This window comes from Leuciscus leuciscus (genome assembly GCF_965113295.1).
Source record: "Leuciscus leuciscus genome assembly, chromosome: 14".
Lineage (NCBI taxonomy): Eukaryota > Metazoa > Chordata > Actinopteri > Cypriniformes > Leuciscidae > Leuciscus > Leuciscus leuciscus.
The window spans coordinates 13,832,425-13,904,513 of NC_138738.1; the positions used below are offsets into that span (position 1 = coordinate 13,832,425).

The 72,089-nt window shown below is 38.1% G+C and overlaps 1 protein-coding gene across 1 annotated transcript; it reads left to right on the forward strand.

The window, feature by feature from the left end:
* The first annotated feature begins 22,602 nt into the window (after nt 1-22,602).
* Nucleotides 22,603-56,462, forward strand: brinp3a.2 (bone morphogenetic protein/retinoic acid inducible neural-specific 3a, tandem duplicate 2). Its single transcript, XM_082137393.1, has 8 exons — nt 22,603-23,177; nt 33,565-33,858; nt 40,360-40,550; nt 41,913-42,103; nt 48,485-48,590; nt 49,332-49,568; nt 51,039-51,261; nt 53,784-56,462. The coding sequence occupies exons 2-8, from the start codon at nt 33,659-33,661 to the stop codon at nt 54,898-54,900; spliced, it is 2,265 nt and encodes a 754-aa protein (XP_081993519.1). The 5' UTR covers nt 22,603-23,177; nt 33,565-33,658; the 3' UTR covers nt 54,901-56,462.
* Nucleotides 56,463-72,089: the final 15,627 nt, after the last annotated feature.

Consider the following 72,089-nt stretch of genomic DNA (forward strand, 5'->3'; position numbering starts at 1 on the left):
AATGGAAAGATTTCGTCAAACCCTTGGTACACGCCTACAATTGTACAAGGAATGAGACCACAGGATACACACCATACGAACTGATGTTTGGACGTTCTCCTCGTCTCCCGGTCGATCTGGCTTTTGGTTTACCACTGAGTGGGGAAAAACATCAACCTCATTCACAGTATGTCCAAAATCTGAAGTCCCGGTTGAAAAAGTTACGACATTATCTCAAAGAACGCCACCAAAGCATCTGAAAAGAACAAGGTCCGCTTTGATCAAAAAGTCATCCCTTCGAAGTTGGAGCCTGGAGACCGAGTGCTTGTGCGCAGTGTTCGATTGAGAGGTAAACACAAGCTCAGTGATAAGTGGGAGCAGGACATCTACGTTGTGGTGGATCAAGCTGGAGACCTACCAGTCTATACAGTGAAGCCAGAGCGTTGTGATGGTCCTAAACGTACTCTTCACAGAGATCTTCTTTACCATGTGGTTTCTTCCCTGCTGTTGAAGAGCCGTCCATTGAGGCCAGTCCAGTCTCAAGGCCAAGAACGCGACAGCAGCGCGAGATTCCTCCTGACTCTGAAGTCTCTGAAGAGGAAGACTTTCCACCTGAACCAACAGTTCTCGTTCTGGACCCAAGTCCAATGAAGTTCACTGTGGAGAAGATTTACAAAAAGGCTTCATCCCCAAGTGTTGCCAGTGACTATCTTCCTCCACCAATGACACCTGCGAGTGAACCAGCTGTTGTTGATGAAGGGTCAGAGAGTGAGCACTTACCTGAAGAAGAGACATTACCTGTAACATCTGAACACCTACCTGAGTCTGAAGCCGAGGAAGAAGAGTCTGTCGAACTACCTGTGGAAAGAAACTTACCTTACTACTCGCTTTATCCAGTCAGTCCCGAATTCGTTGAAATTCCATTCACTGAAGATGCTGAAGAGTCTGTCGATCCTGAAACGTCAGCCTCTAGTGTCTTTGAGCCCTTAAACTTTGATATAAACCCTGATTCTGTAGAACCCGAACCCAGTCCAAGACGTTCTGTGCGTCAACGATTACCGCCTAAAAGGTTGCAGTACAGGTCGCTTGGTAATCCCCTGATATCTGTGGTTCAAACTCTTTTACACAGTATATCAGACGCTTTAAACAGCAGGTTTCAGAATCTCAAGTTCAAATTATGCTTACGCTAAAATGATTGTGTCACAGATTCAGTCCGAGGACTGGTTTGTCACAATAGACTTGAAGGACGCTTACTTATCTTTCCATCCTCATCACAGGAGGTTCCTGAGGTTTGCTTTCCTTCGGCCTAGGTTTATCACCCCACATCTTTACAAAATGCGTGGATGCAGCTCTGGCTCCTCTGAGACTCCAGGGCATTCGCGTATTATACTTTATCGACGATTGGTTGATTTTAGCTAGAGTCCGAGCAGTTGGCAGTTCGGCATCGAGATGTCGTTCTGTCTCACATAAAGAGGTTGGGGTTGTGGCTCAACGCCAAGAAGAGTGTGCTCCTCCCAGCTCAGAGGACCACTTTTCTGGGTGTTTTATGGGATTCGACAATAATGCAAGCACGTCTGTCTCCTGCACGTATTTCTGCGATTCTCACAGCCATAAAGGGGGTAAAACTAGGCCAGTCACTCACTGTGAAACAGTTTCAGAGACTGTTGGGGCTCATGGCAGCTGCGTCCAACGTAATCACGTTTGGCCTTTTGTACATGAGACCTTTGCAGTGGTGGCTCAGGATCAAGGGGTTTTCTCCGAGGGGAAATCCATTTCGCACGATCAAGGTCACGCGGCGATGCCTTCGTGCCTTGGTCATGTGGAAGAAACCTTGGTTCCTCGCCCAGGGCTGGCGACGCGTTCTGTCGCCAGGCATTCTTGTCGACGCGTAACGCTTTCGACGAATGCTTCCCTCACGGGATGGGGGGGCGGTCTTGAGTGGCCGCTCGGGGAAAGGTCTTTTGCAGGACCATCAACGTTCTTGGCACATAAATCGGCTAGAAATGATGGCGGTATTTCGAGCTCTCAAATAAGGCTCTCCTTCCGGACAACACACTGATGATCTCGTATATCAGAGCAGATATCCTGTTGAGGCAGGGGCTGAGGCCCGGGGAATGGGGACTTCACCCCAAGGTGGTGGAGCTCCTTTAGGAGAACTTTGGTCAAAACTCAAGTCTACCTTTCGCATCGTTTATACAACGCATTGCCCATTTGGTTCTCCCTGATGCATCCAGCTCTGCTTGAACGGGATGCAACGTATTAGATGTGGTTGAGGCTACACCTGTACGCATTTCCCGATATCTTTGCTCCCGGGAGTTACTCTCATCTAGAGTTATGGATACTGTGGGCTCGGTCTCTGAGGGGGCCCAGCTCATACAGTAGATTCAGGTCTCTCGACTGAGGTCGTGGAGACCATACTCCAGTCTAGAGCTCCCTCCACGAGAAGACTGAATATGCATTGAAATGGAAACTGTTCTCTGCCTGGTGCGGAGAATGCCTTCTGAAATCTTGCTATCTGCCCTATGGTACAGTACTTGATTTCTGCAATGAATGTTTCTTTGCTGGGTTATCTCTGAGGAGAGATCCTTATTTCATCTTCTCCGTGGTACTTGAGGCTGAGGCCTGCACGTACTTGGATTTGCACCTGGTATGGTGATAGTCTTTCCTCACCCCTTCCTGGTCGATGACGTCACCCGCCTATGACGTCTCGTCTTTCCATTGGACCGATTATACACGTGCTTCACGACGCAATCCCGCAGGGCGTTCCCACCGCGTCTCGACGCAGCGTCTCGTTCCCTCTCAGGGAACCAGGGTTACATACGTAACCTGAGACGTTTTCTGACCTTCATCAGCTCCAGTGATGATGATGATAGTGAGGAGGATCAGGAGAGAGATGAGAAAGTGTAGAGCCTGCGGTAAGCAGAACTACTTTCAAAACACTTAAGCTATGTCATGATCGAGTGTTGGAACCCATAACCCAGTTACAGATTATTTCCACATTGCATACTTGACGATTACATAGACAGTATATAAAGACGATTACCGCAATTCACTAGAAATTTAATGAGGCGTTTGTAAACCATGTTTTCCGCCAAAATAAAAGCTTGATGCAGTTTGCGTCAAAATAAAAGATCATGTGCTTATCTCTTTCAAGTATAGAAATTGGTACAAAACTAATTATGAAAGTTTCCTTTATTTTTTAGTGCATTTGTTTTACAAAATATGGCTATTACTGTCATTGGATTAATATTATAACTATTATTATGTAGTAGGTGTAATGCCCCCGGACCCCCCTAGAAGAACCAAGGTCCACCCACCACAGTTTTACCAAAAATCCTGTGAGAAACACTGGTATTGCTATGCCATTGCAGCTTATAGCTTGTTTTAGGATTCATCTCTGTGGAGTATAGTTCAACTGTATTAATTAATAAATGTCAAATTTTCACTTGTTTGGAACAACGTGAAGGTGAATAAAAAAATTGGGGTTAAGTCATGAACTGCTCTGAATCTTTCAGAGATAGTGTCTTACTACAAATAAACTAACATAAAAATAACAAAGCAAAATATGTAAGGAACAGACATCAGAGAGATTTGGGAGAGGGCTTTTTTGAATTAGGCCTTTTGCAACCAAAACCCTAAAAACTGCATAACAATTCAAAACACTTCAGAACATCTTAGGAATTCTAGAGCAATGTCATAGAACAACCTAGCAACAACACAGCAATAAGCTCAACCCCATTATAGGAACACCTTAGCAACTGCATAGCAATGCAAACCACTCACATTTCCTTTAGAAAATGTAAACATAATTGGTTCATAGTGATATAATGATGTGTTTTTCAGTTTATGTTTGCACTCACATTCTTGTGTGGTGTTTAATTAATTGTGACTATTTGTGTTTAAAACTTTAACTTTAACTTAAAATGTAATAAAATAAAATAAAAAAAATAAAAAAAACACGTTATTTGTTGGAAATGATGACTTTAGTGAATCTAGTCATTACTGATGATTCATACATAATACTGTGGTTAAATGTATGTAAACAGGATTTTATTATTTCATTTATGAAGCACTAGCCTAACTTGTAATTGCAAATATAGGCCTAGGCCTAAAATAAAGAGTTCTTAGGATATGTCAGAATCTGATCGCACATAATCACCATTTCACAATATTAATAGCTAATTCTTAAGACAAAAAAATATAGTTATATTGATTAAGATTAAAAAGATTAAATCTTACATGAGCAGTGTCTTCTCTTTAGATCCACAGACCACAGTGGAGATCGATTAGATTGCGCGTTGTTCGGTGTGCTTCTCGAAATTTAGATTCAGATTTTTCAGGGGCCTGTACCATGATGGTAGTTGAACAAACTCTGTGTTACAGGATTAGTTTTGAGTTGACAAAACCAAACCAATCCAACCAGGCTTTGTTGGTTGTACCATAATGCTGATCATCAACTTTCTCTGTCAACTCAGGCGTTGATCCTGGGTTTAGGTATGACATCAGTAGCGAACAGCCAATCACATGCTGAGAAAGAGTGAAACTGCAATTCATTTCTCGTGAGAGAAGCAGCGCGATTCACTTCTCTCTTCTGCAGAATATTACAAGATTAAAAGATTAAATAGAATTTAAACAAATTTACACAGCAAGACGAAAATAGCTGTCAATGAAAGAGGACAACTAAAAGAAAAAGTCTTGCTATATCAGTGCTCGTAAAAGTTGTGAAGTTAATTTACAGTTGATAAAGGTATAGATTATTGAACGTTTAAGCTCACATGTAGTCATTTTATAGCTTAATCTATTGATTCTAAAGCTTATTTATATTACATTTATATATTTATTTCTTTAAACTGTGCGTAAAAATAATTGATAAACTAAAATTGTATGTTTGATCAATTAATAATTACATAAATAATATCTAAATCATACAAAATTATTATTCTAAATAAGTATTACTAAAAGCCAGACAATTTTGTCTTTAAAAATCATTTGCTATGTAGTGACCTTTAATTTGAAATAGAAACAGGTGGAGTTATTGCTCACAGCTGATTGGTCCAATTTCTGTTTGAGATCTCTTACTTGGAACATAACCTGCCCCGGACCAGGTTAGCCATGGAGCATAAGTTACTATGGCGATGAACATTGCTAAAAGCCAAACCACTTTCATGGAGCCTAAAACCCAAGGTTGGCGCAAACTAAACTGAAACATACCTGGCTAGCCACCTAAACCGGCTTCATGGTATAGGCCCCAGTTGTACAGATTCAAAGGAACCGAATTGATCAAAATATTTATTTACGAACTGGATATCGCAACCGATCCGCATAGATTTTCTTGATCATGGGTGACTCTAGGATTTCAATATTAGGGGGGCTCAGTCCCCATGTGGGTATTTAAAAAAATTAAATAAAAATAAATAAATAAATACATATATATTTGTTTGTATACTAGGGTAGGTATGACCAATACAATAAGTTCCACACCTACAGTATTATGTAAATCCCTGAATATTTAATACATGTCTAATCATTTTAAATAAACTAATATTCATTAATATTCATAAAAAATTTAGACAAACTATATATTACTGTAATTGTCTAGATTGGCATTATGTGTGTAACATTTTTTTTTTCAATATCTTTTTTCAACACATGTAATGTTTTAAACTATTTTTTTTTTTTTAACTATACATTTGTGCAGTACAATTACCTTTAAAGAAGATCTACATTTATAATTTTCATTCATGGAGATAACATGGAAAATTGGCTGCAGAGGATGATTTATTAGCTCATTTGCCATTTCCATTCCCCTTTCTTTCCTCGTGCTTTTGGATTTATTAAAATATGAGAGCTTAAGCCCTCCTAAAAATGGGCCTAACGACGCCCTACTTTTTGTGGGGCCACTTTTTGCACAATGGACAATGCATCGGAGTAAAGTATCAATTTTCTCTTTATAGTGAAGGTAAAGCAAGTAAAAAAAAATAAAATAATAATAAAATAAAAATATACATATATATATATATATATATATATATATATATATATATATATATATATATATATATATATATATATATATATATATAATCCGTAACTTTTTCATTTAAAATTTATCCAAAATATTTTTTTTTAGCAAGTACATAACCAGCCAGTGTTCAAAACTATCTGCTTGCCTTAGCTCGATTCAAAACGGCAAGCTTGTTATACTGTTTTTAATTCCAGTGGTACTGGTGGATTTCCACGGGAAATTCGAGCATGTCTTTGCGTCATTACGTCACATCTGTACACATAAAGAAGGTGTCTCGGCTAGTAGGCTATATTGCGTGTGAGGATGTTGGAGGTGGAGATTTATAGCCTTTTCTCACAGAACTTGATATAATTAAACTTATCAATTTGATGGCGGATCCAGAAAGGTTCAAACGAGAATCACCAGTGACAACTGGAGATTCACCCGTTGTAAAATTCTAAAGACTTTGTACTTCGGAGTGGCTACAGAAAAAAAGAGACTGCAACCGGGCCCATGCGAAAACAAGGATAAATATCGGAAGGGCATTAGTCACGCAATGCTGATGTTTGTTAACATTAACAATTATAATAAAGTATAATTTGCGCGGTTTGACGTGATATGATAAGTGATCGTTAGATTTAATCAGCACAATTTACTGCTATGCTTTTTTTTCCCTTAGTTGGTCAGAACAAAAGTGGATTACTTGTTCAGACGACATTTTCCAGTGAAAATTCTTATGTTGGTCATACTTCCAAAAAAGTAGAATCTGTGTTTCCAAATGACAGTATCCACACCGGCGCGGTGACATTCTCCTCAAAACATTGGATTCATCCACGCTGTGCCATGTGTGCCTTGGCATGGCACAGCGTGGATGAATCTTTTCACCCAAGTAAAGTTGATAATTCTGCGAATAACTGCAATTGCAGATTTCGAACAGAGATGGCGACAAAGAGGAAAAACTACAGACTGCAGTGTTAAGTACAGTAATTAAGTATTTTTCTCAGCTTGTTGTTCAAAATGTTGTTTTTTATGAAACTTACCCTCATTTAAATGTTGATAAAAAATAATGCATGTAGATAGAATAAAACGTTTTGTTTGCTTGTTTGTTTGTTGTTGGTATGTTTTTGTTTAAAAGCAGCGCTTCTGTTCTTTCTTTTGATGTATTGCATGTTCAGATATTAATACACCAAAATATTCTGGGGGCCATGAAAGTTTTGTGAAAATTATAAAAAAAATGCTTGCAGTGGCTGGCAAAAAAAAAAAAACAACAAAAAAAAACGCTGGTGGAGAAAGAGTTAAGGACCACTTTTATAGAGTCACAATAAGTCTTCTTTGTACATTTAATTTTTCTGAATGACGCAAGTCTAAGGTATTCTATTCTGATTCATATAAGCTGCAAATGTTATTGAAATAAGAGTGCTTGGTTTTTAGATTACAAAGTAATGACTATGCATATAAATCAGTCATTAGTGAAGGCATCTTTAAAGGTGAATCATGCTGTGCGTTTGCGATCTAATTTTTGCATGAGACTAATGATCTCAGATGCATTGTCCCTGTTGTTGCAGAGTCCGAATCAGAAGTACAAATACTATAATAAAATCAATAAATATAAAATGCTTTCATCCACTAGATCGTGTATCACAGTTATAACTTTAAAAAGATGACTCCAATTCCATTCCCACTAACATCAGCCAAAATTGTGGGTTTAATTTCACCCATGACAACAGCTCTTCCATTAAAAGCTTCAAGCCTCCATCAGTGTCCTCACATGCCAGGATGCTGGAATTAATCACACAACTCACGAAAAAACAATTGAGTAAAACTAAATTAGCAAAGCAGTGAGAGAGGCTACCACAGCCTGTCCCATTGACACCGAGGCACTGACGTCAAAATAAACATATCTAGTGCTGAATATTCCCTCTTTGGCAGACCAAGTATTCATAAGGCTGAGCATCTGGGTCTGTGTTAATTAACTTGGCATTATCCACGTTCATTTTGTTTAGCACCGGGCTCATGGGTCTGTTTTAGAACAGTTAATTTAGGCCTGAGGAACATGGGGATGCCCGTGCCTGATTTGTGGAGAATGCAGTCAGTCCTCCCAAGTGGCATAGGCTCTCCTGGAATTTCGCAGTAATTTAACTGTGCTGTCAATCACGGTTTGCTCAGTGTCCCTCTATGTCTCTGCAGTAACAGGAAAAGAGAATAACAGAGATGGGGAAGAGGAAACAATGGTCATTGCTCACATTTCCCAATAGCAGAACAGGTGTCTCCATCCTAATGCCAACAACTTAATATGGAATTGGATGAGATGCAGTTGTGTCCTGATGTGGTATTTTAAACACCAACATATTTGGAAAACTCCAGAAATGCCCTTATGTTGATTATGAAAGTATGTTTCTGTATTACAGTTCCCAAACAAAAATATGTATGTTAAAATTGACAATATAGTAAATGTTTCAAAAGTGTGAAACACTGCTGGGTACATTATGTAAAGGCCAGTTGTTTAGCAACAAATGACCAATAATACACTCAACTTGGCTCGATAAATATTTATGTACTTTATACATTCTTATAAAACGGTTAGTTCCAGTCCTTGATTTTGATTGGTCAATAGCTGTGTTTTATTCACAATAAAACACGGCTATGACCGCTTCACCCAACAATGTTTAAGCAAGAAGGTACAAGAGGCTGTGCTGTATCGTGAATAAGTCACGTCTGAAGGGCGTTGTTAGTCACGACGCGAAGCCGTGACTTATTCCCGATACAGCACTTGGACAACCTGTCACTCGCATGAAATCCCAGTAATAGCAAACCACAATGATCCAAGTGTCTAATCAATACCTGATGGACAAAATCAGGTCCCACCCTACATTTTTTTCTTGCCCAATAAGCTGTTTCACTCAGATATGCATCACAAAAGACTTTCGCAACTTCCATTTCATGCTGACTTTAAGAAGAGACCGAATGATGTTTATCATTCAAAATTAAAATTCTGAAAGACTACAAAATTTACAATCCCAAATAATGTGCACAAGCAAGACAAGCACTTAACACATCCAGTGTGCTGTGTTCGTCCAGTCAATGATCAGCACCGTATATATGCAAATAAGGATACAAGTATGTATATGTAAATAACCCTGGGTAAAGATTGAATCGTGTGAAAAAGGAAAAAGATTACACAGTATTCCGTTAACCCAGAGTTTAGAAAGACCCGTCCCAGGCTTACCAGTTTTAAGTGTGAAAAGCCCTAAAATCCCTAAACAGTCAAGAACATCTTGAACATTCAGGTCATAGTGATTAATAATTGTATTTAATATTTGCAGCCTGCTGCATTTCCTGACCTATTATTGCTGTAAAGATGCACTTCACTAGTCCTGGCAGGTTTTCGTGTCAATGGCACATCTCGCCGTTTCTTAGAGACATGCATACTTTTGAATTTGAAGATGCAGTCAACCTATTCTCGATGAATTTCACTTTAATTTCAGCAGCTGACAATTCTGACCAGGTCTCCACACTAGAAGGGTATTGTTAAGAAAGTTCAAGCAGTGATAAGGTTAATAAATAGCTCCACAGCACTGAAATGCCATGTCAATTTGCTATGTCTGCCACATCTTCGACTTGGAAGGTGAGCTCCCTTCATATTACTTGAAAGTACAGGCAATGCCTGAAACTGGTTATAAATTGAATTTTAATGGCACCATATAATATGCTGAGCCATGCACTTTTTTGCCAGCTCTCTTCTCAACGTTGTCACAAAGCAGTCATTCTTATGACCCTGAATTATTCCCGTCATTGCAGACTTCAAAGATTTATCCAAACAACCTCTGAAGCGCCCAGCACTCGATTTCCATGTGCAATACGTAAAATTGAGTTTTAATTTAGCAATGCCAAATAATTTTGTGTTTGTTAAAACCAGTGCATTTTCAGAACAATTATGTGGGGTGTGTTTTGACTGTATAAATCTAGAATAACATTTGTTTGTTCAGTTGTCAGGCTACCACTCAGACTATTGATCGTGTGGTTGTTTGAGAGAAGGCAGTGAACTGTGTAATGTTTTTTTTTTCTTTTTTTTTTTTTTTTCTCTCTAACTCAAAGACTATTCGCTTCCAGATTAGGACCACTGTTGCCTGCCGGGTTTCAAAATTGAACAGAAAACCTTTTCTAACAGAAGTATGGTGCATCACTCCCCTATCATATCATATTTTCAAGCTTTAAATGCATCTATCTTTCAGACAGACCTCTTTTTTTGTTGCTCCTTCTATACGATTATAACTTGTGCTTATACTGTATAGGACAATTACATATGAAACTCTGTAATGCTAAAACTTAAACACTGCATATTAAAAAAATATGTCAGGACCCCTATTCTCGAAGACAATTAGCATACTGTACAGTTTGTATTGGCAGTATGGTTCTGTTCTGAGCATCCCCTCCATGCAGCCAAGCATGGAAAAAAGCAGGGAAAGCAGCGATAACCCCCCTTAGGGTACACAGAAAAGAACCATCATACTGTACATGTTTGCAGATATCATGGTAACACTATACAATAAGGTTCATTAGTTAACATTAGTTCGTTAACTAACATGAACTAACCATGAGCAATCCATTTGTACTGTATTTGTTAAACTTTGTTAACATTAGTTAATACATTTATCAGCTGTTAAGTGTTAGTTTATGTTAGTTCACAGTGCATTAACTAATGTTAACAAGATTTGAATAAAGTATCAGTAAATGTTGAAATTAACATTAACAAAGATTAATAAATGCTGTATACGTGCAGTTCATTATTAGTTCATGTTAACTAATGTAGTTATTGTAAAGTGTTAACGATATCATTAATGTTCAATAATTGAATGTAAAACAGAATTCAAGAAATGAGTCTTGAAGAAGAATATCAGAAGGCCAGGTCCTGACTGGATGAGAAGAGGATCTGAGGATGGAGGAGGGTAATTATCTCCTGAGCAGCCCGATAAAGCTGCTGATAATACTGAATGGACCTTATATATAGGAATGCTGTGATAGGCGTAGTTTTCCTATACAGTAGACATGGATCAGCTGAGAGTCAGCTCATGCGAGCTTAACGTACGTAAGCTTGATATGATATGTAATATATGATATGATATGATATACTTGATATGATATGTAAGCCCTAAATAACAAAATATCGAAAAATAAAATAAATAATTTGTTAAAAATCTAACTCATGCAGTATTAAAATAAATGAGTACTTTAATAATACCTTTTATTATGAAATAAACCATCATAAGGGAACAGAAAATTAGAGCTTTTTTTTTTTTTTTTTTTTTTTAAATACATTGAAATTAACTGCCACACTGAGCAATGAGATTAATATATTGAAGATTGTACTTGAGTTGAAACCAATTTCATTATATCACATCTTTAGTATATTTAACACACATCCATAGGGACATTTTACAGTCATAAGCAGGGGTCTAGCAGCTTTTATGATTCAAAAGAATGGGGAAAAAATCCTTTACAACCAAAGTGTCTGCAGATTTTTCTCAGCAAGAGAAACTCAATGCCAAAATCAATCGGAACATCTCCTTTGAGGTAAACTTTAAAACAGTATGAGTACATAAAAGTAGGGAGACTTATAATGCCAAAAAAATAATAAAAATAAATAAATAATAAAAACCTTCTGCAGTGATAGGAACAGATAAGATGGTGCTGTAATTCACCCTATGATATCATAATGACCAAAATGTGCTTTTCATTTCAATACTCTACCCAGTAGAGTAGTTGAGTCTATCATAAAATAAATAGCATGTGTTAATCTATCGGAGGTATTGTGTGCTTCTCATCAGCTCAGAGGGTACGGAATAATTCCGCCTGTTTAAATGTAAAGCAGATAACAGCTCTGGATGGTGCTATTCTGGAAAGTGATAAACCAGGAAGAACAAACCTGGGGTGAAACAGTGCTTAGTCCAACAGAGCTAAATTAATTTTGCTAGCTCACAAAATGGAGTAACAGTATCTGAATCAACTCTCTTCTATATTCACCACAGGATATTGAGGAAGGCCAAGGTCAAATTACATCAAAATCTGAGAGCATTAGACTCCATTGCAAGAGAAAGTTTTCCAACTCAGTCAGAGATAATCTCAATCTCCAGCTGTGCTCAGCAGGGACTAAAAAGCTTAAGAAACTGATAGGATCCTCAGACCACGTAAAATTGGTGCTTTCGGCAAGAAAACAGATGATTTGATTACCAGTAGAAATGCAATGGGTTCAATGAGAGTCTCAAATAATTTGCTTTTAAGATGTGATGTCAGGGCTGTCTGTAGTGTTTAGGGTCTACCATAAGCACACTGTGAAGTGAATTTGATATATATATATATATATATATATATATATATATATATATATATATATATATATATATTTTACCTAAATAAATTACTAAATAAAAAATAACCTAAATAAATTAGGTTGATTCAGTCATAATAAATTATATGTTGACTTGGATAAAATCAGTTAATTTAGATGTTTCCTCATGAGGACCTTTAGGTCCTTCAGGACTTTAAGTTTACTGAGAAATAGTTGTCAGTGTATAAAGTGGCATGACTGTTGCAATACTAACTTTCCAAACTCTTAAAAGGATGGATCACCCAAAATGAGTATTCTGTCATAATTTTCTCGCCCTCATGCCATTTCAAACCTTTATGCATTTCTTTCTTCAGCAGTACTCAAACGAAGTTTGTTCCCTATCTGTCAGTAACTTCAATGTTGTGTAGAAGTACTGACACTAGGGGTCTTGGGAGCCCCAAATACCTCTGACACTTCAGAAAAGGCCAATGAATTTGCATTTGCCATTCCCCTGTCATATGAGTATAAAAGGAGTGGCGTGCATCCACTCATTCAGATTTGTTCTTCGGAGCCAAGCAAGTGTCTTCTCTACACAAGCTCATTTCATTTACCTATGAAAGAAGCGAGTTGCTGGTGTTGCGGCGCATTTAAGCGGTCTGTCTCCAGGCAGTGCATGGATAAGTGCAGAGAGAGTTCCCCTGGGTGCTTCAACAACATAAAATAGCAGCTTTTCTCTAAAAGAGCAAAACACAGACCGATAGTAGATCTTTAAAGATGCCTTTCCGACTGTGTATTTCTGGGTGCAGTCGATATCTCTCTTCATCGGACGGCCTCACGTGTTTGGGTCATTCCCACGCTGAGAAAGCTTTTGTGGATGGCTCATGTTCTTACTGCGAGAACATGACCATTGCAACGTTGCGATCACGACTCTCTTTTCTGGCTAAAGAGAGAGTCAACTCAGCTGCTCCCTGTGCTGGTCCTGCTGCAATGCACGATACCTCATTAGCTAGCATTGAAGGTGATGTGAGGGCAACAACGAGAGCGTTTTGGCCGAGTTGACGATAGCAGCATCAGAGGGTGGGCTAATGCCTTCTGATTCGCAAGACTTGGCTGGGCTCCCACCTTTGGGTGAGGTGGCCCAGAGTACGTATGATGCTGAGTTGGTGGCCATGCTTGCCCGGACTGCCGAGAGCATCGGACAGGCTGCCAAGGTCGTGCTCATCATCTGCTCGTCACCTTGGGCCTCTGTCTGCGGCTTCCAACCCACACTGAGCTGACCGCAGGAGAGTGATGCATCCTGATCATCAGACGAATGAGAGCCCCAAGAAGGCTAATTCGAAGTGTCCCTGAGACGGGCGACCCAGGGATGGCAGGCGTTGCTCACACTGTTGAACACACTGCTCCTTCCCCCGGTGCAGGGCCAGGCAGAGAATATTTGGTTCCCTTATGTTTTTGTTTTGCAGCTGTCCCAAAGGGCAGTGGTACCCACATTTTCAAAGAAAGAACATATTCCGCACTCCCTGGGTCAAACATCTTGCAGCCTGATCATGGTGGATGCGAGCCCCTCACCACCTCATCTTCGGCTGCAGCACACAGAGAACCCCACTCAGGTCAGTGTGGCACGTTCAGAGGATGTGAAGCATCTTCACCCGCCATTGGCCTGTTCCAGACAAGGTTCATGGAGCAGTTCACCCACAGCCACAGGATTGGGATGCACATTGTTCCTCTGGTGCCACTTGTGAATCGGGCCCTGCTCAGACTCCCGTTCAAGATGATAATGCAGAAGTGCATTTTGACAGGCGATAGACCTGAAGAATGCATACGTTCATGTCTCGATTCTGCCTTGATACAGACCGTTTCTTCATATCAGTACAAGGTCCTACCGTTCAGGCTGTCCCTGTCGTCTCACGTCCTCACCAAAGTTGCAGAGGCTGTCCTTGCCCTGCTAAGGGAAGTGGGCTTCTGAATTTTTAATTATCTTGACGAATGGCTGATTTTTTTTGTGTGCGCACAGGGATCTGGTGCTCAGACACCTCAGCCGATTGGGACTTCAGGTCAACCAGGAAAAGAGCAAGCTCTCCCCAGTGCAGAGCACCTCTTTCTAAGGATGGAGTTGAACTCAGTTGCAATGATGGTGCGCACAGTCTGTGCTGAATGGCCTCATTCAGTGGAAAAACAGCAGTCCCACTGAAACAATTTCAGAGGCTCCTGGGGCATAGCATTCTCAGCAGCGGTAACACCTCTCGGATTGATGCATATAAGGCTGCTTTAGCACTGGCTTCAGACTTTAATCCCTAGATGGGCATGGTGCTGAGGTAAGCATCGCGTGGCTATCACGCCGATCTAGCACCGTACATTCAGCCCTTGGACAGATCTTGTATTTCTACAGGCAGGGGTTCCCTTAGAACAAGTGTCCAAGCATGTTGTTATCACAACAGTTGCATCCAAGTTAGGCTGGGGTACCGTGTGCAATGGGCATGCATCCTCGGCACCCACACCCTGGCCTCTGGAACCTCCACCTCTGACTTGAGTGGGTTATCACCAATAGTGATAGAAACTATCTCTCTGGCTAGAGCCCCCTCTATGAGGCGGGCCTATGCCTTTAAGTGAAGTCTGTTCGCTAACTGGTGTGCTTCCTGTGGGGAAGACCCACAGAGATGCACAGTCAGGTCAGTGCTTTTCTTCCTGCAGGAGAGATTGGGGGTTGGCTGTCCCCTTCCACCCTGAAAGTGTATGTGGCCAACATAGTGGCACATCACGACACAATGGATGGTATTTAGGGAAGCATGACTTGATCATCAGGTTCCTCAGAGGTGCCAGTAGGTTGAATCCTCCTAGGCCACGCTTTATTCCCTCATGGGACATCAATGTAGTCTTGCTGGGCCGACAGGGAGCTCCTTTTGAGCAACTGGAGTCAGCACCCTCTCATTAAATGCCGCTCCTCTCTAACAGACATTTGCAGAGCTGTGGGCTGGGCGACACCTAATACCTTCACGAGATTCTACAATCTCTGGGTGGAGCCAGCTTCATCCAGTGTGTTGTCATCTATGAGAAGGTAAGTTGCGGGCAACTTGCCGGGTGCTCCGCTTGCACACAGCACCTTTTAACCTACTGCTTTGACTTTTTCCATGTGTGATACTTCCTGCGTGTTAAGTCCATGTGATGTATTTTCCACATACTAACCTCCCTTCAGGTAGGATGTTGTCTCTGTGGTGTTCTTTCTCCCATCTGGGAGAGTGAGCACTCCTCAGCGCTCTGGTCTGCAACCGCTGTAGATAAAAAAAAAACATAAAAACAAAAAACAAGAACAAGACCAGAAAAGGTCAAGGAAGTCAGGCTGAAGAGACCAATTCCTATTGTAAGTACTGTCCTTTCAGTCCCCGAGTGGTACGAAGGACTACACAGCTTACGAGGGGAGCTGGGCAGGCTTGCCGACATCTGCATTGTCAGAACCTCGTAACTCAGTTCAGTGGTTGTGGCACTTTCCATAGGGATCCCTAGTGTCAGTACATTGACACAGTGTCAAAGTGATTGACAGTTAGGGAACATCTTGGTTACTGTTCCCTGATGGAGGGAACGAGACATTGTTTCCCTCCTGCCACAGTGATGAACTACCCGCTGAAATGGCCGGGGCACACTCTCTACTCCTCAGCATAAACGTGAATGAGTGGATGCACACCGCTCCTTTTATACCCATATGACGGGGGAGTGGCATGCAAATTCCACTTGCCAATTCTCATTGGCCTTTTCTGAAGTGTCGGAGGTGTCACCCTAGTGTCAGTACATCGACACAACATCTCGTAATCAGGGAATGGAGGTTACGTCAGTAACCATGGCATTGTTAATATACCAACAAACCAAACCAAGTTAGATTTTAATATGCCAACAAACACTATTTGATTAATTTACGCATTAGGATAGATCGTAGTTGGTACTATAGTTTGAACATTGAGAAGCTATTTGCACTTGATTACATTTGAAAACGTAAGAAAAACAAAACCATTAAGAGGCCTTTGAATGATGGATTGGCAGAAATACAACATTCCATCTGTTACATGCCTTCCCAAGAGCTATGACTCTAATCCTTGAAGTCTACTGATGTCTTTATGTACTGGACATGCATAATCAATTATTGGGTCAGTAGAAATATTTATTTTGGTTGATTAGGCTAATACACCTATACACAATAAAATGAATGACTATGACAAAAGTTTCTGTATGTAATCCAATGGCTCTGTGGCAGTTCAGCACCATGGACAGTTCCAGCACAGCCTTGCGTTCAGAGAATGTCCACTCGGGACATTGCCCATGTATCTAATCCATCACAAGCAGCTCCCTGATAACACACACAGGACTGATGCGTGTTCCAGCAGATTGCCAGAAGACAAACAATCTCACTTTGCCAACCTCTGTAATGGATTTGTGCTGCATTTGTCCATGGTTAGTGAGCCATTTTGATTGGAGTCAGCTTTGGGTTTAACCAATACTTTAACAGCAATAAAAAAATAAGTTATTCCTGGTCTGAAATCCTATTGTCTCTACATCAAAGCATGACTGTAGTGAACTCCTGCTGCTTAAATGTCTCTTGTCTTTTTCTGATTTATAATGATAGTAAAATTTGGACATTGTTGCAACAGACTGAATCAGAAGTATGATTTTTATTTTTTGCCACTTCAGTCTGAATCACTCCTACTGCACAGATATATTGGGGCTTTATGCCAGGGATAGACTTCAGCACCCACACATGCCACTAACATTTCAGAATAACCTAAAATGAATCAGGTGATACATTTATATGCCACTCTATAATTTTTTTGTGTGGGAAATTCAGTGTAGATGTCACAACAAAGACCTGTTAATTAGCTGACTTTTACCTTACCACATACAGTAAATAAATAATATAATAATAAAATCAAAAAATTAAATAATATACATTTTTTACTGGAAAATATTTTTAGTTGTAGATTTAGAAATCTTGCTTTCCCCTTGTTGTTAATTAATTTGACCAGACACCAGTTATTTTGCAAATAGATCTCGTTATTTATTTATAAGACATAGGAGGAAGAGACTATAGACAAACAGAGGTCTTCATTCAGCATCCTTGCATCTCTTCCTGCTTTTCGGACAAAAAGGTCTCGGTCTGGTTGGGGTGGTTGATTATGATTTTACTTTTCTAACTTTAGTTAGTGTGTAATGTTGCTGTTTGAGCATAAACAACATCTGCAAAGTTACAACACTCAAAGTTCAAAGCAAAGGGAGATATTTGCTTTTAAAGAAATCGCTTTTTAAGGACTACAACAAACGGCTGGTAGAGACTACACGAGCTTCCTCCCGGGTTAGTGACATCACTAACCCTAAAAATTACATAAACCCCGCCCCCTGAACACGATTTATAGATTATCAAGACAGAATATGCTAATCAATGACTAGAAGATAACTACACATCAGCTACACAAAATTCATCAACTAACCATTCAGAAATGTCCTGTTGCTTCTACATGTTGTCACTTCTTCTTGAGTCTCTCCATCTTTGTCTGACTTCGGTTTTAACATAAAAGGCTGAAAGGTTTTTATATTTTCAGTGCATGTGTGTGTGAGGTAAAAGCACACAAGCTGTTGAAGCTCCGCCCCCTGTGCCGGGAGCAGCAGCTCATTTGCATTTAAAGGAACAGACACAAAACGGTGTGTTTTTGCTCACCCTCAAAAAGAGACAATTTTAACATGCTATATTAAAATATCTGTGGGGTATTTTGAGCTTAAACTTCACACACACACTCTGGGGACATCAGAGACTTATTGTAAATCTTGTGAAAAGGGCATTATACCACCCCTTTAACATGGAATGTATACCCCTATGCTATGCCTCAATGGAAACACCGCACACACTCTAGTTTGCCCCACACTGTAAAAAAGTGCTTTTGCCAATGCTGATGTTAACTAGCGGTGTCCTGCCTATTCAATCCAGCGTTTCTAAAGAGTCACTGGCATGTATTAACGACACACTGAGGGGAATACTGTTCTTTGTGTTGTTTACTGCAGAGCTATAGAGAGAATTCATTCTCTCTATGGCTCTGGTTTACTGTATCGCTTGTTGGGATTTGTTACCGCCGGCACTCTCTGGAAGATTACATTACCCATCACTGCCTAGAACTACAGCAAACTACGGCAACTCAAATAGCTCAAAATACATAGCACGTTTAGTTTAGTTTTTAGTTTTTTTTTTCGTGGTGACTCTCCCTGCATTCCAAATGGCAAATAGCACTTTTTTATTGTGATTTTTTTTTTTTTTTTTTTTTTTTATTCATTAATGATTTAAGTAATAAATTAGACATTTTTTGAAGTAGAAATCCGTTTTGAAAGTTCAAAACACTGTTAATTACAATAACTAGGTTAGCTGAAAGAAATATTGTTGACTTGACATTGACTTGGCCTTTAGGGACTTATTGTCTGGTATTAATAATTTTTTTATAATCAACTGTATGTTTTGTCATGTCAAATGAGATGTTTGCTCATTATGTATTTACACTAGTTGAGGAGTTCAGAGAGAGATGGCCTGCCACCTGCACTGTTTCTAAAGGACAAGGTAAACCATTTAATAGCAACTGTCAATATGAATTATTATTTTAATTATTATTTCTAAAGATTTAGAACATTTTAGTAATACTTATACAAATAAAACTTTGTGGTGATTCCAATTGACTTTTTATTTTATTTTATTTTATTTTTTTACATCTCCATGGAGTTTTCGTGTATCTGTAACGTCGACCTCCTGTGGAAGTTCTACATATCCCTTGAAAAGTACACAATACCTCTCCTCAAAATGTGGACTCTTTTGGACAAGCTGGATGAACAGGTACTCTTTTAAGATCCTTTAATATATTCAAAACACTGCAGTATTAACAGCTTTCTGAATAAAACCATTAATGCAAGTTTGCATATTGTTTCTATATAATTACATTTGTCGTCCAATTTAATGTTATTGTGTTGCAAGATTAATCACATGGAAAATATCACTTTAAGAAAACCCATTACTAAGCCATTTTTTTAAACTTAAGTTAACCCTGAAATTATGTGTGTAATATGTGTATATTATATCATGTGTTCTAAACCATTATGACTTCCTTTCTCCTGCAGAACACAAAAGGAGAAATGTGGAAGATAGAACAATTTTCAGTAATTTACGTAGAGTGACATTTTAAGTGTTTTGAAGGCCTTTTTGCATTCATTCAAAATGGTGTCTCAAGACATGCAGGAACCAGTGGCGTTTTGCAGTATTTCAGAGGTTAAGCTATAATAACCAGTTGTTTTTTATTCAGCCATGAGAATCTTCTTTGAATGAACACATATAGCCTAGAGAGGAAAATAGTCAGTAAATAACTTTATAATATCAGTTATCAATATCATAAACTTCATAATGACATCAGTCTGTTTTTCATTACATGAGGGAGAGTAAAAGATGACAGAATTATCATTTTTGGGTGTGCTGTACATTTAACTGCCAAAGCAGTAGAGATCCCCATATTAAACTATTAAGAGTTAAGGTAGTACATCTGCAGATTTTATACATATATATATATATATATATATATATATATATATATATATATATATATATATATATATATATATATATATAATATAATATATTATTTATTTATTTATTTTTAGGTGAGTGACATTACCACACGTCGGAAAACAACGGATTGCCACTTTTCCAGCATGCAAATTCTACAAGTTTACTCAGGATGCGTCTGGAAAATTACCATTTTAATTTTCATTTCTTGGTCATTTTTTTAAACTGTGTACGTTTTACATATATTCAGGTTATTTACACAACAACATCAATAATAATAATGTTGTTGTTGTTATTATTTTTAAATGTACACTTCCATTAATACCCCATCCCATGAATTGTTCTCCCAGGATACTGATCCTTTAGATCATGGCACCAAAGATGTAGAGATCGGAATCCTTACTGTGGTCGAAGATGCCGCTGTTACATCACTACCAACTCTGACCAACTAATACTAGGAGAGGCCATTGCTCTTGAGGACATTACAGATCTGCCAGCAGCATATTTGGATACTCCATATTCAGTGCATTCATGAGTCCGAACAAGTAAGCGTATGCTGCTGGCAGATCTGTAATGTCCTCAAGAGCAATGGCCTCTCCTAGTATTAGTTCGGACTTGTCCGGACTCATGAATGCACTGAATATGGAGTATCCAAAAGAACTGAAGTATACTTTCAAAGTAATTCAAAAGATTTTCATGGATCTTGGAGGTACCTTCTCTGCAAGAGTGCAGTCACTGAAGTTTAAATTTAGCTAAATGGACAAAGCCAAATATGGAAAAATGTGAGTGGCATTCCTCCACTGGATACTGTTTCTTTTATACTTTAATAGTTAATAATTTTTTTATTTTTTTTAAAACAATACTGCTCTGTCAATGTATTGATTAATGTTAAATGTTTTCAACCAAACCTGTATGAGTTTCTTTCTTCTGCTGAACACAAAAGATGATATTGTGAAGAATGTTACTACCAAACATTTGACATTGACTGCCGCAGTATTTTAAGGCTACCATCAACTGTTTGGTTACCAGCATTCTTCAGAATATCTTCTTTTTAATTTCAATTTAAGGGTAAATCAATGCTGACCGACTTTTCATTTTTGGGTGAACTAAACTTTCAGGCTAATGTTCTTTAACATGCATTGGTAAGTACCATTGAGTTAATAAATTCAAGACTTGCTACTATAATGTCATTGTTGTGCATCGGACACAAACTGTTTAAATAAAAAATAAAAAAGTTATCTGACTCGTATTATGGTCTGTCTCTTATTTAATTAAACTATTTAAATCATATAATAAATCAATAGGCCTATAGATAATAGGCCCATTTGTGTTCAGCCAACTAAAAATACTTTGTTCTGTTATTCATTAGCTAAACATGACTATTTATGTTGTGGCAACTTATGATTTTAACGTAATCTTTTGAGTTGCGTGGACTTCAGTCCCTGTTCGTGGAGCTTACTCAAAAAAGAGCTTGCGATAAGTTGCCTTATTTTTTAAGTTGACCCAACTTTTTTTTTCTTTTTTTTTCTAGTCTTTAACTTCCAAAGTCTCTTCCACAAATATGTCTTTAAGAACAATATGATTCACAAAATACAATGATTACAAATGATTATGAATGTATATAAAAAGTAATAATACAGATACATACTACTGATGAATACTAATAAAAAGTAATAATAATACTAAAAACACGCAGAAATTTTAGTCTTCATAGTGAAAAAGTTATTAGAAGAAAAAAGTATGACATACCTCATAAATTATAGATTAAATATATAAATATTAATCAATGCAATGCAATACATATTACAATAAAATATAATTTTCTCTTTTTTTTAAGTAAAAACTATAGATTGCCTCAAAATGTATAATATGCATTTCCAGAATTCCCATGTGCCATTTATATATTTTTTTTAAAATCAACTATATAAATTGGAATGTTTTATGCTGCATGTTATTTTATTTAGTTCATGTTTACCGTATGGCATTTTGACATAACAGTGTGCTCTGTTTTATGATAAACTCAATTTGCTGGGAGGCTAATTTTGATAAACTTTCTGGCTTTCTATTGGACAGTTGTGTTATAAAACTACATTTTACAATAACAAACACATTTTTATAGCTCAAATTGGTTGTTAAATTAGCATTAAGCTATATGATTCAATGACTATAAAATATACAGTAACCAAAATGTCATTTCATAATGCTTGTAACATTGTCACAGCATTTTTATGGCAATGGCAACCACGGGTGGCACTTTTTAGCTGTATAATTTACAACATTATTTTACAGTACATTATAATTTATACTGTTTGAATAACACTTCTTATAAGAATTATTCTATTCTATTATTAATTTAGAAAAGGAGAACACCCCAACACTGCCTGCACAAATAAATGACATGGGGTTCTAACATGCTGACCCAGTGGACATGAGCAGAACGCTTTGCATTTTAAACTTATGCGGAAAATTATTATTTTTAAAAGAAGAAGAAGACGAAGAAAAGAGAATGAAATAGGAAATCGTTTTCTTTAAGCACTTACTTACAAGGATCTCTAGATTTGGTAACAGCCTGTTTATCATTCCACCCTCGTTTCGGGTTTTATGCATGTCCTCCGAAAAGCCATTACAGAGGGCTACTTGTGTTTTAAGCATGTGACTTTGGTGAGAGAGGGCGCGCGCTCGCGTCTGCCAGCGTCTCTATCCATTGAAATTTGGCTCTGTCTCTCTCACACACGGACAACGATGCAGAGAGTAGGAGGGTCAAGCAGAGCTATGTGATGGGACTGACTTTATAGAGGAATATCCACAGGCACTTCAAAAAGAGACTAGGAAGCCTCAGTGTCGCAGTCCGTTGGCGGATTTTAAACTGAGCCACGCGCTTTAACTGATAGCTGCGATTTGTTTCTAACTGTCTGTGCTGCTAGTGGATTTATATTCGGCACTGTCTGACTAAATGCGGTTATTTCTTCTTCAAGGAACAATTCAGAGCACTACACGGATAACCTTACCATCGCTTTATAATGGGGACGATTTGTTACCGAAGTTGGACTATTGTGAAGTAGCACCAATTTAAAATAGCCTAGGTGCTGCCCGAGCGACCTTTCGTCCATTTTCCCCAAACAGTTTTCATTATTTCCGTGGGTATTACGCTGGTGCCCGTCAAATACTCACATATCGAAGAAAAAAAGAGAGAAAGAAGAAAAAACAGATTATTATTTTTTTTTTTTTTTTACTGAACAGATTCAGCGAAGAATGGGACCTGTTCGGATGAAGTTTCAACACTGATCTACGTTGTGGTGAGTTGTTTTAGATTTTTTTAATGCTGGTCTGGTCGTGTGGACATGGTTTAAATTGTTGCCAGTTGACTATGCAATGCAAATATAATCGTTGCCTCATACTGCAGCGGGGCAACTTTGAACAAATGCAACATGATCGTCACATCGTTCTCATGAATGATGAGCATACAGCAGCCCATCAAGTCTACACGACTCCTTACACGAGTAACAACTGTGATCCCTCATGACCATTCATGTATTTATGCCATGGTGCTTGATACACAGACTCTCTCTCTCTCTCTCTCTCTCTCTCTCTCTCTCTCTCTCTCTCTCTCTCTCTCTCTCTCTCTCTCTCTCTCTCTCTCTCTCTCTCTCTCTCCTCTCTCTCTCTAAACACACCATGCTGGTATTTCTGCAATACTGCCGAAATCATTTTTTAAAACTTTCTCAAACAAATAAATGTAGTTAATTTTCCTATTTTAATTCTTTCTTCGTTTTAAGCATAAATACATTTTTTTGTCACATGTATGCTTGAAGCAAGACAACTTAATTCAATATATATTCTCTGAAAATAAGTCTTAATATTTTATACATTTGTGCTTCTTATTAAAGTAAATACAGGGGAGGGGAGGGGTTCAGATACTTTCCTGGAAAGAAGACAAAAATACTGATTATTGTTTTATATTATATATTTTTTTGCACCTGTGATGCAGGTTAAAGGTTATTAGGGTTATAGGCTACTTCGTTTAATTAATATTTTACACACTAATGAGTCTTAAGCTGATTCTGTAACTGTCAGTGATGCATACAATGAACCATTTTTCAAACAGTTAACAACAGTGAGGGATAATGCCAATGTGTGAAAATCAAGCAAGCTTGATTTACTATATCCTACAAAGTTATATGCTTACAGAAAATCTATAAAATCAGACATACAAGTTTGCTGCCAGGTAAAACAGCTGCTAATATATTGCTACAATTTGTGTCATTATCAACTGTACCTGCTATTAAAAATAGCATATAGCTTAATTGGAATTGCTTTAAAAGTAAATTACATTTAACTATAGCAAAATCCAGTACCATAATGTGAAGAAAAAGAAGCAGAAGAAAACGTTCATTACATGACAGCAGTTGGGTAGTGAGGGTGTTGATGAAGAAATAATGTGGTGTAGTGCACAATACAGTTGAAACCACTGTGCCATTATCCCTGTCTCTGAGCAATGGAGAGAGTGCAGAAAAAGCCAATGATTTTGGCAGAATAGTGTTTCATGACTTCATTATCCACAACAGACATGCTGTAAAGCATCTTTCTGATAGAGTCTTTGCTCTTAAGTGGATAGTTCAACCAAAAATTTAAATTGTCATCATTTACTCACCCTCATGTATTTTCAAAGACTTTCTTCTGCAGAACACAAAACAAGATATTTAAAAACAATGTTGGTATGATTGCTGACTTCCATTGTAAGGACCCAAAAAAATCTCAAACTATATTTTATGTTCTACAGAAGAAAGGAAGTGATAGAATGACATGAGGCTGAGTTAATGATGACAGCTTTTATTATTATTATTTATTTTTATTTTTTTGTGAACTATGCCTTTGAAGTATGCACTTACTATTACTAATTACTAATTATTATTTTGTCTTTGTTAACCTAACTTAACCATCTTATTGCGTTCTTGAGTCTTTTTTATTTATTATTTGGATCAGACAATAGATCTTTAAACTGCACATTTGGAAACTACATTTCTTACTGTGGTTCATGGAGGCACACAAACCTTATGTATCAGTTACTGCGGAATGCTGTTACCCCTGCACAGTGGATGTCTTTGCAAAACACAAAACAGTCACTGGCACCACAATACTGACAATCTAATGCTGCATTCACATTTCCCTGTGTGAAGGGTCTAACTAAGTGTGTGTGTGCCTTTGTATCCCAGCTGTCTCTCATCATTGCTATCCGCTGGCACAGTTTTTGCCATTTTCCAAAAACACCATTTAGAGCTTTTGGCGGCCACATAAAAGACAAAAAAAGACCTTTTAGCGCGCACACACACAGACAATTACACAAATAAGCACAAACATCAGCATCCAGTAGTGTGCTAGCTCAATGGCTCATTCATCCTATACTGATGTGCGATATAGCCATGGATGATAGCCCAAGAGAGCTGGTGAAACCTTTCCTAGTCTTGTAAATATGCCTCAATGGGGCCTTTTTTTTCTTCAAATGGCTGTCTGCAGGTAAAGTGGCTCCCTAACAAGTCCTCAAATTAATGAATGACTCATGCATGAAGGCCCTTCTGCAGCAATTCCAGCACATCAGAAATTTCACAGCAACGACTGATTGGTTGAACATACAGCAAGCAGACAGGCCCGAACATGAGCGAAGCTTTATGATGGTGAGCCGTAGCCCATTATTTTATGATAATGAGCAGGATCACCGTATCCATCCTGATGCTGAGATTTCAATGAGACAAACGTGTGAAAAGACAGGCGCAGGAACATTGGCTCTCTGATTAGAGCTTGAAAACAAATAGACCCTCGGGAGTATGCAGTTGAAAGAAGGTAAAGATGTGACATGACACCTTTCAACTAGGCAAACAAAAACATTGATGCGTGTACGAAATGACAAGCAATAAGAGAAATGCAAGAAAGCAATGCTGCTAAAAGGTTTCAGCTGTCATCAGGAATTTCTTGACGCATAGAATTTTTTTGATTTTTACAAAACTATGTGTCTTTTAAACCTCAGTGTCACATTGGGTCCTAACCAAAAGTGACACAATAAAGCCACAAGCATTCACTTCCATTGAAATTTGTGTTTTTGTCGTAACAAGTGGTAAGCGTCAATTGAAAGGTCAAAATCCTGTGAAATCTTTCATTCTAATTGGCTTGCATTATGTTGCATTGCACATACTTTTTACTTTCAACGTGGACAGACAGTGTTGTACATGGTGTCAGATGTGCAAAATTGATTTATCATAACTCTGAAGATGGGAACAACTTTATGTATGCAGCATCATTCAGATAATTTAAATCCTACAGATTTCTATAAATGTTTTAGTTTATGGCTTTAAGTTTAAATGTAAAGTACTTTGGAAGGCTTTTGTTTTCGTAATGGCCTTTGTTTGAAGAGGAGACTCTATGTCTGGCTGAATTGAGGAAAGAGGACCATGGGTTGTTTTCTGAGATTAATTGCTGCTTTTTCCCCTGTATTGCGCTGAGCCTTTCTCTGATATGTGGCCAAATAAAAATGTAAAATGAAGAAGTTTACGATCAAAAAGGCAATAATTAAAGCAGCAATTATACTGAAGAATTGTGAACATTACCACTGGCTTGGTTCACTATTACTGTGAGGTTTATTTCTAACCTGTAATCAATTCTTTGTTGGGATTTACGGACATTTAATGGAATGCACCCCTCTGTTTAATAGCTATTATGGTTAACTGATTTACTATAAACCTTTACACTTTGCACATGTCCTGACCTGATTAGCAATAGCTATTTAAACTGGACAACTCGTAAAAACCAAGTTATAGCCTTTTACATGGATCATCCAAACAAATGATTACATGCAGGATCCCAAAAAATGTCCACCTTGTTGTTCATGCTTCCTAAAAGATCAAAGGCTTTATTAATATAGATTTGTATAACAATTAGTCTTCTCATATAACAAAAAAGACTAATTATTGCACCCTAGAGATATGAACTGAGTGCTTTCAAACCCTCATATTAAAATGTGTGCCATGTCCACAGAGGCATTATACTCTCAGGGACATTTGGTATTAAATGTGTCTGCCAAAGTGTTGGTGAGCAAACAATGCTACATGTATTCTTTCTTTTTCGTTCTTGTGTTTCTTTATCTCTTTGTTTGCTTTTTCCACAATACTTTTGTCCTCCATTGTCCTTTTAAATAATGATCTGTGTAATGTGCAAAGACATGCATATTTATAAGATTGTCATTTATGGACCAAGAGGATGCAACAAGCATTTTTTATTTAAAAAAAAAAAAAATTTTTTATATGAACACACAAGATCAGTTGTTTGCTATCGGCAGTACGCTATAATGTACCTGAACATTCACAACAAATTGATATCATTTATTATGATGTTCAGTGTTTCATCTAGAATCTGACAATTATTTTAGTTTCATGGCTTGTCTGTTCCCAGAGGTCCATTTCTCATTGTGACAGCAAGATAAGAGGGAATATTTGATTTGCATTTAACACTCAACACAATGGCTGTCGTTCCTTTTCCCCCTTCTGGTCCCATGAACTGATATAAGCTAGTATTTCATATTTCTTTTATTGCCTAGGATATTCTCTTTGATACATTACACACCACAAATCTCTTTGTACACATCCTTTTGTTCTCAAATGAAACACGGATAAATAATTATGACTTCCAGTCGCATTATTTCACTAAGAAACCTTTTACCCTCTGGCACACAATGAAAGACACTGTTGATTGTCATGGGTTAGAGAATAACATATCTAATTAAGAGTAAAAGCTCATTAGTCAGCGGAAAGAGGAGGATGTGAGGCTTATCGGTTCCTGTTGCAGACTTTGAATGTGGTTTCAGGGATGACTTGAAGTCAAGCCTGAAAGAACTAGAATTACAAATAGTGGGATCCTACTGTAAAAATTGTAATACAACCCTGTAATCAACTCTCACCCAAGATACACACTTTTGCAAACAGTCAGACAACGCTCCATCCACCCTGCGGACACAGATGAAGAGCAGGAAATATCTCAGAGAATGTAGCTTCATTTGCATGCTTCCAGCAGAGACAGCCAAAGCTCACTGCAATTGCACAGGTTGTTAATGAAAGAACTGAACAGATGCCCTGAGTCCAAAGTGCACTTGAATCTATCCTCTGAACATGGTTGACTTAAATGCCATTGAGATCTCAAGTTTGAGAGATCCCAAATCTCATCATCTTAACCTTTCAAAACAACTTCAATAATTTGAGCTCGGTTTTACTTTTAGTTCTTGTTCTTAGTTGTAATTTAAGTTTATGTGCCTGGAGATGGTTGGCTCTATGGAGTTGTAAATGGCAATGGAGGATTGAGGGTTTTCTGAGGAAATAAACTCCTTTAATATTAAAAGGATATTCTGGGTTCAATCCTGGTTCAAAAGTTCAGTCATCAGCCTTTGTGGCATGAATTCTACAACAACAACAACAGGAACTAGAAAGAATTAATTCATTAATTAATTCATTAATTAAATAAATAAATAATACTTTTCACACACAAAAAAAAAAAGGAAAAATCAAGCCACTTATTATGGAAGCAAATGTAGTTGATTTTTTTTGGAGGAAATATGAAGCTTATGATGTTTATTAACTCGTCTGTTTAAAATTGTTTATTTGAGCTGTGAAGCTGTTTTAATAATTTCAAGTAATTTTGGGGTTTATAGTGTTTACACATAAAAGCCTTTTTTGGGGGTGGGGGGGGGCTTAAATGTAGTGTAGGCAATTTCGGAGAGGCTAGCCTTAATAGCAAGATATCTGCTAAAGCATAAGATTTTCATAAGAAAAAAAGATTTCAGCGTTGATAGTGCTGCCATAGAAACACATAATTCTGTGTCCGAGGACGTGAACAGCTCCTGGTAGATCGTCACGGGTTGCCATCTCTTAATTACGGTAATTACAACATTACAAGCAGCGTAAGCTTGCTTTTTTGGTTCAAGAGGAACAGTAAAAGGTAAAAGTCTGCTTTTTGTTTGTGGCATTGGATGACTGTCTGTCTTCTACTCTGCATAGACTCGTGGAACACGCTGATGGCGTGATGTCTGCTTGAGCAGGGTGTGCGGAGGTATGGAAATACACATTGACAGGCAGGTAGGACATCCTATCATTGCATTCGGACCAAATGCAATGATTGGACAAAATTATTTGGTACTGAGACTTCCACAAATATGCACCTTTGAATATTTAGACCATTTCTATTATTGATTGCTATCAGGATGTGAATAGTTTCAACCAGTATAACACAAACTGTTGATTGGAAATCATTGCCTACCCTACCTTTAAGTGTACTGAACCTAGCATATTACACTGTAAAATCGAATTAGTTGGACTTACTTAAAAAAAGCATGCAAACTGATTGCCTTAAAAAAAGCAAGTAAAGTGAAATAGGAATAGTATGTGGTACTGACAAATGCTTAGTTAGTATAGTTCACTTACACAAGAGTTCTAGTAACTAAAAAAGAACTGTAGAGAGTACTTGATAATTTACTTTAAATAAAATATAATTGTTACCATTGTTGTGTTTTGCAGGCTGAATGTTGAAGTCTGTGTGACTCAAGTATGATCAATTGCAAGATTGTCACAAAATAGAAGGATTATATAAACCCAATTAAGATTCACAAAGTGTTTAGGATATAAGTGTTAGCAACAAAATTATAAAATATCATTAATTGGCATTAAATATAGTTTTGTTTCTTATATTCCTTGTTGCAATCGCTGCATCAGAAGATAATTACAATAGTATAAATGAAGTTCCAAGTGCCCAACCAAAGGGATCACTAATCGCCATAATGGTGACTAAAAACAATTTAGGAAAATCAACATCAATTTATGAAGCCAGCTTATGTGATGCTTATGTTTAATACAATTTTTCAGTTGTATTAAAATTTCAACATTCAAGATGACTTTGGGAAATGAGTGAATGCAAACAGAGAAAAATAACTGCAGTATTGGAGGAAATGAGTGAAACGTCCATTCAGATTTTCCCCGCCTCAAAAAACACTCAAACCAATCAATTAATCTTAACTTGGGTTTTCTGAGTAAACAAAGAATAGTATGTGAATAGTACAGATTACTATATTTTTACAATTAAGTTAAGACATTAAGTAAAGTTAACTAAAAAGTGTTAGTTAGAATCACTGTTGAATTTTGATAAGAATACAATTGTTTTGAACAAGCTAACCTTTTGTTGAACTTGTGATGATTAATCATTTGTTGACTAGTGGGTTTCCAACTAAGTTTGTTGTTGAATTCACAATTCAACATGCAAATTAATTTTACATTAATTGTCATCTCCACTGCAAAACACAAAGAAACATGATAATATAGGTCAGTAAAGCGCACCTGTAGAAATTGATACAATTCCTTATTTAAATGCATGTTCTAAGAAATTGTGAAAGATATTTATTCGGCTAGTTCTGAACACCTGTAGTCATTTCATTCTAAAGATTCCCATTTCAGCGACCTTGCAGGGATGTTCATCTTATTTGTAGACAACAAAGGGAAGAATATCGCATTTTTAATACCTAAAATAAAACAAATATTCTCTGTTTGGTGCTAAATGGATATTCTTTGTATTATCTGTTTGGTTTTAGTCAGTTATTTATTTATAATCCGTCCTCAATCACATTATGAGTATAATCTAAAATGACTGAGTTGCACCGCTGCTTAATGAATATGACTCAATGTGCTTGAGCAAAATGGTATACCGTTTAAAACAGATTGGCTTTTTGTCATTCAGACAGCTATTTTGTCTAGTCTGTTTCTCTCTTATTACCAGGCATGGCTGTAGTTTTAAAATGATTTGTCCCTCTAGGTGAATACTCAGGACCTTGTCATATTCACCATTTACATGACAAATTACAATACCAGTGTTTGTATTGCTATTGCAAGCCCTGCAGGTTATGATACAAATACTCTTGCAGCATCTAGTTTAAATGAAAAATTGCCATGTCATGTAGCAAGGCTAAGATGATCTTCTAAAACTGTATACATAATGTTCTCTCTATAAAGGGCTTAAAATACCTTTTTTTGTTCTTTTTATTTTTTTATTTTTTTACAGTGGTTACACAAATTTTAATCCAACATACCTCTAAATAATTGTTTTCTCTTCGTTCCCCAGAAAACTAGCTAATGTTTTGATGTTCTCTCCCACCAGACCTTTACTTAATTTGACTCATGCAGATACTTATTTCATTTCTTAATTATCCTCATTTATGTGTTTACACTTTCTCCTCCATCATTTATTTCTCTGTTCATCCCACACATTTTATACATCAATTTTCTTTCATTCCCTCCACACGTCACACTTGTCAAGTCAAGTCAAATCAGTTTTATTTGTAAAAGCGCATTTCCTACATATTGTTTCAAGCTGTGGTTTAATCAACATAAAGTTGTGTAGGAACCAACAGAATTGTCACTTTTATGACATTTTATACCAGCCTGAGGAGATTTCAAGCCAGTTTGGTGTTCAATTATATTTAAGTGGCACCATTGGTGCTTTTCATGCGTCCGCAGTTGATGATAAAAAAAATGCATTTATCTCTCAGGCTAGATGTTTTATTTGTGGTATAAAAATATACCTCGGCTCCTCTTTCAGGGTGGATCGGTTTAACAGCATTTGATGAAGTGTATTGTTTTTGTAACCACAGATATTGTCTGATGATGCCCCTGTAAAAAGGGAATGACACATACCTGATATTATTCCTGCAGATAATAACCAAAATCCTGTTACACTGCACTGGGTGGGGTAGATAATGTGATTATAGCAGCAGATTGCTTTGAAATTAACAGTGCTCTCAGTGAATACATGTTTACACGTTACAAGAGATCACAACCTTGCTTTTGAATAAAGTACTTAACTACAAGAAATACACTGAAATTAGTGTCTTTTTCTATTTCATAAAGAACTAAGCTGAAATAGCTCAACAGTACAGAAGAGACCATGAGCCAGAAGCACCATCTATCTCAAAGCTTTGCTCTGCCCTTGTGACTTACATTACACGCCTTTTAATCGTCACTTTTTTATGTTGCCACTTTCCAAGCAGAAAAGATCCCCAAAAAAAAAGAAAAAAAAGAAGAACTAGAACACATATAACAATGGTTTGCTCTTGGGAGAAATGTAAACAGTGATTTTACACAAAAGCAAAGCGCGTGTTACTCAAGGCAGAAAAATAGCAAGTCAAAAGAATTGCTGATGGAAACGGGGAGGTTGCGGCATTTGAAAGACCCTTTTTTTGTGGTGCACTGTGGCGCTGAAGTGCAGCGCATTGTAAGATCCCTACTGAGTGGTTACTGTGTTCCACCGAGACGTCCTCATCAATATGCATGGAGAAGTACGGATGTCTGCGTTGAAGAATTAGATGTCATGCAGCAAAAGCCTTGCTTTTAAATCTGCTGTAATCACAGCAGAAAGCATTGTAGCCCGGATCGGAGCTGTATTCACACCGTTATGAATGTGTGACAGCATGTAACATACATTATATTCTGTGGGAGATAAGGGTGTAGATGCATCATCCAAGAATGGCCTCCCATAGGACTAAATGCCAAAGGTGGACATCTTATGATTATGACTTGAAATGTTAAGCTTGAATGAATGAGCTGATATGCTGACCAACAACTTATCCCATCACTATCTGCTCTGCAATAAATATAGGCATATTAACGCTTCTGTTTTGATATGCACATCACAGTAATTAGAGGTTAGGCTACACTAAGCACTGACGCACAAGTCAGTGTGGTGCATTTATATTTCATGTTACCTTAGGGTCTGTATTTTCATCTGTATTTACATTTCTTTCCACACTATTCCATACGTATGAGTATTTTTGAACGTCGCCCACACATATGGTCACATGACACACATGACTTGACAGACTGTCATCAGAAAACAGTAACGAGTCTCTTTTCCAACATCTGGTTTGGTCGTGGCCATGAAGAATGATTGACAGCACTTGGTGGAAATATGGAAATAATAACAGGGTTAGAACAAGGGGCGGGACGGCGGGAGACGCTGAGAACTAACTACTGAAAGAGATGTCGAAAATGTTCTCATGGCATCTGTTTACCATGGCACTGAATTTCAGTGCCTGCATTTAAACAACTGGTGCTGTTGCCTTTTTATACAGTTTGCACTTGAAGCAAAAATCTTGTGAAGTTACAAATAATTTGGATTAATACAAGCAGTAAAACATTTTAGGGAGAACTTCTCCATTTCAGTGCAGTTGCACAGCGGATGCTAAAATTGGAAGCATGTGCACAGGAGGATCTTATTATTTCACTTACATTCTTTTATTGTTAATTTGGTGAGACTTTGTTCCTCCGAAGTACTAAAACACTCATTAACATGCAGAGAACATTTTTATGTGAATTCATTACACTTCTCACTTACAGACAATTACTAGATTATTCCCACAAAGAATCATGGTACTCTCCCCTGTCTGTGTTGACAAGATCTCTCCAGAGTCCTAAATAGTTTTTGTGGCCTCAAAGGAAATAGAATTTCCTGCTAATTGCCTCTCTTTTTGTTTCTCTTCTCTCTCTCTGTGCCCTTTTCACTTAAATGAACAGTTGTTTTGGTGAGTTTGTGGAGGTGAAGGTGACTAAGTGTTTACTAATGTATCTTTGTCCTTTCTGTGTAAATCTGCCTGCTGTGTGTGTTTAGGTCAGTGTTTGTGGGGCCAAAGCCATGCTGATCTTCAGTGCCGGGTGGTGGAGTGTGGTCTTGCACCAGAGCTGAAGCCTTGTGCTGCTCCCCCATGGCTCTATGGGAGCTGTTGCTGCTGACTTTCAGCCTCCGCTGCTGGCTGACAAGCTCTGTCAGTTTAGCTGAAGAAGGTCCTGCAGGCCCCCTGGACTGGCTTCTCTCTGATAAGGGCCCCTTTCACCACTCACAAGAGTACACTGAATTTGTGGAGAGGAATCGTCAGGGATTTTCCACGAGATACAAGATCTACAGGTTAGTTGTATTTGAATTGAGGCCTGTATGATAAGTTTTACGTACGTTTTGATCACAACCCACTTTCTGACAGTAACAGTATATATATACTGTATATTAATTTAAACATTGTGAATTTATCAATCTAGACACATTTAGAAGCCTTCTCAGAATGATCAGAATGACCACACTCTATTTTTTATAGAACTTTGTTTCCCGGAATGCATTGTGTGTGTTGAATTTATTTGAATCAGAACAAGTAGTAATTTCCTCTTCTTTCATTCCAAATCAATTTCCTGTGGGTGTAGACAATTAAATTAAAATTCCAACTCATGAATTGGAAGGCTATTATTCATTTTTATTAATATATATATATATATATATATATATATATATATATATAATTGTATTATTATTATATATATATATATATATATATATATATATATATATATATATATATATATATATATATATTTTTACCCAATTCTGTTACTCTGGTTTGTTTTTTTATAAAACAATTATGTTATAACCAGTGCAGAAATCAGAACATGTAAAGAACATGTAAACCGTTTAACGGACAAGAATGGGAAATTGTATTTACAAAACAGAATTATCTATATTAAGTAACTAGAAGTATCACATTTGGATAAAAATACTTTACGTATTAACTTAACATATTTTGTCATGCAATATGATAGAAGTTCTAAAATATATGATGTTCTGTGTATTTTTAATTGCTATAGCTGATCAGTCAACAGACTGATTATTATTTTTATTTATTTTTTCTGAGTCTATGAACAATAAATGAACAGGCTTGCAATAAAATAAAAATAATTAGTCAAGAATAATCTGGCAATGAAAGCATTACACGTCAAAAGTTTGGGGTCAGTATTTATTTATTTATTTTTTAAAGAAAGTAATAGATTTATTTATTTTTTTGCATCCTTGTTGAAAAAAATATTTCAAATAAACATGGTTCATTTGAATGTTTTATTCATAAAATGATCCTGAAAATATCTAGCACGGTTTCCACAAAAATATTAAGCAGCACAGCTATTTGCAACATATAACAATAAGAAATGTTTCTTAAGTTCTTGTTTCCGGAGGCCAGTTACTAATTCCACCTTTTCGATGACATCACACACATCATTAAAGATGGCAAGCGATGATTGGTCGGGAAGCAACGTGTAGTCTGACATGATTCTTGTCCACGACACAATAATTTATGAAGTCAGTGACAGTGACTTTTGTAACAGACAAAAATATTGTGTAGTCTGAATTTGGCATTATGCTAAATCACACGATGACATCAAACGAACAGTCATGAAACATGAAGTCCTCATAAAACACTTGGTACATGAAGCATGGCTAGAGTAATTATCAACAGAATAATCTTTTTGAGTGAAGGAACAAACTCATCTCGACATCACAAGACAACAAATAACTAAACATGACAACAAGATCAACAACAACTGTGTGAATAAAAGTGGCAAATTGTCAAACAATGCAACTGTAATTATTCATAGCCCAGTGCATGTTAGGGAGGATGTGAATGGGACTGAAATGCAAAATAATTTTCAGGCTAGGCCTACTTGAACAAAGTACAAAGTATATCATAATAGAAACTGTGCTTTTAGATGCATTACTTATGGTCCTATAAGTTGAAATACATTTTGCAATAAGAAAAATAATATAATATAATATAATATAATATAATATAATATAATATAATATAATATAATATAATATAATAAATGATTGAAACATTGCCCTAGTTGTACTTAAATAGTCTATTTAATTATACATTACCATATTTAAATGTTTTACTTAAACTCTGGCATGCATGTGAAAGCTGCACCTTTTCAATTAGTATTTTGTTATAACACACTTATTTAATCAAGGAGTGGTTGTAATCTTCCCCTAACACAGCCTTGCCGCCGACAGTAGTCATCTCAAGGGAACAGGTGATAATGCAGAGTAATAAGAATTAAGAGCGCACTAATCAGTTGGCCACATGATAAGACTATTAATCTTGCAGAGGGTGCGCTGAGCACCAGGTTTAGCCAACAGACAAAAAAAAAAAAAACCTCCAATGTTTTGATGAAGGGCCAATCAGAGCAGCCATGAAGTAGCTCCCATAAATTAGAAGATGTCAACTGTGGTTTCTGAGAACAGATGAAAATTCGATAACTGTCCCTGCAATGATGGGAATTATGTATGAGAAATCATCAGTAATTTAAGAGCTGGAATGTCTGCTCACCTTCTAATGGACCAGAAATGCAATTCAACATACAGTATATTTTATATAATTTTACTACTAAAAAGTTCACTTCAGCAAATCTAAGGCTTTTAGAATACACTACCACTCAAAGGTTTGGGCTTGGTTAGATTTTGTTTGAAGTAATCATGTTACTCATGTTCACCAAGGTTGCATTTATTTGATAAAAAAAATACAGTAAAAACAGTAATATTGAAATATTATTACAATTGAAAATATCTGCTTTCTATTTTAATATATTTTAAAATGTAATTTATTCCTGTGATGACAAAACATAATTTTCAGCATCATTACTCCAGTCATCAGTGTCACATGATCCTTCAGAAATCATTCTAATATGCTAATTTGGTGCTTAAACAAACAATGGCTACCGAAGCAGCGTGTTAGCTTAATGCTAATTTCAGAATTCACCGGGTTGCTTCAGCGCCTCTGCTATCATTCTGCAGCCTTTATCTTTTTTTCACTCTGTCATGGTAGTCCCTCGTGGAAACATCATAAAGACAGGTGTATTGTTGCCATAGCTCCATGAACCTTTCCTCCATTGCTTAATTCCACCTAGCAGCACCAAAACCATTGTCTCTCTTTTGTTTTACCATGTTTAAAAGCTGTGTACGGAAGAGCTTCTGAGCTCCTATTGGTCAATGTCACAAATGTGATGGAACCCTTTGTGGAGAACCGAAAAAATAAATAAACATGCTAGTCTTTCTGGCGGGACGTTGTGAAGTGTCACAGACGCAGGGTCAGTTGTCGTCCACTATGACACACTATCCAAGGTAAAACGATAGATTTTTGCGGCCTGACACCCATTGTCATTTACGAATCACCACGACACCCTACATCAGACAGATGTTGCCATAATCGGGTGGATATTGTGTAGTCTGAACCCGGCATACGAAAAAGCACTTTGCTATACATGTACTGCACATTGAGATTAACATGATCAAAACATGAGATTAACATATTGGATCATTTAAAACAATGTAAATAAAATAAAAAAGTGTGCTTTTAAATCTTTAAATCTTAATCTCAATGGTTAAACTTATGACGACATTTTCAGTACGGTGAATACATCTATTTATATTAATTGTTAAATAATTGAAAATGTTAAGTAATTGAATTAAGCTATCCAGGGCACACAGTTTGATTAAAATCACTTTCACACAGATCTACAATACATGTTTTTAAAGTAATTCATAAGCTGATCTATAGTTATGTTGATTTGGATATCAATTGCTTGTTCTTTGAAGTGTGATAATTGTGAACAGATAATGCACGGAAAAGATAAATGCGGCATATAGCTTAGTGTCTATACAAATCTCCTATTACGTTTGTGACATCCGTAGATCAGATCGCATCTTTTAATGTGAGTGCATATTCTCTGTAATATGTTGCAGAGCCTAGAGCATTTTATTCAAACAATCTATTTTTCAGTGCATTTTCTTTCCGATAACAACATATGCATGTAGCAGACCTACAGAGATTAAAAGTGGCAATATTATATTGGGGATAGCTTTTCCTCCTTCAAGCACAGCTTTGTTGCGTTGCTCGATTCAAATAATCTGTAATGACAGGTAGAAGATGAATTACCAGAAGTGCTTCTCCTACTTACAGTAGTGTGTAACACTGTCGTCCGGGTAATGAAAGTGCACCATCTCATCCCTCCTTCAATTTTCCACGTTCTTCTTGATTGAATTTGAAAGAATTTTAATGAGTTCTTTGTTGGAAATAGCTCTTTTTTATTTGGGAGATTTCACTTTGCAGAATATTGGGGAAATGCCATGTCATAACATTCAAAGACGGGGTCCAAGTATACCACCTGCTTTACTGAACCACTTCCATGGGATAATTTCCAGAGATGCTGATGTGCGCACAGACTAAGGCTATTCTCTCTCACAATCTTAATAAATGTAAGTGGGAAAATCATTTTGAAATTGCTTGTAAAAGGTCATTTCATAAAATGCTATTTCTTTTCATGGTGACAGCTGCCCTAAATTTTTCTATTTTTTTGGTCCACTTCCTTCTGTATGAAATTCAAATCATCTTTTTAATACTTATCTTAAAGGCAAAGATAAAAGCTTATGACATAAGCCTTGAGTACTTTTTGTTCTGCAACAAAAAGCTGAGAAACAAAGCACAGAATGCAGGGTCGGTTTCAGTGCTGGTGTGAAGAAGACTGATGATGACTACGGTCATAATGAGTATTTCATATAGCACAGCAGAAGTCCCAAAGAGTGCTTCCTAGAGAAGCCTTTAAACTGCTCCCACACAAAGCCTTACCTGATAAGACAATCCAAGCTTATCGTGCTCAGCGGTGACGGGAAAGAGAATGACAGGGAGGATTTTCCGTCTTTACTTTCCTCTTTGTGGACACCTTTGAACTCCTGAAGGCTAGCTCATCACAGTTCCCAAAGAACTGTCCAGTTTAAAAAGTGGTTTATCATGGTGCCATGTGAAATTGAGAGAGATCATTCAAAATTCAAGCTGTCATCATCCCAATTGCTGGTATAGCACATGCCAAATGCAATATTACCATGTTTTACAGCAGCTGAGGGTGTAGCTCATGAAATTACCGACAATTATATTCTGACATAAATTCAACAACAGCTTCAGCCATACATTAATAATGTGTGTTTTTGTGACATAATTTTGACATAATTCTATCACTTTTGCCCCTTATGAATTGCAAAACAGCAGATGGAATTAAGGGCGTTTGCTGGAATGAATCAATCAAACATCTGGGTCGGGAGGCCTCTGTCATTACTCCTGATTTAATGTGATAGATCCCCTTTCAGAAGGCCACCCCAGCTCCATCCATCACCTGTGCATGAGGTTACTCACTATTTCTCAGCTAACTGAGAGGACAGACTCTTATAGAAGGAAGGCGCATAGTGACTGGAGGGGGTTTTGAAATACATTGAGTGTGAGATTGTGCCAATGCCTTTTGAGGCATCTTCTTATTTTAGCGTATGCATAATTGCATAACGCAGTGCTTAAAAATAAGGACTGGGGGTTGAAAGAATTATAGAGACAAAAAGCTTGAATATTTAATTGCCTGTAACTGCATGAATTAAATTTGTTATTTTTGTATGCATTGTGAGTTGCTGCTGGTGAGACAAAGAAGAACATTAGTCTTGACCTGTCGCTTAAGAAACGAAATAGTTTATGTCAGGGCTAATTAAAAACAAGTTTTTTTAATTGCTTCATCAGCTACTCATCTTGCAATAAATGGCACAAATGCTTTTAGTATTTTGCTCTAAGGAAGATCCATTGGTCTACTAGGCTGTTTACGTCAACTACTGGTTCCAGTTTATTAGCCCACATACCATTTTTCAAACAACAATTTATGTCTACTTTAAAAGGTGACTTGGCGCTCTAATGTATGTCTTTGCATTAATGTCTCACTACAAGATATATAGCTACAGTTGAATTTAAGGCCTGTTTGTTTTCATTGTGAGCAGTTTGGATTGCATCAGTCGGCTTAAATAAAACTGTGATAAGAACTAATTTGGCATTTAAAATGTAGGTGCACAGAACAAGCTAAATGTTCTAAATGCAAGCCAAGCCTGCTGTATCCTTTCATACTTTCCATTAAAATACATTTTAATCATATATTTCATAGACTTTGAACAAATTGATTTGATTCATTTAATATGTAGACATATGGATCCGCAGTTAATTTATGTCTGATTGACTACTCATAAAAAATATAATTCATATAGATTTAGAAACATTTGTTTTTCATATGTATGATATATTGAGTCAATTATATGTCATGTGGTGCTCTGGAGGAAACCTAGGAGTGGCAAAAATTACAAAAATGCACGAGTCACCAAAGCCTGTGTATTGTTTGTCTGTCTTTTGCCTTGAAGGATTTCAGAGCTTTGTGGCAGTTTTTTTTTTTTTTCATTTAACTTTTTTTCTCCTCCTCTTTTTTATGAAAGGTATTGGTTGTCACCACAGGGCAGACTTCTATGAGTCTTTCTGTCAGGGCGGATTTCTGTCACGAAGTGTTTATTGAGCGTAGCACCTGTCAGCTGCACATTCGGAGGCAGTTTCCAACGCATGGTATTCACCCCCCAAATGAAACATGCTCTGAGAACCTGAGGCTAGAGATGCAGCTTGGCAGGGGCACTGGTTGCCCTGCAGGCCGCCTCCTATCATGTCCAAAACAGTCGAGAAATGTTAATGTAAACAGATCATTAGGGACAAGCCTGTTTACTGTCTCTGTTTTTCTCATGCAGGGAATTTGGCCGATGGAAAGTGAATAACTTGGCTGTAGAGCGACGGGATTTCCTGAACTCCCCCTTGCCTCTCACCCCGGAGTTTATAAGGAACATTAGACTCCTGGGACGCAGACCCACTGCCCAGCTAATTACTGACAACCTGATCAAGAAATATGGGACCCATTTTCTACTGTCAGCTACACTAGGAGGTAGAAATTTATATTTTTTTGTGACACATCCTCCTGGTGGTTTAGGCCAAAGGTCATTACCTACTTTGACCGAGCTTGAAAACCAACTGGTGTTTTCTTTTCTTTTTTTCAAAAGAAACACTGATAGATCTCATGCACATCTCTATTTCTACACTTATCAAGCCAAGGAAAATCACTTGTGACATGTTTTGCCTAGTACTGCCTCATAATGTATTACTTCTTCCACTGTGTTTGGAAGGGGGAGGCAGGTGTAAACAGAAGATATCTTGTCCAGAATAGGTTATCATTCTGAATTCCGCACACATTATTTTGCTCAGTTCTCAAACTCGCAAAAAGCCCACGCTTACAAGTTGCTTCACGTAATGCAACACTATTGGCTGTACACAACTGATGTGGCTTTCACTGCTCTGGAAAACAAGCAATATTGAATAAGGTTAGAGCATGAAAATGGAGATGCAAGTCCTGGCTTTGCAGCAGAGATTTGCCTGGAATACAAACTGGCAGAGAGAATCACAGAGCATATACAGTATAACCATAAAATCACACTGATCTGCTTTATCGTATAGGGTTGGGAACTGATACAGATTTCCTGATTTAATTCTGCTTTACAAGCTCTCAGTTCGATTTCGCTCTATTTATAGAAGTTAAAATGTCCATTCTGCTTACATCATCTGCCAGTGCTGTAAATGATAAAACACAGTGTTTCAGGCTTTTTCAAACTGGTAACTCGTCTTTTTTTAACAGTTCATTAAAATAACCAGCTCATAAGAGTCATGTGTTTTGGGAATCAGGCTACACTTGTTGTGCAAAGGTTTATGATTCACTAAAAATAGCCAGTTCATAAGAGTCATTTGTCTGTGAATCTACAAAAGAACATTTCTAGCCATTCATTTGTGGTACAAGGTGTTTTTTATTGCTTTACAGTCAATACAAACTGTGAACTCACATTCCAAACTCATAAATAAATGATGATAAATTATAAATTATGATAAGATAAATTATGATTTCCTTTGCCATGGTGCCAAAGATTCAACTGGAGTCTTCAATACTGAAAAGCAGTGCTGGAAACACTGATACTTGATACACAGCCACTGAAAATAATTGTAAGGAATGATCTTGGGATTTGAATAATCAACGTAATGAAATATAATAAAGGATTGTTCAAATGAAGATCATGGTTATCAGAAAATTAAGATCATCAGAAAATCATGATTTTTGCTTAGCCCTGTAATAGTTATCAATCAGCTTAGAGGAACAGCTTACATCAGAATCCATAATACATTCTGCAGGTGCACAAAATAGATAATTTCTTACTGTAAAACATTTAATATCAATAAGCATAGTCTCTTTTATTTTGTCTAGGAGAGGAGGCTCTGACTATATTTGTGGACAAGAGGAAGTTGAGTAAGAAAGCAGAGGCGAGTGACTACACAAGTAACAGCACGGCTGTGACTCTGGAGGCCCTGCACCAGCTGGCTGCCTCCTATTTCATAGACAGAGAGAGTACTCTGCGAAAACTGCATCACATCCAGATTGCTTCCACTGCCATCAAGGTAAGTCATTAGTCAAGTCAGAGCCCACAGTTTCGTTCTTTCAACTCCTCAAGAATAATAATGTTCAGTGTAACAAAGTGCATTTTATTTCACTATCCCTGTTGCCATGATCCTGCTATGAAAAGTGTAATATGCTATGAGTGGGTATCTAGAGATGTCCAATCACTGCTGTATATCTTCCTGGGACCCAGGAATAGACTTTTGTCCTCTGTAGTGGACATTATATTTTAGTGACTTTCTCTGACACCATATATGTCACATGTCACAACCTGAGTGTCCTGTAAAGAGCACATTCAGGACTTTTCAGAGATACCAAATGTTTGGAGGTTTCACCATGAAAACCTGGAAAACCTATCATTGGTCTTTAAAAATATCTGACATTCATTTAGAGATCAAATGTAGCACTCTTATGGAAATATGATAATATATTGTAATTATAATTTAAATCGGACTAATTTTCAAATTGTATTTCATAAACCATTATCTCAGGAAAACGTTACGGGGTTTCAAATCAAAAATGACTTTGTTACAGAATAGGGCATTGATTTCATACCCACTGTAGAGGACATCAGGACTTAAATCATGTTTATCAGGCATTTTGGGAGACACAACAAGTGAATATGGAAATAAATGATACATCAATATTCCTATGAAATATTAGATATTATTATTAAATGTTGCTAATTATTACTCCAATTATTACACTTCTTTTTTCATTAAATGTTGCTCCAAGAACACATTAATGTGCACATTAGATACAGTGTATATACATTGCATTGAATGGGAATATTAATTTATGGCCATTTTACCCACATATTGCATAAAGTAAAATCAGTTAATTCCATTATATCTTTCATAACATAGTTGAGAATCATCTTTATACAAATTTTTGTTAAAATAAATTCTGAAACCCCAAAATGTATTGGTGATTAAAAAAAATGGTGATTAAAAAAAATAATAATGAAAAAATCCCATTGTTTTGGCCAATACATATAATTTCATGTCATTTTATTTTTTAAACAACTGAATCCTGGTGTCCACTTAAAAAGGACATAGGACAAGGACATATTAATAAAATATAATTGTAAAAAAAATAAAAATAACAATGGGATGACATGAAAAAAAAATACACAAAAAATACACAAAAACAAATCTGGGTCTCAGGCAGGTTCTGCGATGTGAGAAAGGAAAACTAGCTCTGGTTGTTATTCAAGAATGAGATTTACATATGGCCTACGCTGCTGAGTATGGAGTTGTTTATGGCATTGTTTCAGTGTTGCAGTGAATTTGGCAACACTGAAATTTAAAAGGGCTTTAGTTTTTAGTAAATGATTCAGCCAACTTACTAATGGATTGCCAATAATCACATTGTCAAAGAGTTTTCACTGACTGTGTCTGTAATTCTCTATAACAAGACAGATGAGAGTTTAAGAGATTTTGGTCGTCAGTCTTGACAAAATGTCTGGTTACTACATTTTGCCTTTGCACAGCAGTATTTTGCCTAATTTTACTGTATTATATGGAAGCTTGTTTCCGCCACAGAATAAAACATTTTAAAAGATAATTGCCACTTTTTATCTTACAATTGCGAGTTTACATCTCGCAATTCTGACTTTATTTTTCAGAATTGTGAGATATAAATTCGCAATTTTTAACGCAATTGAGAGTTTGTATCTCGCAATTCTGACTTTATTACACGAATATTGCAAAACTCGCAATTTTGACATCTTTTCTCAGAATTGTGAGATATAAACTCACAATTGCGAGTTACAAAGTCCAATTCTAAGGAAAAAAAGACTAACAATTCTGACTTTATAACATGCAATTGCGACTTTATATCATGCAATTCTGACTTTATATCTCCTAATTACGTGTTATAAAGTTAGAATTGCAAGATATAAACATGCATTTCTGAGAAAAAAAGTCAGAATTGCGAGTTTATTTCTCGCAATTGCGACTTTATATCACGTAATTCTGACTTTATAACACACAATTGCGACTTTATATAATACAATTCGAGATGTAAACTCACAATTGTGAAAAAAAGAAAGAATTGTGAGATAATAAGTCGCAATTACCTTTTTAATTTTTTATTCTGTGGCGGAAACAAGCTTACATAGAATTATGATGGAACAATGATGGATTTGTATCTTCTATAACCAGCTCTAGATGGTCATTGAAGTCTCAATAGTTGCCAGATATACTTGTGACTTCAGTGACCATCTAGAGCTGGTTATAGAAGATGCAAAATTCCATCATTGTTTCTGTATCATGATACAGTAAAAAAAAATAAAAAAATAATATATATATATATATATATATAAGCTTAATATTGTGCTTATTATATATTCAGTTCAATAAAAGCAAGCAATATATAAATAAAAATAAAAAATAAAAAAATTAGTATATGTATATATTGCTTGCTTTTATTGAACTGAATATATAACAAGTAAATTATTAAGCTTTTATAAACGTGCCTTTGAAGAAAACATTATTAGTGAACATCTTGAGACAAAACAATGGCACTGGCATATTTTAAGGTATGTCAGTGCAAGTTGCTTTCAGTTAAAACAGCTCAAACATGCATTTTAGTCTGGGACTTGTCTGTGAAACCAGGGGTAAGTGTACTGCAAAAAAGAAAGTAACAAATGAAAAGATAAATAAAAATTGAAGAAAATTAAAAAATAACTTTCATAATTTGCCCGTTTGTAATACAATTTTCTTTATTACATCTTGATATCATGTTTGCCAAATGACATGCCTTACTTTCTTAATATTTATATTAAGAAAATAAAAATTCTCACAGGTCAGCACAAACTAATTTTAATACCCAAAGAAAGCTTTATGCTTCATATTTGTCATATTTAATGATTTATTCAATGCACTACTTGCAGTTGCTGTTACACTTTTGCTGACTGCCATTAAAATGGTCACACAAAGCTGTACAAATCCCCCAAACAGACATTTACTCTATCACAGCAGCGCACAGTTTTACACATATATTCCAGACCACACTTTGATGATCACCCCCATCCCATTATATACAACAGCGCTTTCCCTCGGCACACAACTGCTGCAGTGCTTAGACGGTTTTATTACAGTTGGGAGGGCAGATCTCAGGTGTCAAGGCTATGTTTGTCTATTGCTGGTGAGAAAAGCAAAAGAGCTCTGTGAGTGACGGAAGCAGCCTGCCAAGCAGGACGGTGGCGCTCCAACCGTGCAAGAGAATGAATCGCAGAAGCAGCAGGGGCCTCTGACACACGCATCATTTCCACAGGGCGTTGACCCATGTCTACATTTCACGGGACAGACAGAGGCGAACGTTCCTCCATATGAATTCCAGATTGAACCGAGCTGGAGTACAGAATGAGGTTTCTAGCTCCCCCCACTGGGCACCGTGGTGGGGAAATTTTTGCTATTTCCTTTCATTGGAAAAGCCTATTAGTTTGGCGGTATGCTGGGACTGTGAGAGGAAAACACAGGAGCGAAGCGCTTTACAAAGTTAGGCTTTATCCCACCTTTGTGGTTCTGCTCAGGTTGTTTGTCTAATGCGTGAAATCTCGAGCCATTCTGCAATCGGCGAGGATCATTTTGCTCATGATTTGACAATTTCTTCATACCAGATCATCTCTATGCCAAGCCAGAATTGAATTTACTGCTGGAATACCTTCTGAAACACACACCGCATCAGATCTGTAACCGCAGGGAGACACAAACTCTTTTGCAGAGAATTAACTGTTGTGTTCTGTTATAAGTAACATTTTTTTAAGCAAAACCATCCATCCCATGAAACAGGAATTTTGGCTAATGTTCTGGCTAGGTGCTCTCAATGTAATGAACAAACATTCTTCCAGTAATGGTAATATAATGTTCATTCAAAGTTGTCTGGTCTTTAATAATGTTCTCAAAACGTTAACATAAAAACACAATTTATACAACCTTCATGGAACGTTTTATTTGGACATTCATCTAACTCAACGTTTTCATAACCAAGGAAAAACTTTTTAAAACATTACAAAAATTGGACGTTTTGAAAGTTCAGAGAACTTTTTCAGAAATGACGTTTTCATAACTTAATGTGAATGTTTGCAAAATGTTCTCAGCACATATTTTGTTAGCTGGGATGCTACTCTCAGCTGACATGCCCCATTCTATCCAGTTCATTGAGACTTCATTTTTCCTGTCTGTATTTATGTTTGAACAGCATATTCAGTCAGGTCATTCCGTCGGGTGGTCTCTTCCTGTATCAGTGAGCAGTTGGGAACCAAAGTAAACTGCATAGAGGACCAAACTTTTGCCACAGGTCAAAACCCTAGCTGTGCGAGACCATCCATTGAAAATCTGGATATGTAGTCTTGTCTAGTGGTGTTTTCAAAAAGAAATGCTGATGCTGTGGTATTTGTCCATCTGTGAAATTGGAGTAAAAAATAACAGAACCTATAAGCAAAACTTGGTAGCTTAGACCTCCTGTAAGAATATTGTTTGAGGTCTATTGCGATATTTGACTGATCCTTAATAGCTGCCCGCTATGCCGCGTGAGAATCAACAGCAGACTGTTGATGTTTCACATTAAGCCAGAACAGCAGAGGATCACGCAAGTCCAGGTGGCCTATAATTTGCCATTACAAGGTATTTTGTGACATGCAAAATATTTGCTTTGAATAACAGCTGTTATCTGTAAAGGAAATCTAATATCATGCTCCAGTTGTTCATCAATCAGTACTCCGTTAGCATATGGCACATCATATGGTGCATTAAATAATGAAGCATAGATGTATCATCTGATTGTATCAGGTATGGTCATTGTAAAAAAAAAAATTCAATTGCTGCTGAGCTAAGCTTAGTGCTTTACTGCAGTTCAAGCTTTTATTCAAGCAATGGATTCAAGCCATATATTCTGTGGTAACTAGGATTTGGTCAGGATAGTGGAGCACTTGTCTGTCTATATATATATATATATATATATATATATATATATATATATATATATATATTTATCTTATGTATTTTTATTTATTGTTAATTAATTAATTAATTAATTTAGTCAACTGTATTTTTGTGAAATATGAATACCTTTTAAAATGTAATTTAGTCCTGCAATGGTAAAGCTGACTTTCCACTATCATTACTCCAGTCTTCAGTGTCACACGATCAGAAATCATTCTAATATGCTGATTTGCTGCTCAAGAAACATGTATTATTATTATCACAGCTGAAAACAGTTCTCTGCTTATTTTTATTTATTTATTTTGTGAAAACTGCATTTTCTTTTCAAGATTCTTAAAAAAATATTAATATATTTAAATTGTGCATTTTCTTTTCAAGATTCTTAAAAAATATTAATATATATATTAAAAAAATGATAACAATTCAAGAGTCTTTACTGTCACTATTAATCAATTTACTGTATCCCTGCTGTGTAAATATATATTTTTTAATGATGATTTCTTTCCAAAATAAATCTTACTGACCCCAGACTTTTGAACAGCAGTGACAGAGTACATAAGGTTGTATAACCATGTGCAACATTAAAGGTCAAGATTGTGCCGGAAAAAAACCTTACCCCAAAAATCGAACACCCATATAGTGCAAATCTGCTTGCTGCAGAGTTCCCTGTTACCAACGCTGGACTCTTCAGTGGGTTTGTGATGGAGTGGCAGAAGACAACCTTGTCTTACCTTGTCTAACTGTCAGCCTGGAAAAGATATCGTCTGACAGGCTGAATCGAAAGAGATCACTGAATTGATGAAGGTTCACTGGCACCATAAGAGAGAAAAGTGTGAATCAATTATGCGTGCTTCTGTGTGTCATGAAGAGAGAAGGATGACTAGAAAAGAGAAGGAAAAAATCGAGTGTGATCTCTTATTGCAAATGCGAATATTAGTGGGGCTAGCTTGCAGAAAAGGTCAATTGAGATGCCTGAGTCAATAGGGCTACACAGAGTCTGACCATTATTAAGTACCCTCAGCTAAGGTTAGATAATGTTCTGCATTGTAGAGAGAAATGGACTTCTGTTTTCTGTGTGGGTGTGAAAGGATCTCTGAATAGGGAAGCTAATCAATTAAACATTTCATAACAAAAAAAAAAAAAAAAAAAAAACATTGCACAACAGCTTGCTTGGCTCTCTCAATAAGATGAGAAGAACAGTAAATGATTATCTGTGAGAGGACCATCACTGCATGTGCATTATCACCATGTCTGAGACAAGTGAGTCAGCAAGCACAGGAAGTTCTTATAATGCATCTGTTCACAGCCAGCCTGCTTTATATCTCTTTTAACAAGGAAGGCAGGGGAAAGGAGTTTATTTTTCATGTAAAATACCATGGTACAGTAACCGTATGATGAAACTGATAATTCTGTGGACTAAATTTTGTTTCCCAGGTAACTGAAACAAGAACTGGCCCTCTCGGCTGCAGTAACTATGACAACCTTGATTCTGTCAGTTCTGTGCTGGTTCAGAGTCCTGAGAACAAAGTCCATTTGCAAGGTATAACATAATTTGTTCAAATCTAGTATTTTAAGTTTTGATGCTGTGAGAGACATTTTATTTAATGAGAAACACAAAAGGCTCTTTCCAAAAGCTAGGGAGTTACTGTAAAATTATGACTCTGGACAGGACAAATCATAGTGTAAGATACCTGATTTTGCTCATAACTCCATTTTGACATTGTGTAGTGTATGTATATGTCAGTTTTGGTTTTGGAACAGAGTCAAAATCTTTGTAATAGCAAAAGTACTTGTTAAAAAGTTTTGGCCACATTTCAGGCTCCGCGGCAAACATCCAAGTTTATCATGCACACTTCCGTTCAAAAGTTTTAGATCGGCAAGATTTGTTTAGGTCTTTAAAAGAAGTCTCTACTGCTCACCGAGGCTGCATTTATTTGATCTAAAATACAGCAAAAACAGCAATACATTGAAATATTTGTACAATTTAAAATAACTGTTTTCTATTTTAAAATATATTCAAATAGAAAACAGTTATTCTAAATTGTAAAAAATATTTCACAATATTACTGTTTTTGCTGTATTTTGGATCAAATAAATGCAGCCTTGGTGAGCCGAAGAGACTTCTTTTAAAATACATAACAATTTTATAGATTTAAAACTTTTAAAAAGGTAGTGGATGTATATGTGTGCACTAGGTGACCACATGACCCTCTTTATCAAACCACTTAACTCAGGTGACCCAGTATTCTCATAACAATCTTTCTTTTCTTTTTATCTGAAGGCTTACAGGTCATTTTGCCAGATTATCTCAGAGACACTTTCGTCCAAGCAGCTCTTAGTTACATTGCCTGCAATGGAGAGGGAACATTTGTCTGCAGAGACAATGACTGCTGGTGCAAGTGTGATCCAAAGTTCCCAGAGTGCAACTGCCCCTACATGGATATTCAGGCCATGGAGGAAAGCCTTTTGCGAATCTCTGAATCATGGGCTCTTACCTACAAAGAGTTTGAAGATTCAGGTAAGAGATAAAATTTTATCATATTTCAGTTGAATACTTGAACTTTTTATTCAGTTTCATTTGTCCTCATAAAGAAATGTCTCAGTCACCAGCCCAGCTAACAAAAATATGTTTTAAAAATGTTTTGCAAACATTCCCATTAAGTTATGAAAGTGTTCATTCTAAATGTTCTATGAAATTTCAAAACGCCCAGTTTTTTAAATGTTTTAAAAAAAAAATTGTTTTGTTTATATGGCCATTAACATTACAATTGATCATTTTGCAAACAATATAGGAATATTACTTTTAAACGTTCCCTGAACATTCAGACACATGTAGTAACATTTTTAAAAAGTTTGATGAACATCCAAAGTTGTACTTTTCAGAAGAAGAAAAAAAGACAAATATTGTTTTTGCTTACGTTTTGAGAACATTATTATTATAGACCAGATGACTTTGAGGGAACATTATATTAACGTTATTCAGCAAGGATGCAATAAATTGATAACAAATTACACTAAAGTAAAGTTACAAAAGAATAATTGTGTTCATAACTGAGAGAACCTTGCCAAAATATTAGTCAAAGTTCTGAGAACATTCCCTGTTAGCTGCATGGACTGCACATTCTTTGACCTAAAGCAATACATTTTTATTAATTGTAGCATATTATGGCTGCGTAGGCCATATTTAGAAATGCTATTATATAATTATAATTGTTTGTTACAGTATTTTATATAATTATGTAATTTACTCCTGTTCAATCATTGCTGATGATTATTGACTTAACTAAACTTAACTAGTACTTTCAATAAAGTGTAATTTCTATGTAATTTGCTCTATAGGCCAGACTGATGAAACATGAACAACTTTTAGTGAATCCTGACAGTCGCCACACAATGCCCTTCAGAGACCACGTTGGATTAGAAAAAAGATCCTGCTCAACATATTGCCTTACAGTATGTTGAGCAGGATTAATCACCCATAAAATGCTTTATTGCCCATCCAGCATCTTTCATCAAGCGTATGAATGAGAGCACTTAGCATAATGTTTAGGTACTGTATTACTGCCTGTCGAGGTCAACCCACAGTGACCATTAATGCTTGAGCAAAATTAAAACGCATGGATTTTTTTTTTTTTCACACTCTCATCTTTTTTCCGACTTCCCAAAATAACCCTGAGTTCAATTACTTTCGACGTTTATGTTATTAAAGCTATCAGGAAGGGCCAGGTAAGGTATACATACTTTATCAAGTATCATAGATGTGTCCTTCTGTTAGGGGCATCAAAGGCATTCAGCATTCTTCCCCATCAGCTAAAATGAAATGCTTTGAAGGAACTGCTCGAAAAATGTCTCTTCAGTGAAACGATTCCTTCTTATTGTCAAGCAGAGTGAAGTATAAAGGCAGCGCATTCAGGCATATACCCATTGTTCAGTCAAGTTTACATGACAACACTCCTATATCTGAAAGAACTTTTCCTTTCTTCAACAGATGAATTCAAAACATTTCTGATGAGACTGCCGCAGAATTTCTTCCTCAACTCCTCAATGATCCAGCATTTGTGGTCGCTGGATGGTGTGTTTCAGCGGCGCTATGAGCAGCTGGAAAGCAGCATGAAAAGTATCTTCAAGCGAGCCCAACGAGTGGTTTACAAGCTCTTCAGCCTCAGCAAGAGGTGCCAAAAGCAGCCCCACATCAACTTACCGCGTGAAAGGTGAACACAACAGACTCATTATCTCCTCATTGTTGTGATGATAAATACACTGATACTTAATTCCGAAATGGAATAATGTCCTCATTTACTGCATCAAGAGAGGAAAGTCTTCACATAGTGTTTATCATCATTACTTGTGTTCTTGAGTGGCCCGCATTTCAGACTCCATGGGTTGCAGAGAGGAATGTTTGTCAGCGTGCTTCAGAGTGAAAAGAAGCACGAGTGTTCCTGTCTCTTTTGTGTTTACCCATGATCAATAAGACTAGAGCTAGTATAGTGGTTCTCAACTGGTTTTGCTTCAGAGGCTACATTGGATACTTCATACCAACATAGTTTAAACAATATGTAATCTAGATTGTATTTACATTTGCATTTGCTGTCATACAGCCTCTGACATCAACAAATGATATAGGAAGTGTTTTCTCCTCCCTTTTCAAATATTTACAAGCCTAATTATTGTGCTATCCAAACCATACACAGTTATATGGTTAATAAGAAAAATGTCAAAGGGATAGTCCACCCTAAAATGAAAATTAAATCATAACTTACTCACCCCGGTGTTGTTCTAATGTCGTATGCCCTTTTTTATTTTATGGCCCAGAAAAGGATTTTATTTATTTAGTTATTTCAAAATTTCATGTTGTGTTTTTGTTCATCTTGATTTCTCACAACTTGTGTTTTTTCTGGGCGACACTGAGTGAACTGCGTCACTAATAGAGTCTCACGAATGTGCACGTCGTGCAGCCATGCAGAGAAGACCAAACCCATAAAAGGTCAAAGGTTTTGTTAAAGGTCCCATGACATGCTACTTTTTGTAGGCTTTAATATAGGCCTTAGTGGTCCCTAGTACTGTATCTGAAATCTCTTTCCAAAAATTCAGCCTCGGTGCAGCATTATAGCCACTACAAGCCAGTCCCAGAATGAGCTTCCTTCAGACAGGCCGTTTCGGTGTCTGTAGCTTTAAATACTAATGAGGAGGAGAAAGGCGGCGCAAGGTGGAGGGTGGGTGTGGCCTTGACCATCTTGCGCAACGGTAACGTGGCGTGCATGTTTACGTTGGATATAGCAATGGCACGAAGACACGCAGTCTTTCAAGCATTTCAGTTTGACCCAGAATCTGATCCAGATGGAGAAGCAACGGATGAAGAAGATGCAACTCAGCGGCTCCAGCAGGACGTTTCCGAATGGTTAGTTTAAAATATTATGTCTGGATACGGTACTTTATTCGGATGGTTTACAGTTATCATCATGTAGCTAACGCTAACCTACTGTTGCCTTTTCATGAGAGATCTGTAACGTCTGTAATTTATCTTATTACAATTACATCAAGCTCTGCGATCTTGAAATGCGGATATCGCGCGCGCCATATAACCAACAGGAAAACGGTTATCCAAATAACAAAGACGTGTACAACACTCGCGTTACAGTGTGTGTATTCACACACATAAACTGCATAGCTAATGTTACAGCCACATTCTACGTGTAAAATCTAGGTAACCATAAACAGTAAAGCAACACACTTATATATCATTAGTTGACTTACTTGTCCGAGGTGTGTAGCTGAGCCAAAGAGAGTGATCCAGACTTTAGTTTCAGACGTTCAGCAAGCCCAGCTCTGTATTGACCCTTCGGTGTTCATTTGTACATCCAATTATTGAGCAATTGTTATGCTTCGCTCGCTCAAAAGCCATGATATCTCTCGTGGACAAACTAAAATCGCGCGCGCACGTTCCTACTTCCTAGCGCATTTTCTCATGGGCGGAAAATATTCTCTGGGCGGGCAAAGCAGAGACAGGGGAGGTAACATTTCTCCTTATGACATCATAAGGAGGAGATTCAAGATCAGCGCGTATGAGCCTCCATTTTCTCAAAGGCAGAGAAAGATAGCAAAAGCTCGATTTACACCGATTGAAATTTCTAGAAACTTGGGGACCATATACAGGCTAGGGGAACTCATATTAATGTTAAAAAACCTCAGAAAGTGAAAATGTCATGTCATGGGACCTTTAAATAATACATACAATTTCGGTTTGTTTTTCACAAAACCCTATCTTATATCCCCCTATTTACATATTTAATACCCAAATCAATTAATCACAGAATTATTTTATCATTTAAATGATTAATTAAAATTATTTGATCATTATTGTATTATTGCCACCCATTTTTTCAACCCACCAGTTGAGAATCTGCGGTTTAATGCAGTCTTCAAAAATGTTAGGCTTTCAAATTCCTTTGGTATCAGAACATTTATAGGTTTGCATACATAAAACATGAAGCAATTGTGAAATGCTAAGTAACATTGTTGCCAAATTGGCACCTTTATTCAAAGGAACAATATATGTCTGTACTTGTCTTTCTTTGTAGAAAAAGTTTTATTTTTGTGGAACAGAATTATGTTTGTGCTAGTTTTAATCTTGCCATCTGCTGCTGTACCGGTTTCGGATACATGACAATTTAATCTCAACAATCAGCGTTTAGGCAGACTAACTGATTTTTATATTATCTTTCCTAAAATATAGGCCACAGTCGTATTGGCTGAACTACTTCCAGTCTTTACTATACTGCTCTGAGAACAACCATCTAGGCTCCTTCTCAGAAGAGCTGCACACCTGCATTTGTGCATATGACCACAGTTCCTGCCAGGTACCTACACCATGCTCTGTGGGTGAAGGTACTGCTTGCGCTGCTTGTGCTAGCGACAACCATACTCGCTGTGGCAGTTGCAATGTCGGCTACATGTTAAGTCAAGGGTCCTGTCGACCAATGGTGGCGGATTCCACAGAGAACTACCTGGGCTTTGAGACTGATCTTCAAGACCTGGAGCTACGCTATCTCCTACAGAGAGCCGATCGACGCTTGGAGGTCCATGCTATCTTCATCAGCAATGACATGCGTCTAAATAGCTGGTTCGATCCTTCATGGAGGAAGAGGATGCTGCTAACACTAAAGAGTAACAAATACAAATCCAACCTAGTCCATATGCTCTTAGGCATCTCCATGCAAATTTGCCTTACTAAAAACAGCACTCTGGAACCTGCACTCACTCTCTTCATCAATCCCTTCGGAGGGAGCCATTCAGAGAGCTGGTTAATTCCTGTGAACGAGAACAATTTTCCAGACTGGAAGTCTGCTAAGCTGGACCTTCCGCTTGAGTGCTTTAACTGGACCTTGACTTTGGGCAACAAGTGGAAGACCTTCTTTGAGACGATCCACATTTACCTGAGGAGCCGCATCAAAACTCCAGGCGCCGGGATCAATGAGAGCGTTTACCTGGAGCCTTTGGAAATGGCCGACCCTACAAGAAATCTGGGGTATATGAAGATCAACAGCATTCAAGTGTTCGGTTACAGTATGCATTTTGACCCGGAAGCAATACGGGACTTGATCCTGCAGCTGGACTACCCGTACACGCAGGGGTCGCAGGACTCGGCCTTGCTCCAGCTGCTGGAGATCCGAGACCGGGTCAACCGACTATCCCCACCAGGCCAGCAACCTCTGGACCTGTTCGCCTGCTTATTACGCCACCGTCTCAAACTGACAGCTAATGAAGTGGTCCGGATTCACGCCTCACTCCAGTCCTTTAATTCCCGTCTCCCCAATTCTCTGGATTATGAGACTACTAAACTCTGTAGCTAACGGCTAAAGCATCATAGCAGAAAGCAATAGAACAACTGTAAAAATGCAGAGTAGACTGTTAAAGTCAAAGCTGCAATGACTTTCAGTGCTAGAGACACTTTTGGACACTGACAGAAGTTTTTTGTGACTTAACGTTCACTAGTAGATCATCTTGCTCAAAAGAACAGACTCATTTTTATTGTATAGTACACTGAGATCAAAGAGGAGGTTTGAAAAATATATGGAGTGTTTGTTTGTAATTTTTATATGTTTTTTCTTTCTTTCTTTTGCTTCAGTGACAGTGCACTTTCCTTGGAAATAATACAGTGATGTCAGTCAATTTTGTAGATAAATTGTTATTAAAACATCATGGTTGTAATGGAGTAATGGTTGCATTATTTATCAGCATATTTTTATTGCTATGTGACAGTTTAGTTTATTGGAAAATGAAACACATTTTATATTTGCAATTGAGTGCACTTAATGAGGAATTAAATACATTAAACATGATATACAACTTTGATAAAATAATAATGAAACAGATTTATTAATATAATTATGTTTGTTAGATCCATGTCTCTTCTCTCATTGGAAGAGAGAATGTAGTTTTCTTTTAGCCTACTCTAAGCATTACAGTGTGTGTGTGTGTTTTTTTTTTTTTTTTTTTTTTTTTTTTACTATAGAAACAATGTCCTGTACATTAGCAGTAGGAGTTTTTTATGTTGATTTTATTAGATGTTATTTTATTGATATTATTTTCCCCCCCTATATTATATGTCCCATCTGAACCACATTGGCATGTTACTCATTTATAAGTTGGCCTTGAATTTTGTTTTCAAAAAGTTCAATAAAAGACAGGCTCTGTGTCCGAAATCGAATACTCCCCTATTATATAGTATGCAAAAAACAATATGACAAAAGAGTGTGTACATAGTATTCGAAAAACAATAGGCGAAAAGTACACGAATGTCCTACTGCTTCCACCAATACTCAGCAGTGCGCATTCGATTTATGAATTTCAGCGAAGAGAGCAACTTGATGCTTGTAGGTCATGTGACAGCAACATGCCAGATGTAGTATGTCTGAAATTCATTCATACTACCCATATTCATACTATAGGCCTATAGAACATACTTTTTAACGGTCACAAAGCAAATTCAAATGTAGTACCTACTCAGACAGTTATGCGATTTCGGACCCAGTGAAGGTATAGGTAGATGTATTTGTTGATGTTGTTGTTGTTTTATTTATTTATTTGTTGTCATTTTTAAAGGCATGGAGGGTGGTTCAAAAATATAAAGGGGTCTGTGAATATAATATTTGTCAAATTTGAATGGAACCACATATATGCAATGTTTGGGGCTGTATGTTTTTATTTACATTCCAACTAAACCTTGTTTATTTTCACAATTTGGAATTCAGGGTTTGTATTTGTCTAAGTATGTTTTCATTATTTTTAATTCATATCTTTTCATTATTTTTAATTCATATATTTTCATATCTTTCATAGTTGAAAATTGGCTTAGATTTACCACACTTTGTTACATCAGAACTTTTATCAAAGCCGTTTCTCTGTATATATATATATATATATATATATATATATATATATATATATATATATGTATGTGATTACAGATGAGCCTTACATTGGAATGTAACAGTGATGCCAAAATGGGGCAAAGATTGTGGAATCCAGTGTGCCTTTGTGAATACACAGTATACAGTTTTGCTTTACTTATTTTGTGCACCTCAGTTTATAATGCATATTTTTTTGCGGTTCACGCTTGTCAGAAATGGAAATTAATGTGTTTTTTTTCTTCTTCGGTTCAGCTATTTCTCACTTTTTCTTGCATTACAGTACATTAATTTAGACAGTGTGAATGCTAATTAGTTAGAATCAACACATGATGACAGATTACATTAATGCCAACAAAAAAAGTGTCAATCGCCTCTTCATAATCTGTGTTTGCACCTTTTACCTATTAGCACAATAAATAAAATGAGCCTTACCTAACTCACTTAGCTACATCCTTTTTCAAAGTTTACATATTATTGTGCAGAATAAAGAAAATGTTTCAAGAACAACAACATATAAATTGCAGACAAAGGAAAGTTTTGCATGTAGAAAATCTGAGATTTACACTGTTTGATAATGTAAAGGTCAAAGGATTGTACGCCAAAGGAAATTGTATGTGCCGTTTGAAAAGATCTTAGATGCACTTAGATGCATAATAAGATCTTAGAGGCACTCTGTAAAATCCAAAAGAGTAAATGATCTACAGTTGTGCTTCCAGAGAAAAGAAGCTTCTTAGAGTGAAGAACACTAATTTTATGTCTTCCTCGAGCATCTAACCGCAATGCAGCTACTGCAACATTTTTACATGTGAAACACCCCACGCTGTAGCAATTACTCTGCGAACACAAATGACCAAGGGAGCAGTTACTGCCAGAATGCATACACAAATCACCTGCGCGCTGCACCGAGAGCCTGTAAAATGAGAGCTTGTCAGTTGTGCTGAAATGAGTTGACACGTTCTTGTAATGACAAATATGACAATAAGAAATGGCAAAACATTACATAGGCAGTCTGTCTTTCTCGCAGCCTGACAAACAATTTATCATGCTGCTGCATTTGTAGTGAAAAAGCTGTGGAAAAGAAAAGACTGAGCATTGCATTATATTTACTGTGCAGCTCCTCTGATGAAGATGGAAAACTTTCCAACACAGACAGAGATTAAAGAAAGAGCATACATCAACTTAGTAGGTTAGCTCTTTATTCACTAAGCACTCTGAGGCAGTGCGCCAAAGCTTGATCAATAGTGGTCGTGTTGCCTCCTTGATCTCTTCAATGTAAATATTGTTATGTTCTTGTGATTCACAATGAAGATGCATTACTAACTTGACACAAACTTTATCTTGGGCCTCACTATAGGTTTCTAGAGGGCCTGATACTGCAGTGAACAGGAGGCAGGCAAAAGGTAGCTGTCTTCTGCCAATAAATCAATGTGCAGCTTTATTACCTGAAAGAACAAAAGGATCTGCAGGGAGATCAATGCAATCAAGAACCACCGACTCACAAACCAGTGGCATTTTGTTGTCCAGGGCCATGACCACATCAACATCAATTTATTAGTCACACTGTCCTTTCACTTGATGTGGTTTTTATGAACACAAATCAATCACGATTTTACATCCAATTAAAATGTACCATTCAATTGCATCATTGTTGTCCCTTTGCTGTCATTGTGGCAGAACTTTATATGCACACTCTAAACATAATGTTTAATTAAGGATTTTCTCATAATAAAGCAATATCAGGGCAGTTAACATTGGGAAACATTTTAAAGTCATATTGCTCCTCCAATGAATAGTTCCAAACAAGTCACAGCAGAATCAAGTTAAACATCTGCGAGTAATCCGTGTATCATTTGTTCAGTCGTTTTTTGATTTAATATTGAAAGTAGAAAAATTTGAAAACAGTTCCTTTTTCGTTTTTTCACTTTTCCCCGAAAAAAACCCGAAAAACAAGAATTCAGCTTGATTTTTCGTTCTGAGTTAGAAAAATGAATAAACAGCTTGAATATTCGATTTCTACACGTGGGCGGTAATGAAACGGCCCTTTCCTCTGATTTGTCAGCTGAAGATAAGTTATTCCTCAGTTCCGTACGTCAGAATAAGAGTCCTCTGCTGCTGCAGCTGATGTACGGATTTTTATCTCGTTTATTGCAACTACATTTCATCTTTTTCTCATCAAACAATCAGACTAACGAATGGCTTGACACAACCCGTACCGGGGAAGAGCCTAGACAGGGCTTTCTTCTGTGTAGACCAGCAGTTCTCAAAAATGTCTGTAAATTTCTGTAAAACTAAATGTAAATCGCAGCACAGGGTGAAGTCAGTATATACATTAACGACGATTTGAGACAAATAAATGTACATTTAATATAAAACTATCTAAATGGCGCTCTGTAGTGCGGCAGGATTTTGAACAAGGTCGTGAGCCGTAGCTGGGCGCCGCGGACAGACGCCGAATGGCGCCGCCGGTGTGTGTACACTCAGAGAGAATAATGTGTTCGAATTTTAAAGACGGCGTCGCGCAGCACTTCTCGTCCGGTGTGCGACCCCCTTTATTCCAGGGGGGCAGTGTTTCGGAAAACATTGAAGCTTCCCCGGGCGCCGCCATTGATTAGCGGAACCCCACCTGCTGTTAGCGTTCCATTGACTCCCATTCATAATAACTTTAATGCGAATAACTTTACATCTGAGGCATTTAAAGACTCTATTTGTCCATTATTTATTTCTAAAGAAACACGAAAATTTATAAAAGGCTCCATTACCTTGTATCTTACGTTATGGCCCCGTAGATGCAGTTTTTGTAAAAATAGGCTAACGATTGCGTCATAACCACGCGACTCTCTGTCGCACAGTAGAAAAATTACCGTATGGACAGGAGGAGAAGCTCGCGGACAATCGGGGGGACGTGGAGGCAAAATGACAAAGTAATTAATCAGAATACCTAGCAAAAGTTTCTCCTGCTCCTAGCTCATGGACACCTCCTACTCACACTCTCTGTCTCTGCAAGTTTCGGAAGGGAATGATTCAGATTTCTCTTGGCACAGCTACTAGAAGACAGACGGGTTGCTCACGTCACATCTACGTCGTCAAGCTCAGTTTGAGTCTGCGCAGTACGCTCAGCCATCAGGAAGTGAGAGCTTCTAATTGACTTCACTTTTCTTCGTTGAAACCTATGGGGTCGCTGTGTCCAGTTTATATACTGTCTATGCTTTATTCTGCTGCGCGGAACTGAGGAAGATCTGATGACGGAACAGTTTGATCGTCGGCTGACAAATCAGAGGAAAGGGGCGTTTCATTCCCGGCCACGTGTAGAAAGCGAATATTCAAGCTGTGTATTCATTTTTCTAACTCAGAACCAAAAATCAAGCTGAATTCTTGTTTTTCGTTTTTTTTGGGGGGGGGGGGGGAATGAAAAAAACTAAAAAGGAACTGTTTTCTCATTTTTCTACTTTCAATATTAAATTGAATTTAAAATTTTCACACACATAGGATTTAAATAGATAACATGACTAATGCAAACTACTTAGGCTAACAGTAAATTTCTGTTAGCAGTCTTAAGAGCTAGAAGACAGCGAAAGAGAGAGGGAGAGAAAGTATTATCCTTAAACACATAAAGTTAAGAAAATAAGTTATGGAGGTCACTGATCTTAGATACACTGAAGAAATGTATTGCCTCCAAAAAAGCCATTTTAGGAATCCAGGGCACTCTGCTGGCTGACATAAACATAAAAAAAAAAAAAAAAAACAGGACACCACTGTGCTAAAAGCTGTGGTTGGTTGGACTTGAGAAAAAAAAGTTACTTTGACAGCATTCCCGCTTTCAACATTAAAATCCAGCTACATACGCTGTACCCCTTTAAGTCCAAAAATATATTTATAATCTTTTTGGACCTAAAGGGGTACTATTCCCAACCTGCACAATTTTATCTTTAAACTACATCCTCTCTAGTTTCTCTACAGAAAACTAAAATGTTACACTCCTGAAGGATTATGTAGTCCTACATTATCCCTCTTGATCACAACAAGTGGAATCATTCCCTTAGGGGAGAGCCTACACCTGCTTCAAACTGAACTGTTTGATGAGCTTTGCTGTAATGAAGAGCCCGAGGAATTAGAAAATTTGCATACAGTTCCCAGAATGCAACTGCATAAAAAAAGTATTAAATAAAGAGTAAGGTAGATTACTTATACTTAACATATATATGCACTCAACAAAAAGTTGCTTTATGGATTTATGCATTCTAACTCATCATTCCAACAAGCATGACCATTGAATCTTTTAAATGAATTGCATTTTCATTTAAGTCCTCCTGGCGCTATGGTTATGATAGCTTGCTACTAAAATCAGACGATTTAGGGTTCTTTTTGTGAGCGGAAAAGCATGAGGTCTGACCAATTGAGTTGCTGGTGAGCCAAACATCTGATTCTGGTAGCTGAGGAGGTGATCGTAAGACAAGTTCACCCTGACAGAAATAAATAGGACCCAATCAGTCCCAACTCACAAGAACCAATCTATGCTGGATTTCAAATTGCCAACAAATTGCTTTTGGGGATCCCTTAGCTGGGTTCTAAATGCATCTCTTATTAGATAATCCCCTTATACACCAAATACTCATCTGGGATTTTTAGTGGTCAGAGCAGGAGCCATTTATGACATAACAGGACTAAGGCACATTCTAGAAATGTCTTTTATCAGGGGGCCTGTTTGAGACTTCTGTGTCATTGTGCATGTGCATTAGTATATGAAAATTAGATTCAATGAAGCACTTTGAATTGTGAAAGAATATCGGCTTTAAAAGATAAACCATTTGCCTCACCAAGCATACTGTGCATATTTTAATGGTAGGTCGGAACAACAAATGATGCATAAAAACAATATGATGGCTTTATAAATTCAGTGGAATATCTGCAGAGTCTGTGAGAATACTCAAGTAAACAGACAAGTAAATACTATTACAGAACAAAACGTTCTTCTTGAATTTATGTGACTTATACTCACCACAGAAAGAAATTCAAAAGGTCTAAATTGATCATTTATTGTGTTCCAAAATGTAACATCATTTGATGATGACACCACAGGCACTTGGCACAAAAAGCAGATTATTGTTTATTTCACTGATATTCAGGCTGCAGGCTGAATGACATTTCAAAAAGACATTTGTTCATTTGTTGTTATACTCAACAAGATCCAAGAAGCACATTGTCTTAGATTCAGCTTTTCATGAGGTGCTTCACATGCATTTAAAATCAAGTTAATGATTTGTGAAAAGATAATCCTAGATTTAATTAAATTGTAAAAGAAAATTGTGAACAAAGAGGGTTGAAAGACTTTGTGAAAATGCTGTTCATATTACTGATGTTATTTCAAAGATGCAGCCAAGCATGTGCAACTATTGATGACATGTTGACTCAAATCGAAGGATTGCTATTATTATTATTAATACTAATATTATTATTGACAAATCTAAAGACAATTAAATGAATTGCCTGAACAGGTTTAACAGAGATATTAGCATTAGTACTGTCAAAGTTGATGTGTCAAACAGATGCAAATAAGCACTTTAGTAAATGCCAATGCATTTATTTAATTTGGCATTATAAATGTTTCAGTCTGTTCTGTGTGATTTTTAAAAGCTGATATCGAAACCATGTTCCATGCTGCTAGAGGAGCATTTATTTATTACTAAAGGGAGACAGATATTCTTTTCATATAATTTAGAAATCAAATCAAATCAAATTTATGAACTCGGTTTAACAAAAGTGTGACAAAAAATTCATGGCAAAAAAATAATAAAAAATGTTGGCCAAATTTTAAATTAATCTTCAAAGTTTTTCACATCAGTGGTTCAGAGCACAAATCAAAATTGGCAAATCATGTGATTTCAGCAAACGAGGCTACTTTCGGACCTTGGTTTCAGAATTCTTATGGTTCGCCGTTAGAGGGAAATTATGAACTAGTCTAAAATATGGTTTTAACTGTTCAAAAGAAGCATTATAAATTAATAATAAAGGAAAACATATTATACAGACACTTCACAAGTATTGGTATTTGATGCAGACTGCATTTAATAGATTAGACTTTTGAGAAAACATTTGCTTTTATACCTTTTGGATCAGCGTTTGCATTTGTGCACATTTTTGCAAAGCAAGTGGTTGAAAGAAAACAAAAGAAAAGACTAGTTATGGTGCTAGTTGATATATTTACAAACTAACATCTTATTGGGTAAACCAACATTTAGCAATCAAAAACAAACAAACACATTAAACCATTATCAGTGCCACTCTTCAGCATGATGTTAACTACCAAAATGATCAAAGTCCTAACATAACAGAACATTTAACACTACGAATTTTCCTCCCTTTTCATCTTGCTCAAAACATAAATAACACCTGGTTCAGTTAATGATTTTGTTCCAACACAAATATTTTAGGTAAAACATCTCACTTACTGGTGTACCCCTCATTTCGTCTCGAAATACAGACACTAGGGGTCGTCCTTGAGAGCCCCAAATACCTATGATGTATTCAGAAAAGGCCAATGAAATTGGCGTGTGGAATTTACATGCCAGGCCATGGCCAAGGTTATGGGTAAATAAGACCAGCCTGCAAGCACACACATTTCAGTTCCCTTTCAAGGGAACTCGCGTTGCGTCGAAATTGACGCTATGGGGAACGCTTTGCGTGATGACGTCTTGAAGCACATGTAAAATCAGTCCAATGGTGTGGCGGCACGTCAGAGGCGGGTGACGTCACGTACCAGGAAGCTATAAAAGCCAGCCCGAAACAGAAAACGAAAGCTTTCCGAGTCTTCAGTTGCGCTCTGTGTGAATCTGTCCTTGTTATTTGGTGTTGTCTGTCTATATTGCATTATATATTCAGTATGGCGAGTAAGCAGCAGCAGTTTAGAGTGTGTGTTCACCCCTGCCCGCGTTATTTAACGAGTGGGGACACTCACACTCTTTGTGTTGTCTGTTTGGGTGAAGAGCATGCCCAGTCAGCACTCGAGGGTGCTGGCTGTGAGCATTGCGATGCACTTCCTATGCGTACGCTCAGATCCCGCCTGGCTTTATTTAACCAGGATCGCGTTCCCCAGGGCTCTGGTCCCGCCGCTGCCGAGGCACGGCGTCGATCACAGACCTGGGGTTCGCAAATGGATCTATCAGTGGATGTTGAGACGGGCTCTGCCTTATCTCAGCCTCTTTCTGATAGATCCAGTGCCTCTCATCAGGGTGTGGAAGCACGCGCTGCGGTTTCTTCCCCCCCGATGGAGGCACCAATACTGCAATTGTCCAGCTCTGAGGAGTTGGACGTTGTTATTATTGACGCTGAGTCTGAGGATTCGCTACCTCAGTCTCATGCATTTGAGGAATTGCTCGATGTTGTTACAAGGGCTGTCGAGCGATTATCTATTGAGTGGCCAGAAGATTCGCAGGGCGTTCGTTCGAAAAGCAAGCTCGACGAACGTTTCCTGCCATCTCGTGCACAGCCTCAGCGCAGAAGCCTTCCGTGAAAACCAGTATCATTCAGAGTTTACACTGCACAAACATCCCACTACTCCACTATACATAAATATAAAGAGCATGGTTATGGGGAGATGCCGAAGGTGGAGGAGACGCTTGCGAGCTATCTCTCTCCAGCAACAGCATCTTCTCTGAAGGCTCCTGTATTACCATCTAAACCAGTAAAATTCACTTCCTCCCTGGTTCATAAAGCTTATGCCGCCTCCGGCCAAGCTGCAGCGTGTTTGCACACTATGTCCATAATGCAAGCATACCAGGCAGAATTATTGGGTGATTTAGAGGAGGGCGGGGGTATTGGTCCCGATACTGTGTCCGAACTGCGTAGAGCCACAGATTTGTCTCTCAGGGCCACCAAGGAGACGGCTTGATCCATCGGCCGCTCTATGGCAGCCCTGGTGGCCACTGAGAGGCATATGTGGCTCAATCTAAGCGATATAAAGGACAAAGAGAAGCATGTTCTTTTGGATGCACCGGTTTCCACTGTAGGTTTATTTGGAGACGCAGTTAATAGTGCTGTAGCTAAATCTCAAGAAGCTTCAAAACAGGCAGCTGCACTTCAGAAACTTCTCCCCCGCCGTTCTTTCTATGAGGCTGCTGAGCGGGAGCAGCCTCACTCCTCTAAAAAGAGCGCTGAGCACCGTGCCACTCAGAAACAGAGCGTTTCCTCCCGTGCTCCCCCACAAAAATCTCGGGGACACGGAGGGCGCTCTCAAACCCAGCAGTCTTCGAGGGGTAAAACGGATCTGCGGACCGTTATTACCGCCAAGAAGGCTGCTGGGAAGAAGTCCTGACGTCCGAGGGCTCAGGACAAATGAGGGTAGTCCCCCCCGAAGCAGAGCGGTCAACACCTCTTTTTACGGTGCCCGTCTCTCTTCGGTGCCCTCAGGGGACCGTTCTGCCAACCCTGCCGCCTCCGGTGTTTCAGGGCGCAGCGGTCTCCAGCGAGCACATATCTCATGGTCCACCCGGAAACGTAGTGGCCTCGGGATGCCCGCCCCCTCTGAGGAGGGTGCTACAGCAGTCTGTTCGGTCGTTCCCTGCCGGTGCGCCGTTACAGGGCGACGAACCGACTACTCAACATCAACAAAATCCAGAAACCAGTCTCGAGAGGCTGGTACCTCTAGTAGAATCTTTGACAGCGTGGAAGCTACTGTCAAATGTTTCTCGTTGGGTCCTGCAGACCGTGGAAAAAGGGTATCAGATACAATTCAAGAAACGCCCACCTCGGTTTATGGGGGTCCTGCCAACAGTGGTGGGCCCCGAGCAGGTTCTGGTTATGGAACAGGAAGTAAACACTCTGTTAGAGAAAGGGGCCATAGAATATGTACCTCCCTCCAACAGGGAAACTGGGTTTTACAGCCGGTACTTCATAGTTCCAAAGAAGGACGGGGGATTGCGTCCCATTTTAGATCTTCGAGTTCTGAACGAGTCAGTCATGCAGCTCAAGTTCAAAATGTTAACATTGAGACAAATCGTGCCACAGATCAGGTCCGAGGACTGGTTTGTCACGATAGATCTCAAGGACGCATATTTCCACATTTCCATCCGTCCGTGTCATTGGAAGTTCCTGAGGTTTGCTTTCGGGGGCAAAGCATACCAATATCGAGTTCTTCCATTCGGCCTGGCTTTATCACCCTGCACTTTCACCAAATGCGTGGATGCAGCTCTGGCACCCTTGTGCCTTCAGGGTATTCGCATATTGAACTACATCGACGATTGGTTGATTTTAGCTCAGTCGCATCAGTTGGCGATTCGGCATCGAGATGTCGTCCTCGCCCATATGAAAGAGCTGGGGTTACGGCTGAACGCCAAGAAGAGTGTGCTTTCTCCACTTCAGAGGACCACTTTTTTAGGCGTGGTTTGGGATTCAGTGTCGATGCCGGCGCGCCTGTCACTGCCACGGATAGATTCCATCCTTGCAGCTGTGAAAAGTGTAAAGCTAGGCCAGCTACTCACTGTCAAACAGTTCCAGAGACTGTTGGGTCTCATGGCAGCAGCTTCCAACGTGATACCTTTTGGACTACTGCACATGAGGCCCCTGCAGTGGTGGCTCAGGACCAGGGGGTTTTCCCCGAGGGGCAACCCATTTCGCACAATCAAGGTCACGCGGCGATGCCTACGTGCCTTGGTTATGTGGAAGAAACCTTGGTTCCTGTCCCAGGGCCCAGTGTTGGGAGCTCCTTGTCGTCGCAAACTGCTAACGACGGATGGTTCCCTCACGGGTTGGGGAGCGATCCTAGAGGGTCGCTCATCTCAAGGTCTGTGGGAAGACCATCATCGTTCCTGGCATATCAATCGCCTAGAGATGTTAGCTGTCTTCTGGGCTCTGAGGAGCTTTATCACAGATCTCAGGGGACACCATGTGTTAGTGCATACGGACAACACGTCGGTAGTCGCCTATATCAACCACCAAGGGGGTTTGCGCTCGCGCCCATTATCCAATCTGGCACGCCATATCCTCTTGTGGTCCCAGGGGAAGTTGCTGTCACTCAGGGCAGCCTACATCCCCGGGGTCCAGAATATAGGAGCAGACACTCTGTCGAGACAGGGGCCGAGGCCCGGGGAATGGAGGCTCCACCCCGAGGTGGTGGAGCTGATATGGAGGGAGTTTGGCCAAGCACAAGTGGATCTGTTTGCGTCTCGAGAGACGTCTCACTGTCCACTTTGGTTCTCCCTCACGCATCCAGCTCCTCTGGGACTGGATGCTATGGTACAGACGTGGCCGAGGCTACGTCTGTACGCCTTTCCCCCAGTTGCTCTGCTCCCGGGAGTTCTGGAGAGAGTTCGCAGGGACCGGGTTTGCCTGCTTCTTATAGCCCCGCGCTGGCCGCGCAGAGTATGGTTTCCCGATCTTGTGTCCCTCCTCGACGGGCATCCTCTGGAGCTTCCTGTCAGGAGGGACCTTCTGTCCCAAGCAGGGGGCTCGATTTTTCACCCCCGACCGGAACTGTGGAACCTGTGGGCTTGGCCTCTGAGGGGGCACAGCTCATAGAGTCATGTCTCTCAACTGAGGTTGTTGAGACCATTCTACAGTCCAGAGCTCCCTCCACGAGGAAACTTTATGCCCTGAAGTGGAGAGTATTCACTTCTTGGTGTAGTGACCGTCGGTTGGATTCAGTCAACTGCCCAATTGGTACAGTTCTGGAGTTCCTGCAGGACCGGTTCACTGCAGGTCTGACCCCGTCCACTTTAAAGGTTTATGTGGCGGCTATAGGTACTTACCACATTCCTTTGGGTGGAATGTCTGTGGGGAAAGACCCTCTGGTATCTCGTTTCCTTCGTGGCACTTGGAGGCTGAGGCCTGCAGTTCGCTCTAGGGTGCCACCTTGGGATTTGTCCATTGCGCTGCAAGACCTTTCCCTGGCCCCCTTTGAGCCCATCGAGGAGGTTCCTGAGAAATTCCTAACTCTGAAAGCTCTGTTCCTTCTCGCCATTTCTTCTCTCAAGAGAATAGGGGATCTCCAAGCATTCTCAGTTGCTCCGTCATGCTTGGAGTTTGCTCCGGGTATGGTTAAAGCTTTTCTTCATCCTAGACCGGGTTATATCCCCAAGGTCCCCACTAATGTGGCTAGACCTATTGTTCTGCAGGCCTTCTGTCCTCCTCCTTTTCAAAATGCGGACCAGGAGGCGAATAATTTGCTTTGCCCTGTTCGGGCGTTAGACGCTTATGTCCACAGAGCTGCCCTGTGGCGTAAAAGCGATCAATTGTTTGTATGCTTTGGGTCCCCTAACAAGGGAGGTCCAGTGTCTAAGCAAAGGATGAGCAAGTGGGTGGTTGAGGCTATCTCACTTGCTTATGAGGCGGCTGGGCAGCCTTCTCCTTTGGCTGTCCGGTCGCACTCTACTAGGAGTATGGCGGCCTCTAAGGCCCTTTTATCAGGGGTATCTTTACAGGACGTTTGTGATGCGGCAGGCTGGGCCTCACCGCACACCTTCGTCAGGTTCTACTCTTTAGACCTAGACTCTACTCCAGGGTCTCAGGTTTTGTCTTCCTAGTGCTGCTCACTTGATTTCACACAGGACAGACATTTGTAGCTATGGTGGCGTTGGTATAGACGTTCCCCATAGCGCCGAGACGTTCTTGCCTCATTGCATTTGCTACCATTAACATTTTGAGTCGACTTTAACCCCCTGGGGTCGGCTATCGCGCCTCGCTTTTTTTCTTATCAGTGCAAAAGAGATTCAAAATACTCTGTTGACTTTGATCTTGCATGCAAGTTTCATACATCAATCGATCCTGTGTGTACTTTTTTTTTGTGTATACTCACAATAAAAACAACGTGTTGTGCTTTTTGCCAAATAAAGAAAAATAAACATGATGCGAGTTCTGCTTTCTCTCTGTCAGTGAATTCCATTCTGAAACGCGTCCGGAAATGAACTGTAACTCAGTGAATACTCAGTCAAACAGGCATTCAGACACACAGGCATGAAGCTTGAATTCTCTTCTTTTAAATGAAGTAATTTGTATACAAAACAAATATTCACAGTTTATGTAATATGTATGAAAAGAGATGTCAGTCGTTCTCATCTCATCTCATTAAGTTTTAATGTGACCCCGCCCACGCAGAGCGCGCGCTATTCAAACGCAAATTATCTGAGGCATCCCATACAAATCTGTGAAACGCCCACATCAGCTGGATAACACACACAGTGAATTCACTTTCAGACTCGTGTACGCTGACGCTGTGAGGAATAATACTATCTTAATAATAATCCTGGAAAATTTACCTCAGAAGTGCTGGAAGTTTCATTTCGAGGAGCAACGGATCCGGCTGAGGAATAGGTAAGTTCTATATTTGCTTTGTTCTAATCGCAAGTGTCTGTACACGCAAAAAGACTGTTTAAATATGAATCGCGTTTCTGTGTGTGAATGAATGAATGCACAGATGCGCGCTGTTGTGTAGCTACAGCTGGCAAAAATACTGTTTCAAAATGAATCGCGTTTTTGTGTGTGAATGAATGAACAGCTTTTACCAAACTCTATTGCTATACTGAGATGAGTAAAAATCGACTACAAAAATCGGATAGATTATAAAGTTTTTACTGTAAAATACTGCCACATCAAATAAGCTTATAATGTTGCCAATTTCTGCTCATATGTTATATATATATATATATATATATATATATATATATATATATATATATATATATATATATATATATATACTATGTTTTGTCAAAAATAAAGTCATCAACTAAGATGTTATTTTAGTGTTTGTTCCAATGTAGGCTATATTCAAACTAATGAATCCTTAACTTTGAATTACGTATGATAAAATGTATACTTTAGTTTTTACAAAGAAAGATTACACTGGAAATATTGTTACAATTTTAATTGTTGTTGTAATTGTATAACCTTTTTAATAAAATAGCAAAAAAAAATATATATACAAGGGTAGATGTAAAAAATCTTAAAAGGTCAATATAAGCCTTCTCTTTAAATAATTTTTATTGTGTTTTATTAGTGACACATTTGGATAGAGAATATATTTCAAATCTGAAAATACAGTATGAGAACATATACATATACATACACATACACATACACATACACATACACATACACATACACACACACACACACACACACACACACACACGTGTGTGTGTGTGTGTGTGTGTGTGTGTGTGTGTTTGTGTATATACAGTATATATATTTTTTTTGGTCCTTGCATTCTTTCCTGTGGTTCAGTCACACACCTGAATGAAAGGCTCATTATTTATGCAGCCTCATTATGCGGGGGCATTGTCTCCTCAGGTGTGAATCACGCCCACTCGCATATTGCCTTTCCAATCAAAAAGTGTATTACAAAATTTTAATCAATGTATTGTTTTATGTGAATGATTAGGCAGGATGATTTTCACATAATTTTGAAGAAAAAACTCTAGGCGACAAAATGCATTATTCAGAAGTCTTGTGGACACATATTTAGTATGTGTTTTGTGGCCTTATTTCAGAAATTTTCATTTTTAGTTTTTTCAATAACCATGCATAAACATTATTTTCTCAAAAATACAAACATGTACATACATGTTGCTCACATATTATGGTAGCCCTGTTTGTGCTAAATAGAGTGTAATTATACCTTTGCCATTAATATGTTTATAAGCAACTGAAAAAAAGCACAAATGTAAGGGCATGTCAGAACATCTCAAGGACCCCAAAAACACCTTAGGCCCAAGAGGGTTAAGATCCTTCTTTTTGCATACAAGGCACTGCACAATTTGGCCCGGATTATATGTGTGATCTTATTAGGCCATACACAGCCTTTAGGTCACTAAAATCGTGGGATCAGCTACTTTTATCGGACCCACGTTCTCTTTGTAAAATAAAGGGTGATCAAGCTTTCTCTGTAGTCGCCCCAAAGCTCTGGAATAGTCTACCTCTGAACATCAGGGCCTCTTTATCACTAGATGCTTTTAAATGTAGTTTAAAGACTTATTTTTTACTCTGTAGCGTTCGAGGGATGCTGTGTATGTATTTTAAATAGCTGGTGTTCTACATTATGTATGTATGTATGTATGTATGTATGTATGTATCTATCACCATTCAAGGGAAACTGTAACTGGACCTGAAAAGTGCACATTATTACCTCAGAGAGGGGAAAGATCCTAATGCAAGTACTACACTCAACCAGTTTGTCCGTGTTTTAGCTGTTACCTAAGACTCAAGATGAAACTGTTTCCATGCGTAGATTATAAAATCTCGCAAAAGTGTTGGATGTAGCCCAGCCCGCAGCTTTACATATGTTTTCCAATGAAAGACCGTTCGCCAATGAAACACCCTCACTCCCAATGGGCACGGAAAATCCTGGGCCTGATAAGCCCAGGGAATGGTATCTACAATCCAATGGGGCATTATTTGTTTAGAGACAGCCTTCCCCTTCTGCTGACCTCCAAAGCAGACAAAGATTCTCACATCACCCTGAGAACCAGAGGTTTCTCTCTTTCTTGCCAGGAAAGAGAAATGCAATTGCAACTTGGCATGGTCATGTTCTCGCAGTGAGAATATGAGCCATCCACGACAGCTTTCTCAGGGTGTGCCCAGACACGTAAGGGCAGCGATCGTGGTCATCCGAGGATGAGAGATATCGACCCCACCCAGGAAATACACAAACGGAAATGCATCTTTAAAAAAGATACGATCCGGCGTGTATGCTCTTTTAGAGGAATTTGCTCTTTATTATAAAAGGAAATTGATGCACTCAGGGGAGTTCTCTGCACTTACCTGTGCTGACCAACTGTGCTGAAATCCAGCAACAGAAGCTCTATTGCAGAGGTGAAAGGATTTGCTTCTCTTGTGAAGAGATGTTGGCTTAGGCTCCAAAGAACAAAGCGAAAGTGTGTGTGTGTGTGTTTGTGTGCAAGCCGGCCTGCCTTATATACCCGTATGTCCGGGGGCGTGGCCTGGCATGCATATACCATATGCCAATTCCATTGGTCTTTTCTGAATATGTCAGAAGTGTTTGGGGCTCTCAGGCAGGCGACCCCTAGTGTCTGTATTTCAACAACAGCATGTTGAAAGTGACTGACAGAAAGTTAATTCTGGTTAACAAATTTAAGAGAATTGCACACAATAAAATCTAAATGTTATCAAAACTTTTAAACACGTAGAAATATTATTCACTTTATTAAAACATTTTCTGAAAGTAAACCTTTCTTTTTGATTTGCATTACTGGGTTTTCTATAAAAAAAGAAATAAAAAAAGAATGAGATTGATCCAATCCGATCTCACGGCAATTCATACAAATTTTACAAGGTGGTGAATTCGTACGAATTCATACGACCTAACTTGTATGAATTTGTAAGATTTTTGCTAAATATATTTTATGAGTTGACCAATTCGTATGAATTCGTACGAATGACCTACCCCTGACCCTGCCCCTAAACCTACCCATCATGTGGGTTTAGACAAATCGTACATATTCATACGAATTAGCCACCTTTTAATCACTCGTACAAATTTGTATGAATTGGTCGTGAGATAGCGTTGGATTGATCATGATTAAATGTTTGACAGCCCTAATAAGAATAGTGTTTCAGTTGCTGTGTATAAAATTCTCATTACATTTATAAGTCATGCTGTAAAGTAAAGCCACCAGTCTGCG

Bases quoted from the DNA above. Each gene is read 5' to 3' on its own strand.
- brinp3a.2 (XM_082137393.1), top strand. From the start codon at position 33,659: ATGGCTCTATGGGAGCTGTTGCTGCTGACTTTCAGCCTCCGCTGCTGG. The intron at 33,859-40,359 runs GTTAGTTGTATT...TTTCTCATGCAG, and splicing joins ACGAGATACAAGATCTACAG to GGAATTTGGCCGATGGAAAG. The intron at 42,104-48,484 runs GTAAGTCATTAG...TTTGTTTCCCAG, and splicing joins TTGCTTCCACTGCCATCAAG to GTAACTGAAACAAGAACTGG.